This window comes from Mustela nivalis, assembly GCF_964662115.1.
Source record: "Mustela nivalis genome assembly, chromosome: 16".
Lineage (NCBI taxonomy): Eukaryota > Metazoa > Chordata > Mammalia > Carnivora > Mustelidae > Mustela > Mustela nivalis.
In genome coordinates, this window is record NC_139035.1 from 65,339,983 (window position 1) to 65,408,829 (window position 68,847).

Sequence of the window (68,847 nt, forward strand, 5' to 3'; positions counted from 1 at the left end):
CTGCTGCACACGTGGCTCCACGGGCGCTCACCCGTCCCGGCCGCCGCGTGTTTCATCCAGCTGTAGTCTTCCACTCCCTGGGCATGACCGAGTGCTACCTGCTGGGGGTCATGGCGCTGGACCGCTACCTGGCCATCTGCCGCCCGCTGCACTACCACGCTCTCATGAGCAGAAGGGTGAGGTTGTGGCTGGCGGGGGGCTCGCGGGGGGCCGGCTTCTCCGCGGCACTGGTGCCGGCCGGCCTCACGGCCAGTCTGCCCTTCTGCTGGAAAGAGGTGGCCCACTACTTTTGTGACCTGGCCCCGCTGATGCGGCTGGCGTGTGTGGACACAGGCTGGCACGCTCAAGTGTATATTGTAGTGATTGGAATGGTCAACATATGCAACCTTGTGCTCATTTTAGGACTCTATGGCGGTATCCTGAGGGCTGTGCTGAAGCTGCCTTCGGTGGCCAGCCGGGCCAAGGCCTTCTCCACCTGCTCCTCTCACATGACCGTGGTGGCCCTCTTCTTTGGTTCTGCCTTTGTTGTCTATGTCGGGTCAGCTGGGAGTCATGCTGAAGGCACAGATAAGCGTATTGCCCTGGTGTATGCCCTTCTCACCCCTTTCCTCAACCCCATCATCTACACACTCCGCAACAAGGAGGTGAAGGAGGCTGTCAGAAGGGTCACCCAGAGGATCAGGGCTATGTTGAAGGGACCCTGAGGATCTATAGCATCATTTGGTGACTGTAGAATTTAATTGCTCAGTTGATCAAAAAATCAATTGAATAATTTTTTCAAACACAGTCCACATCAAGTGGACTGATTCTTTGATTGAGAAAAGCTGGGAAAGTTGTGGAGATCGGAGAGACACGGCCTCTAAACCCATATCTACCTAACATGGGTGAAAGGATGTAGATGAGAAAAACAAACACAAAAACAAAAGTAAGGATGTAGGTGCAGATATTTGGGCAAACTCAGAGCAATGGAATTATGTTTGAAAGAATTTGGAAGAACCAAAGCTGGCTGTGGAATTATGCTCAGGATGGGATTCTTGGGGAAGCTCTGAGAAAGGAGGGACATGTCATTAGCAAACAAAAAAAACAAAAGGACTCTCTGATGAAGGTTCAGATGTGGATTGGAAAACCATGGAAAATGACTTGTAGAAGCGCATTTCCATGTTCCCAGAATCCTACAGTACAAGAAAGTTTGAAGCTGGAGCTGGGAATTTCTTCTTTAAAGGGGAAGATTGGGGGTTAGAGATGAGGGTGCTGGGGCTGCTGATGGTTAGAAGTGAGTCATAGAAATATGCCTGGCACTGTAAGCTTGAGATCGCGAGTTAGTCGTCAGGGTGACATCATGGCAGGAGTCCTGTGAGTTTGGTGCTAGCTCTGGGAAGCAAGAGGAGATAATAAAAAGAAGGCATGATTTCTGTTTTCAGAGAATTTTTAGTTTTGTTTTGAAGGTTTGGTCTTCCATCCCTCTTTCACTCTCCCATCCTCCCCTTCCCTTTCCTGTCATACCACCACCATCACCACCACCATCACCACCATTACTATCACCATCATCATCACCACCATCACCGTCATCACCACCACCATCGCCATCATCATCATCACCATCATCACCATTATCACCACTGTCACCACCACTATCACCACGGTCACCACCACCATCACCACCACCATCACCACCATTACCGTCACCATCATCATCACCATCATCACCACCATCACCGTCATCACCACCACCATCACCATCACCGCCATCATCGCCACCATCACCACCACATCACCACCATTGCCATCACCATCATCATCACCACCATCACCACCACCATGACCACCATCATCGCCACCATTACCACCACCATCGCCACCATCACCACCACCATCGCCACTATCACCATCACCACTGTCACCACCACCATCACCACTGTCACCACCACGTGGCATCACCATCTCCATCACTAACAGTGACATACGGACTAATATCAAGAAATAAACATTTGTGTTTTGCTTTATGTGTCTCTGTGGTGGTGGGAGGTCATGAAAGGGAGAGAAGTAGTGCCTGCGTTGGCAGAAAGGGACTGAGGAAATGTAAAGTAGCTTCAGAGACGTTGATTCTGATATTTCCCCAACCCTCAGACCTCAGAATCCTAATCCCTTGAGGATCTAGATGGGACTTCAGACCAGATGTGGAACTGTAGGATCTTCTAGGAGATGTCTTGTCTCAGGATAACATGGCAGCAGCTCTACTGAAAATACAAAAAGAAAATTTGTTTTTAAAGTAATTCTGGGGAGCATTTTAAAAAAACAATAAGAGTAAATGAATTTTGGATTTCCTATTTTGTTGATATTGATGTTGAGATACTTTATCTCTAATGCAAGGATGACTTGGTTTTTATTTTAACTTATTTTCCTGGAAGGAAAATGTGTGTGGGGTGACATTCCATAGCACTGACCTCATTCCCTAATCAGTAATCCTCACTAGAGCTATAGACCGTTTAAGAACCCCCACTTAGTAAATGAAGATGGATGGTCCAATTTGAGGTTTTTCTAAAGACAATTTAGCCTTGGTCTCAGGTCAATTTTCCATGACCATCCAGCCCACATATGGACTACATTTTCTGCTCTGAGCTTTGGATGTGGGGTCTCCTAAGTAAGAAGAAACTAATTTTAATATTATTAAATCATGAAGGTTAATCTTATAGGAGTTACAACATCAGAAATCGAACCTGTGACCCTATCCCATCCCTAGTCAAAGTGATTGTTGCTTTCTTGCGGGAGTGGATGGGGTAGTGGAGGGGTCTATCCTGCGGAGATAGGGGACAAAGTTCAAGCCCAGGTTAAGCCAACATAGGATGTTTGAAGACTTACTTGGAACGGATATTGCCTGCAAGTAGGTGAGCTTCTAGGTTAGGCAGGGCCTACCCTCCCTCTGTCAAAATCCCTCTATCTTTACAGAAGTTAAGAATGAAGTCAGTAGGTGGGAAATAAGCCGACCAGGTTACATGGGAATTTAGAAACAGGCTGGGAATGGACAGTACCAAGGGCTTCTAACCCTTCCCACCGTATCACCAGGGCACAGTCTCTACATTGCCATGTTGACCTGAAGCAGAAGGTCTGTGGCCTTGACTGAGCACCACATGGCAGAAGTGGTTGGTGGCGTGTGAATTTGGTGGGTCGTGGTGGTCAGTGGAGGACCTACTTGTCTGTCCCACCGAGTGAATGTTCTCCTTACAGAGAACGTGGCCTGCCATGGGGCACATACGAAGATTTCTCTGGCCAGATTTCGGTCTCAGGCTTCCTGCCATTTTTACTTTCCCTTGAAGAGGTAGGAGTGGGTTCCCTTCTCCGTAGAACTATCCCGGACTCCTGTCTAACCCCACAGTCTCTTACACAGACATGCCATTTTTACTGGCGTATTTTGTCTCCGTTTTCTCATTACATTTCCTATAGCAGGAAAATGAATCCATTTTATTTCCAAGATCAATTAGTAGATAAAGAGTCTGAACTCATTTCAAACGTGTTACCTCTCCCAAGCAAGAGGAAAGAACAGCATTGCCACGGATTGGAAGGGGACTGTTCCTATGGAGGAAGTCCTACCATCAGGTGGGAGAACCATCAACAAAATGATCACACTCACCGCCAAAGTAAGATACCCACCCCCCCCCCAAGTAAATAATACTCCAGAGAGATAAAATCATAAGTAAGGAAATAAAACATTTAAGGATACTACTTGTCACGACCCACGCACTGAAGGCACGTAAAATACGGATCGACTGGAAGCACGTATGGCATCAAACACACACTAGGTTGTAAAATAAGGTTCACTGGAGCTGTGCGTCCCTTGTCCCAAAGACCTAACATAGAGTTTGGTGGCCAAAGTGAAGATACTGTATTGTCTATTTGACATTTGCAGAGAGGGTAAATCTTCCTAGTTCTCTTAAAAAAAAAAAAAAAAAAAAAAAAAAAAAAAAAAAAAAAGAAAAAAGAAAGAAAGAAAGAAAAAGAAAATGAAGTATGTGAGATGGTGGATAGTTTATCAGCTTGATGGTGGCAATCATTTCACAGTGAGCCGTTCTCCCCAGAAATCCACGGTTACCCCGGGCTGCAAGCAGAGGTGCCTCCTTCTGACGCATCTCCATGAGGTCAGGGCAGCCCCACGCTCCGCCCCTTGCCTCCTTCCCCGCCACGCAGGAGTTTTACCATCTCACACCAGCACAAGGAGAGTGAGTGCAGGACAACCAGGTGTGCTGGAAGCAGGAGAGCGAGCTTTTACCACAGTATCTCCTCGTCATTGTCTCATTTTAGTATTAGTACTGTAATTTATTTTTTTCAAAGATTTTACTTAAGTGCAAATCAGTCAACATACAGTGTATTATTAGTTTCCGGGGTGGAATTTCGTAATTGGTCCCTTGCATAGAAGCCAGTACTCATCAGCTCCCGGGCCCTCCTTAATGCCCGTCCCCAGTTACCGCGTCCCCCGCACATCTCCCCTCCAGCCGCCCTCAGTTTGTTCCCTGGAGTTAAGTCTCTTACTGTAATTTGCGAATCGAACTTGTTCATAGGTATGTATGTACTGGAAAAAATATAATATGTATGTATTTCCACAGTTTGGGGCATCCACGGGAGGGCTTGGAACACATTGCCTACACACAGGAAGGGACTACTGCATACGTAGATCAAAGCCTCAAATTGTACACCTTGAATACATACAATTTCTCTTTGTCAATCATTACTCAAAATAAAACAAGCCTCAGCACGTTAAGAGAATTAATCTTGTATAGACTGGCTTTTAACTCATCATATAATTACATTTAAAATAAATAACTAAATGATAAATTTAAAACGTCCATATTTTGATATTAAAAGAGCATTTCTAAACAATTTATGGATTTAAGAAGAAATTGGAAACGAAAGTAGAAAATATTTAGATCTGAACAATAATAAAAAATCGCAATTTTGAACTTCTGGGTAAGGCAAAAGTGGTTCTTAGAGAGAAATTCATAACCTTAAATGTTTGCATCATTAGAGAAGGAATGTGCAAAATTAATTTAAAGTAAGAACTTAGAAAAATAATATCAGAGAAAAAATGAAGAAGTTTGAAGAAAAGAAAGTATGCACAGGGGAGCAGAAATTAATGTAATAAAAATATAACAAAGAAGACATAGAAATTAAAAAGTTCATTCTACAGAAAAAAAAGAACAAACTCCTTACAAGAGTAATAAACAAGAGGAAGAGAGGGGTAAGAAATACAAAGAATGAAAAACAAACTATCAGTTTAAGTCACAAAGTTTAAAATGATAAGATGATAACTATAAACAACATTACCCATTAATTAAAATTTAGCTAGCCAGATTCATTCCCAGGAAATTTAAAATTACCAATGTCAAGTTCGGAAGCAGTGGAAAATATTAATAGCAGATTAGTTCAAAATTTTCCTGTAAATAAAACTGAGAACCCCAATAGCTTAGCAAGTGAGTTCTTGAGTTCTACCAAGATTTTTTCAATTTAATTTTATTTTTTCAGTGTTCCAAAATTCATTGTTTATATACCACACCCAGTGCTCCATGCAAAATGTCCCCCATTAATACCTACCACCAGGCTCTACCAGGTATTAAAGGAAAAGGTAAGTCCTGTGTTTAGCCCCTCCAGAGAACAGAATTCCTGGAAATACCACTCAATGATGCATTTTAAGAAGCTCTCCTGACGCTGATTCCAAAATAAATAAAACCAGTGTAAGAAGAAAGACTTGGAGGCCCGTCTCACTCGTTAACATCAATGCGAACTTTGCCCTCCACTTCGCCCTGAGCCTAGTTCAGTCATCTGTACTAAGTGGCTAGGACTGAGATTGGTTTATCTCAGGAATGCAAGATTGACCTAGCATTTGAAAAGTGAATAAAACAAGTTATCATATTAATGGATTAAAAAATAAAAAATCCCTGATGAGAATCTCTTTTGATGCAGGAATAAAAATGCATTCAATAATCATTCATAATTTAAAAACGAGAAACTATAACAAAACTCCAAAAAAGCTTCCTGATAAGGCATTTTTTAAAAAAGATTTTATTTATTTATTTGAGAGAGAGAGAGACAGAAATAGAGAGAACAGGAGGGAGGAGAGGAAGGAGCACGGAGGACAGGGAGAAGCAGGTTCCCCACTGAGCAGGGGCCAGACAGGGGCTCCCAGGACCCCGGGATCCTGATCTGAGCTGAAGGCAGATACATAACTAACTGAGCCATCCAGGCGCTCCTGATAAGGCACTTTTAAAAATCGGGACGCCTGGGTGGCTCAGTTGGTTGAGCCGCTGCCTTCGGTTCAGGTCGTGATCCCGGGGTCCTGGGATCGAGTCCCACATCGGGCTCCTTGCTCGGCAGGGTGCCTGCTTCTCTTGCTGCTTCTGCCTGCCTCTCTGCCTGCTTGAGTGTTCTCTCTCTCTCTCTTCTCTCTCTCTCTCACAAATAAATAAAATCTTAAAAAAAAAATCATGCAGCCAACCTCATAGTGAATTATGAAAAGCCTTTCCTTTAAGATCGAGAGTGAACCGAGATTAATGGCTAACACAGTTCCTGTTCAATGTTGCCAGAGGTACTGGCTATCACAGCGAAAAGCACAAGGAATGAAGAAGTTAAAAGAATCAACAATGGGAAAAGCTGTATTTATTTTTAGATTTATTCTTACTTATGTTGAAGTACAGACAAATTATTAAAATTGACATGGAGGGTTGACCAGCCTGCTGGTCACAGTTCAATGGGGGGTGGGGGGGAGAGCCAATTGCATAATTATATAACAACAGCTATCATAAAATATAATTAAAGAGAAATTGTGTGTATGTTAGGCATTGTATATCTTCTTTCACGTACATGAATTTAAATAAATCTTAAGAAAAGAGAATTCATTATAGCAACAAAAATATATATAAAGTACTTAACAAAAGATGTTCAAGGCTTTTGGAGCCTCTCTTACAAATTTGTATTCAAGGTCATTATCTAACACTTATAAATTATAATAAGATAGAACACATTCGTGCTTCAGGAAATCGATATGAGGAAAACATCTCTGCACCCTGAATTGGCCTTTTGATAAAAACAATATGTCATACAGTTTCCAAATGTGGTATTCATGGGATTTGACAATCTTCCCCAAAGTTAAGAATAGTCACAACGTTCAAGAAGAAAAGGGAGAAAAGGGGCATAGGTGGGTAGAGTGGGGAGCGGCGGCTGGTGGCAGGGTTTCCACCAGACATCAGGTGGGTCAGATTATAAAATAGTTCAGGTATACTCAGTGGCCTCTGAAAGTGACAGCATTAGAAGAAATTATCACTGAGACTTTGGTTTATACAACAAAGTACATCTTTTCTCTAATGGCTTTTTAAAAGCAGAACTAAAATGTGCCACGTGGGGGAGTATTAAATCCACACGAGAAGCCAAACAACATTCAGCATTTGGAACCCTCAAAAGGAGGGTATAGGGCGCCTGCCACCATTTATAAAAAGATGCATATAATTTTAGCTTCAAAATTGCCAAAAGGACTTTTATTTTTATTTTTTATTCTTTTTTAGATTCGTACACAGGCAAACCGAAGGGGGGAAGAAAGTGAATGTGATTATCACTTTAGAAATCGAGAGCTGTTCTGCATTTCCATAATTTTTTGTCGCAGGAAACAAAGGCCTTTTTTTGGGGGGCTGTGGTGGAGAACTGACACTTCCCGATCTAGCAGAGATGATTAATGGCAAGTCCAAGTCAGGAACCATTTGTTGTCTCTCACCGTAGACGGGTCTATGACGCCCTTGGGGTTGACGAGGTAATTTGCATAGTGAAAATTAAGGTGGAAACCAAACAGATGTGCTCTGTGCCTGCGGCAGACTGCGGGCAGCGTCAGGTGCAACTCAGCTCGGCTTGCTTCCGCGTGATTCCTGCGCACGACTGTCTAGTTTCCAGGGGCGTATAGAATTATATTTTTATGCTACTCATATTAATAATAATCAAGAGATTTATTTAAATTCTAAACAAACTTTGAGGCCCCAGTGATGGCTTGATAGTCCGTTTAATTATAGCTTATTTCCTTCCTCGTGGGCTGGCTCTTCTGAAATTTTCATTTGTCTTCTTCAAAGGGGGTTTATATGACACTCCTGCTGGCACCGCTGCTCTCCTGGGGGCCTGTGGGTGTCATCTCTGCCTTCCACCTGTCACACGAAGGGCTCCGTCTACGAGTTCTGAGTGACAGGGTGTGGGGTGGATGTGTGCTCCCCAAGGTGTGACAAGTGACAGGAAATGTCAGGGTTGACGGGGGAGTTGGGGGGCCATTAGAGAGGTGGGTCTCAGGCATGTCCTCACTGATGGGACCATCAACTCTGAACTGGGCCAGACCTCAAGTGTCTGCACTTGATGTCTGCACAAATGTCTGCAGCTCGCTGGGTCACAGACTTTGCTTGGTGAGGACCCTCGCCACCAAGGATGTTCAGCCAAGATTAGTTTTCTACCTCCAACACCGATCAAAGATCTTTGTAAGTCACACACACACACACACACACACACACACACACACACATGTGCACACTCACCCTCTGCCTTTAAAAATTTCGATGTTTGTCCCCTAGGAGGACACAGTTTGGGTGACCACCTCAATCTCTGTTCTCTGAATTATAAGACCCCAGATCTATGCTTCTGTTTGCTTCATTTCGATTCTGCCTCTTTTCTTGGTGAACAGAGTTTGTATGTATAGATTGATTTGAAGCTCAAATAATAGAAAACTTGTCAAAGAATATCTATTTGCTTGACACACCAATTTTAGGCTGGATGGAGGCTTTTGGGGATGCGGAGAGACACCTTCTAGGGTTCATGACACGTGGAAGCCGTGTCGAAACACTAGAGGTAGAAAAATGTTAATCAAAGCAAAGTGTGTATGCCTGTGTGTGTGCGTGCGTGTGTGTGCAGGTGCACATGGAAGGGGGTTCTGAACTAAATCCCAATCCAGCTAGGGTCCATGGTCCTAATCAGATCTGTAGCCTGTTTTGGAAATAGACTTTGGCTGGAGCCCAGCCCCGCCGGGTCCCTTCAGCTGCTGTCTGTGGCCGCTTGCCCTCCATGACGGCAGAGTGAATAGTTGTGACACAGCCTAAGGGCTTGCAAAGCCTGAAGTATTCACCCTGTGGCTCTCATCAACAGTTGGCCCGCTCCTTCCTCCATATTTACATGTCACCTACAAAGTAGAGACTGGGACACTCTAACAGAGGAACTCATCACCGCAGGACAAACTATGTGCTCAGGACAAGTTAATAAAGCGGCAACTCCTGTTCTCTGCTTGTCTGTAATTTGGCACCTCCCCGCCGATGGCTCTGGCTCGGAGACAGCATCCTTAGGAGCTTTGCAGAACACTTTCCTTAGCTCTTTTCAGCTTCTCCTCAAGGCTTCTTACTCTCTGTCTCTCTCTGCCTGCGTGGCCCCATCCCATGAACATGTCCTGGACACAAGGGAAGGTGTGGGTTGGGTGACAGCGTTGTTGGGAGGGCTTCTTGTTAGAGGAACAGCTTTTCTCAAAGTACATGCGTTTTATAATAACTTTGAAGAAAAAGATCTAGGGGTCTTCCCCGGGCGTCTCAGTCAGCGGTGATACTCGAAAGTTGCAGGAATAACCTCACAGGAGACCTAGAGTATACTCGTCAACAGTATAGGTGACCTGAAGTTGGCAGATGGTAGAGCCAGACTCTACCTGGTGATGAGAACCAGACTCAAGCAGCCTCCGAAAGCTCATCGGAAATAGACCGAATGTCACAAGAGGAGCCACCGAGGGGATAAGGAAGGGTCTTGGGTCTGGGCAGAGGAACAAAGTGAGCAAGTATGACAACACACGAAGCTGTCCAGGCATGTAAGGACAGGGAGGCGCGTGTCTCTCTATCGGTTAACGCATGACTAGGGTCTTCTCGACGCTGGCACTGGGTCAGACAAGAGGCGTCTGTGTGGAACACAGACACCGAATAGAGAGACCCAGTCCCTGCCGTTATGAAGCCTACAGTTCAGTATGGGAACGGACATTGCTCGCAAGTTATTAGAAATGAGACTAATTCGTAAGTACAGAGCTCTCTGGAAACAGGTAAGGGGAGACTCTGGCCGGTCCTGTTTGTAAGTGTGGAGTAGGCTGGTGGGGGTGGGTGGGGCTAGTTATCAGGGAGACCTTCCCTTTACTCACCCAACAGTTACTGCATATCTGCTTTGTGCCGGAAGAAAAATGCCAGGCACTGAACCATCGTGTTAAACAAACTTGGTCTCTGTTTTCACTGCCTTTATAATTTATTGGTAAAAAGAGAGAAATAAGCATATAAATAAATAAATAAATAAAACGTACGCTACGAATGCATCGCCGGGCTGCCGTGAGCAGAAGAGCGGTTGGGAGGTCGGCCATTCACGTCCTGTGGTCACGTGCGACTCCTCTGACGGGGTGTGACGGTGGAGACCAGAGAATGAGGAGATGCTGCCTTGGTGGAAGGCAGCCCACCCAGAGGGCACACGCCAGGATGTTGTTGTACAGCGTCCTAAGCCGAGGGGAGCGTGATTCAGGAACTTGGGGGATAGAGCTGGTTTCTATTTTTAAGACTTTATTTGATAGAGAGAGAGAGAGAGAGAGAGCACAAGCAGGGGGAGCGGCAGGCAGAGGGAGAGGGAGAGGCAGGCTCCCTGCTGAACCGGGAGTCAGACACGGGCTCGAGCCCAGGACCCTGGGATCAGCAGCTGAGCAGATGCTTAACTGACGGAGCCCCCCAGGCATCCCGCTGATTCCTACTTTTATCCAGCGTCTTTGTAGTCTTGCTGCTGTTTTCAGTAAGCAAGACAGCGACAAACACAAACCAGTCTGAAAAGGAGTGACCGGTCAAGGGACTTCAACATTCGAGACGGATCTTCGGCCGGAAGGAGAGGGGGTCGAGGCAGGACAGGAGAGCTGTGTTCTGGTATTTGTGAATCTAGAGTGGTGCGGAGTCCAGACCGACGGCCTCAGGACGAGGGTGTGGGAGTGACAAGGAGCTGAGTTTCAGTTCCTGGAAACTCACACGTGAACCATCCGGATTGGTCCCTTTATTTCTTAATGGAGCGAACTCTTCAATAGGGAAATTATCAATTAATGTTAGAAACACGAGAAAGGAAAATGGCGTCATGGCCGGGAGAGGAAGAAACGGAGGCTGTGGATCTCCTCGTACGTACTAGACTTTATCGTCTACCTTTCATGCCTTTTACCCGAGAGAGAGAAAGACATTCAAAAGCAGCGACGGCGTTCTCACAGAATAGCAGCGTCAGCCTAGGCCCCTCGGTGATTGTGGTGATGTGAGGAAGAGAAAGGCCACCTCGTCATCATGTAGAAGCACGTACAAAAATGGCATCACCACACAGACGATAAAGAAAGGATCTCCCTCTCCCAGTGAATGGGAGTGACTGCTTCTTCATGACTGACCGCTCTCACCCACCTTCTGGGTAAGATTCATTAAGACGCCCCATCATAGTTCACACCAAGCCCGGCTCCCCGGCGCCGTCCGCAGACGGCCTTCATGAAGCCTTTAGGAATTCCGCTCGAACGCGCCCTTACTCAACCCTGCACGGTGCCCGTGATGTGCGACCCCGCATGGCCGGGAGTCAGTGGGACGGACGCCGTGAAACGACAGGTGTGGTCCCGTCCTTTGGCTGGAAGAGAAGTGACTTCGATGTGGTTGCGGAGTTATTTGGGGGAGTTTAATTAACACGCATTTACCTCTACAACAGGAAGCCGGGAGGTACACAGACACGTTCTGGAATGAAGGGGTGACTTTGTGTGTTCATCGCACTTAACCTCACGGCACACACCTACGCAGGGACGACACGGACTGGAAGACGCGCAGGAATGTCTGAGGCCGCGTGGCCGTGAGCGGGGCTCAGCAGGACAGCCCGACCACGACCGGCGTTTCTGAGCTTGGTGTTGAGCACGGTTCTGCGGTCAGAGCAGGGGCACTTTCAGTGCATGACCTGGGACACATTATACTCTCTGTGCCTTGGTTTCCCCACATGGGAAATGGAAATCACCCTGGCACCCACCTCACAGAGTAACTGCAAAAATCGTATCCATGCGTGTGCTGTGCTCAGAAAGACACACGTGACCTAGTAGAGCCTTCGTAATTGGGTATTTTGGTAGAGCTGGGGTTGAAATAAAGGTTTCTGAGGCTCTACGACCCATACTTCTCCCCGCCCCCAGAGCTGCCTGCTCCTATCAGGGAGGCTTCCCGAAGGAAGAGAGAAGTAGGGCTGGGTCAGGCACACGATCAGGTGGAGTATCTGGCTGGAAAGATGCAGGGAAATACAAAGTCTTTGGATTTGTGAGGCCAGACAGGAAATGTGAGGGAGTGTGTGATTTTGGGAAGAGGAGTAGGACAGTGGGGCCCTGTTTCAGAGCCGGAGTCCGGGAGTCTGTGTGAAGAAGCTGGTGGTGATAGGGGAGGGGTAGGCGTGAAGGAAGGGATGGTGAGATGGGAGCATTTGGGAGAGCTTCTCGGAGCCCGGGTAGGGGAAGATGACATGGCATCCGTCCAAGTGCCCTCCCAGGAGGAGGGCCCTGATCCCCACTGCCTCTGGGGTTGGAGGTCTCTTCCTTGCCTGTGCCCCTTGTGGCCTGAAACAGGGCTGGCTCAGGGGACCCTGCCCCATGGGGATGGCATCTCTACAGAGAGAAAAGTCTCCTAGATCCAGTCTCAGTCTCCCACATACGTCTGAGCCCAGCAAGACAGAAACCGATGCAGGAGACACGCAGCTGCTGGTAGGTGATCCGAGGGCCACACTAGTGATGCAGACCGGGGGTCTGGAAGGTGGGACCGGTACTGAGGGATTTGAAAACAGCTGATATTCTGACATTGGAGAGGTGGCTCAGTGGAAAGATGACTCCCGTGAGGACTTGGAATGTCTGGCTCTGAGAGTCCTAGACAACCAGACGAGAAAGACCCTCTCCATGGTCCTGAGCCCCCGTTCAATACGTGAATTCAGTCCACAACTGAGAGTGGCTAACGGGGCTCACACCTGCTCCGAAAATGTGGAGAGACAGGAAGCTGCCGCATGTGCGGCCACAGACTGGCCATGTGCCGTCAGGAGGGTCGAGAGTGGGGTCTTCAGAGACGATCCCTCATGACCCAGGAGCCGTGAATACAAAGATCTCGTGAGATGGGTTGTCCCGGGAGCAGCTGCAGTGGGAAGGAGTCACCTAGAGAGGCCGGGACGCAGGCTCTCCAGCCGCGGGGTGAAGGACACTTGTTGAGGCTAGAATCGGAGATCCAGAGGGTGGGCCCTTCTGGAATCATTCCCTGTTTGTCTTGACCTACACTTGCAGCTGGCTTCAAGACAGCTAACTGGTGAGAAGAGCAAATGTTGTCAGTCACAGTTACTACACACTGAAGGTGATCAGAAAAACCTGTGGAATTTAATTCCCGTGGAAGAGCAAGGAATGGGCTCTTGAACAGGACTAGGGGAAGGGAAGCAAGCCCAGATCTTCCAGGCTAAGTTCCTGTAGGTACACTGAGCTTGAGATGCCACAGGAACGGCAGGAAGGAAGTGTTCAGGTGCAACTAAAAATATAACTTAAATTCAGGCTACAGGAAGGTTGAGGTACATTCACAAAGTCTTCACTGAGCTCACAGCTCTGAGCTTGTCGCTCTGGGTGCTGGCGGGATGCACAGTCGTTAATGAAGCTCTGCCTCTCCGAGATCTTGCCAGGTCCCGGGGAAGACAGACTTCTCACGAAGGTGATGCTGTGTGCTAAGTGGGCACTGCACGTGGAAGAAGGAATCAGTCACGTTTTCCAACGGAGCCAGGAAAGGCTTCACCAGAGAGCTCCCATTTGGTCTAATTTTGAAGGATGAGAAGCGGTTGTCAGACGGGGGGAAAAGAAAGAGTGTAGAAGCAAGAGGTTAAGGGGGCACAGATGACAGAATGCAGTGAAGCCAAGATTTCTGTTCTAACCTCATTTGTCTCCTGTACTTGGAGTGGAGAGTGCACAGTTCCTATAGATACAAGAGGTTCACAAGGACCTCCTTACACACAAAGTGCTCTGAGTCCATCCAGCATTTTAAAACATCAAACTCGAAATTTTTCAGTACTGCAGGGCGCTCGGGTTTGGGAGCCGCGTTGGGGTTTGGGTGGGTGGTATGAGCCGAGGGGAAAGTGTGGGGAGCCGTACCAGTTATTAAATTAACTAGTTTTATTAAAACATTGGAATACTTTGAATGTGAAAGCCGTTGTATCAAGTATTAGAATTGCAAAATAAGTAAGAGACGGCAGATGGTCAGCATGGAATCTAGAATTTGGACAGCCCTCTCCAGATGCACCAAGACCTATACAGGGTGTGGTGTCGCTGTCTCCAGCTGCCGTGTTTGTATTCATACCCTCTGTGATGTATTGTGTCTGTGGTTCAGTGGTTTCTCTCTCTCTCTTTTTGCATTTGCTTCTCACAGTGCTTGAAAATAATTAGAATATGCAACACTTTTTTTTTTTTTTTTTGGTGTGAAATTTTGCCAAGCCAGCTATGATTTCCCCACCTCTACTGATAACCATCGATTTTCTGACACGCAGAATGTGGGCTTCTTGACTCTTGGTGGGGTTGTTGTGTGAACCACCCACTTGGCTTTCCACCAGCAACACCCACAAGGCAAATTCACACCTTTGTGTCTGAGCTGGAGGTCGGGATAGTTGACTATCAGTGATGTTTTAAAAACCGATCAAGCCGTCCCTCTGGCTAACATTCCTCCTAAGGGGCTACGGTCCCAGCTGTCTCACCACAGAGGGGAACGTGCATTTCTCGAGGTCCCGCTCTTCCTGTCCTGCACCTACTCGTGTGCTTTTTGTCTGAAGTGTTTGTTTTCTTCTTTTAGCTAACTAACTGCCACTGTTTCTGGAAAATTCAGTCCGAGAGGTTCTCCCTCTGAGAAGCTCCTCAGTCAGCCTGGGCTGAGGAACCGGCCCCTTCCTCAGCGCTCCGTGGCTCTGCACTTCTCAGGCGATACCAGGAGGACTGACTGCTGTGCTGCTTTCCCTTCGAGGCCATCAGCTGTCTGGGGGCAGGGACTGCACCTTGCTGAGGTCGGACTCTGGATGCCGGACACCCGTGCATTCGAGAAGTGTTTGTGTTAGTCAACGGGAACAACAGACTTGCCTCTGCCTTCATCTCATTCACAAATCTCACCTTTTGAATTTGACTGAAGGAAACATTAAGACCCGAGGAAGTGGATAGAATGTTTGGGGAAGGACACACAGTGTGGAGAGCATGAAGGGCAGGGGTTCAAGTCCTGTTTTTGTCACATGGTGTCTCTAAGAAATAGAAGAGTTTTATTATCTCACCCTTCTATCTGTTCTCGAACTTTCCCAGCTGTAAAATGGGGATAACAAGGATATTCATCACTTGTGTGAAAATGAAGTAAAATACAAACCACGTGTAAAAATGCTTGTTGCGTCATAAGCGTTAGCGGTTGTTAACTTTAGAGTAGTATCCCCAGAAGTGGCAGTTGGAGTAATGAAATGCTGCCTTTAAATTAAAAAAACAAAACAAAACAATAAAGACAAATGAAGTTTTGAGTTGGGTTTGGCAGTCACCTGTCCCCATGTTCGTCTCCCTTCCTCCCTCCCCCACCTCAGCCTTCCATGGAATCTCACAACCACTCGAGCTTGGCTGAGTTCGTGCTCCTTGGTTTCCCCAAAGTGGGCCACATCAAGGGCTGGCTTTTTGTCCTGCTGCTGTCGGCATACCTGTTCACTATCTGTGGGAACACGCTCATCTTCTTAGTCATACGACTGGACGCAGCCCTACACACCCCCATGTACCACTTCATCAGTATACTTTCCTTTCTGGAACTTTGGTATACAGCCACCACCATCCCCAAGATGCTGGCCAATCTGCTCAGTGAGAAGAAGACCATTTCCTTTGCAGGGTGTCTCCTTCAGACCTACTTCTTCCACTCCCTAGGGGCCTCTGAATGCTACCTTCTAACAGCCATGGCCTACGACCGATACCTGGCCATCTGCCGGCCCCTCCACTACCCTGCAATCATGACCCCGGCACTCTGTGGCAAGATGGCTGCTGCTTGTTGGACTTGTGGCTTCCTGTGTCCCATTTCTGAAGTCATCCTGGTGTCCCAGCTCCCCTTCTGTGGCTATAATGAAATTCAACACATCTTCTGTGACTTTCCACCTCTGCTGAGCCTGGCCTGCAAGGACACAGCCACTAATGTCCTCGTGGACTTTGCCATCAACGCCTTCATCATCCTTATAACCTTCCTCTTCATTATGGTTTCCTACGGAAGAATCATTGGTGCTGTCCTGAAAATAAAAACAGCTGCAGGGAGAAAGAAGGCCTTCTCCACGTGTGCCTCACATCTCACCGTGGTTCTCATCTTCTTTGGCTGCATCATCTTCATGTATGTGCGCCTAAGGAAGAGCTATTCTCTGACCCTTGACCGGACACTTGCTGTGGTCTACTCTGTACTGACACCACTGGTCAACCCAATCATCTACAGTCTTCGTAACAAGGAACTCATTAAGGCCATCAGGAGGACCATCTTCCGGAAAGGCGGGGGAGCCAGTCCCACTCACCACTGACCCTTTACCAAGGTCTGTCCTCCACTTCAATGTTGGCTCATTCAAGCTCTATGGGCCTTTGTCTTGACCTTGAGTAATCTTTCCACTATCACACATGCTATGGACCTCATCCCCTTTTGTCTTCTCAAAGGCATAGTTTACATTTTTCTTTAATTTCCTATATCTTTACTGTTTTCCATTTTTTACTTCATCAGTGCTTTGAACATTTAAGAATACTTTAGAATTTCCCTTCTTAACAAGCACGCATATTTCCTTGGCCTACATTCTCAGCCCGCTAGAGGTCTATGTCTCTCTGCTCCCATTTCCAGTTAAACTTCTCCACGTGATTATTGCAATCTACCTCCCCTTCTTCACTTCCTACCCACTTTACAACCCGTTGCCATCTGGAATTGGCTCAGACCTTTCCCAAAAACACTTTGCCAAGATCATAATGATCCCCAGGCTGAATCCATGAGACCCTTTTTGTCTTTCCTCTTTCTTGTACTCTTGACACACGTGACCAGTTCTTCCTTCTCAAAAAGGTTGGTCTCTCAGCTTCAACTGCATCATTATCTCTTCATTTTCTCCTTATTCCTCGAATCCATCTTTTTATCTTTTTGGTCCTATCTTATTAGATTTTTGAGTTATTCTTGGCTCCAAGAATGTTGCACTGTTTCCCCCCAGTGTTTCATTTGGTTCCCTTCTCATCGTGTGAGTGATGTTCCGATGTCACATTCCAGTGACATTATCGTGGAGAGGATAATGTAGATGGTCACCTAGTGCATGTTATCTAATGTATGGGACTCCTTTTTTCTCTTTGAAGTTATGTTTGTTTCCTTCTAAATATGTATCACAATTTGTATGCATATATGCAGATAGAGAGATCAAAATAATATATAATTTGTTGTTCTTTCTTACAATCTATAAATTGCATTTGGTTTGAAATCATGTCAGTTTTGTTACTTGCTATATGTCCAGAATCTAACAAGTGTCTAAACTTGCTGAGTATCAGTAAAAATGTCAAGAGTGAAAAATATAATGAATCTGACCCACTCCTCTCACTAACACATTCTGGTCCCCACTCTAATCACTACTGGAACCCACTCTTTTTTACAGTCCTTTGATCCACTCCGGGTGAACTCACCCACTGTCTCCTGCGCAGCCAGCCTCAGCTTGCTGACCTCCGCCTTTAAATCCCTTTGGATAATACTGACAATTAATCATTAATTACTGCATACCTTGGTTATCCTCTCTGGATCTCTATTTCTTATTCACAAACTGGTGGGCAGGTAAGCTTTCTTTAGGTGATGTTCACTGTTAACATTATGTGGTTCTATGACCCCATTTAACTCTTTATTTTCTCTTATATCAAAAGATTCTTGAATTCCAAGTCTAGCTATTTGTCACAAAATGATAGGTTTGTTTTTTTTTTCCTGAGTCACACATTTCCCAGACTCTTTTAAGATTAAGATTTTTATCTTGAAAATTAAGATTTTTATCTTAAAATAGATTTATTAAATTTTCTAAGTATTCAAGCAATTCCTTCAAACATAAGACTTTTTTTTTAAAAGATTTTATTTATTTATTTGACAGACAGAGATCACAAGTAGGCAGAGAGGCAGGCAGAGAGAGAGGAAAGGAAGCAGGCTCCCCACTGAGCAGAGAGCCCGATGCGGGGCTTGATCGCAGAACCCTGGGATCATGACCTGAGCTGAAGGCAGAGGCTTAACCCACGGAGCCACCCAGGCGCCCCAAGCATAAGACTTTTTTTAGCCATGCAGATTAATTGGATGCTGAAACTATTTTTCTTGTGTACAGCATATGCTTATGAAGTTATGAACGTTCCATATTTGTGTGGACATATGTATACGTGTATATACGCATATATGTACACGTACATACATACAATATGCAAACATATAAACATAAGGAAACTGACAACTTCTGCAGAACAAAGAGGGGAGAAACCACGGTCCTCCCCTTATGGACGAGATGGCTCTACTCTTTCTTTACCTATTTTGATTTCTCTCCTTTCTGTTTCTGCATCCATTTTTCTCTCTATATTATTGTACATTACAACTCTTTCTTCTCCATATGGTCCTTAGACGTATGGAGAGCAGAAGGCATTCTCACGATCCCTTGCTACTCCCTCCTCTGAGAAAGGCAGCACATTCCTCCTCGCTCATCCGTCTTCTCCGTGCTCACCCGAAATGCAGCAGAACAGGAATCTCTGTGGAAAACCGAGAGCAAAGCATCCCGAGACTACAGAAGGGTGCCCTCGCCTGTCTCTTGGCTTGTCCCCTAGTTTGTTTTACACCCCCCACCTGATTTGTCTTATTCTCCTTCACTCAAATGATGCTCTTTGTGCAGCTGCTGTGTTTGGAACCACAACCTTTTATTACACAGAGCCTACAATTTGGCAGAGAAATGAAAAGGTGCAAGATAGATATCCATAGAGAACTCAGTGATGTGCAGCTCAGCGAACTTCCACAGATGAGACCTTCAAGTAAGGAGTGTTCAGAATAGGACAGTGGAAACATCTCCAAAGCCTCCCCCAGGCTCCCTGGCAGCCAACACAACTCCTCTCCCGCCCCTCATGATCAGTACCTGGCATCTGATGCTGGTGGGGGATTTGACATATTTTGGTATTTTGTTTAAGTTGATTTGTACAGCTTACACTTTTGTTTCTGCTGCTATCACTCAAGATTGCATTCCTGAGACGCCCCTCTACCGTCTTGTCTTGTTGTAGTTCTTTCCTTCTCAGGGCTGTTGCAGAATACGCCACAGTTTGATGCTATTTATTTACTTTATGCCATGCTCGTGCTCTTCATTCTTTGTGTAGGTTGAAATTTCTATCTAGTCTGATTTCCTTCTGTCTGAAGAGTTTTCTTTAACATTTCTCGTAATGCGTGTCTACGGATAATAAGTTCTTTCACTCTTTTCTTCAAAATGTCTTTATTTCACCTCCTTAAAAAGCATTTATTTTCTTTATTGTGATATAACGCACATGCTATGCACTTCACCTCCTAAACTGTGCAATTCAATGACTTTTGGTAGATTTACAGAGTTGGGCACCTCTCACCACAATCTACTTTTAGAACATTTGTATCACCCCATCCTTCCCTAATCCCTTACTCCTAGGCATCTGCCTATTTTAGCCATTGCATATACATGGAATCATACAATATGTGTTTTTTTTTCAACTAGCGTCTGTCATTTAGCATGAGTTCAAAGTTTATCCATACTGTATCATAGAGTTTAATCCAACCACATCAATACTTATGTTAAATGTTCACATTTAGTACTAAATAATACTCCATTCTATTTATCCATTTGTCCATTGACAGACAATTTGGTCATTTCCGCTTTTTTGACTATTACGATCAGTGCTTCCATCTACGAGTTCTTCTTCCATTCTCTTGGGTAGACATACGTAGGAGTGGAATTGCCAGGTCGTCTGGTGATGGTAGGTTTAAACTCTTGAGAAACTGTTAAACTGGTTTCCAAAATGACTGCACCATTTTACATTCTCATCAGCAGTACCGGGGTCCTGTATTTTGTATCCTTTCCTCTACTGTCCATCCTTTGATCCTGGCCATCTCAGTGAGTGTGAGGAGTCCTATGACTCAAGGAGTAGCCTGTCCGTAGGAGATCCAGGAAACCTAACAGTCCATTGAGCATCCAGTGTCCCATAAATGGCTGGGAGAGCAACCCAGACTTAAATCCAAAGTCCTGAGTCAGGGCTCTTTTCAAGCCAAGAGAACAGGAGAGGAAAGGGGAGGGTCCTGTGTGTGAGAGAAGATAAAACCATTGTAGGAAGGTGCAACAGGTAGCATCAGGAATCTGTATTAACAGTGTTGTGCACTGGCCTGTCCCTGTCCTCACTCGGGGTCCAAGAGGCCAGTCACATTTTAGAAAGGTCCTATTATCATTGGAAAGTGTACGCTTTCTCACAACACAGGAACCCATTTGAAACTCAGGCTCCCACCCCAATAACTGTGTTGTGATGAAAAAAAATCATTGCCCTGAGAGGTGTTCTACCTCAACCTGGGCAGGTCGTTACTATTACTGAGGTGAGCTCACAGGTATGAAGGACCACTGGCTGATGAACTTCCTGTGTCTCGGTCCCCTCCCTGAGAGAGCACTTTGGCAACTCCGGGAGGGCTGCTCCAAAGGCCCAGGGGCTTCTGCCTCTTTGAGGACTTAACAAGGACACAGGCCATGGGAGAGGAGGCTCTCATGGTGTGACTGAACCCCAGGGGCTCTGTCAAAGTGTTGCACTCCCTTCCTGCCCCAGGGGTGCCCCTGTAACTGTAAATGAGGGGAGAAGTGAGCAGGGAGCTCTTGCAGCTCCAGACTCTGAGCAGTGACTGGACTCCCCAGCGTAAGGCCCACTGAGCCCTCCCCACCGTTGAGCTCTGGGTAAGGACATTGTCACTCTGGCATTTTATTCTCCTGTTTTTTCCTGGTTGGAGCACTGGGAAGAAATGGGGCGTTCGGAAATAGGGAGGGGTATAGAATAATCAGGGTCCACAGGCATATCATTCAGAACACACAAAAAAATTTTTTTAAATAAAATGCGAAGATATTCTGCTTTCTTGATGCTATCATACAGTCTGGGTGCAGAATCAGCAAATTGGCCGTGTTTTAACCTGCGTGATCCTGAGCAAACCATTTGCTCCGTCTGGGTCCTGGTTTCCTCTTTCGCACAATGAAGACATAGAACGAGATGATCTAAAATTGCATCCCCTCTTAACTCAGGTCTTTGCTTCTATTCCTAAACAATCAGGTGGTATGGATAATGCAGTGGTGAGAACTAGAAAATAAATGAAAAAGATTTGCTCTTAAAGTGTCTTGCAGTAAAGGGACTTAGTATTGTTGTAAAGGACCCAAGTAAGATGGATGCTAATTTATACATGTGTTAGGTTTTATAAGAGTCCTGATTCCAATATCAGGAGACCCATGGGAGGAGTTGAGCAGCTGGTGAACTAAGGGTCTGAACTACTCATCCTGGTTATCATCAGTTTTTTTTATTTTTTGCCACAACTCTGAGGCATCAGACATGTGCCACGCACTCTGGGAGGTGGGCCATAAAGTTGAGATTTTAATTTCAGAAACCTCACAGAAAGTTGCCTTGGAATCACAGGACTTATGAAAGGAAAATATTGCAGCTCATGATAGGTTGAAGGTGGAAGCAAATTGAGGAAGGATGGCTGGGAATTCAGATGTGGGAAAGGTTGGTGTTCGCCACGGACAGGGAAAGAAAGTGGGGAACTTGAGCCCCCCAGTTATGAGATGTCTATGTGCGGATTTGGGAGGAATTGTGTTCTCAGGAGGGTAGGCTGCCAACAGAAGGGTCAAGACTAAACACAGGGACCAATTTGGCAAACTGAAATTTCTGTGATGATGGTGAAGAGAGTGTTTAAAGCATGACAACAGGGATTTTCCACAGAGCAGCGCTGGGGATAGTGGGTGAAAGTCAGATGTCAGGTCAATGAGGGGATTCAGTGTATCATGGAGGTTCTTCAACGACAGAGAGGATTGTCTTATGGAGCAAAGAGCTTCTCTTCCATTTCTTTTTTCTTCCTTTTTCTTTTTCTTTTCTTTTTTCATTTCCTTTCCTTCCTTCCTTTCTTTTTCTCTTTCTTCTTCTTTTTTTTTTTCCTTTGGTGGTGGTTTGAAACAATTTTCTATTTTTATGAATTGATGGGACTATCTATTACACTTAGAAGACTTTTAATGATCCAGTGAAACCCAAGATCAGGCGACAGACAAATAAACACGAAGGATCTGGTAGGAGCCGATTATAGTGACAGAGGTGAGAGATGTCCCAGCTGGAACCCAGTGAAAATCCTGGATTTGAGAGAAAGACAGAAACAAGGAGCATGGTAAGGATTTGGGTGCGTGAGCCACAAGACCATGACTGCCCAGGCTGGAGAGGGGAGGCCTCCATGGTGGACGCCCACAGGAGTGAGGTTTGAGATGGCTGTTAGTCGTCCCAAGGGAGGTGGGACCAGGGTTTGAGTCTGGAATTTGGGACACAGTGTTGGCTGAGATTTGATTTGGAAAGTCTTCAACCTATTTGGTGCTTTTGGCCAGGACATTGGATGGCATTGACAAAGCAGGGAGTTCACGAAACAAAGAAGAAGGAAGAATCAACACTGAGCTCTGTGAATTAGAAAGGTAGGGCAGAGAGAAAGAACTGGCAAGGGCGACTGAGGAGAGACCACTCTGGTAGAAAAACTCTGGAGGATGGCACCCGGAGAACCAACGAGGAGAGCCTACCGAAGGGCAGGACCGACAGCCCAGGCAACCCAAGGACCGGGAACTGGTGGCTCTTATGTAACTGGTGTGAGTGAGGAGGGGCAGGGGTGAGGGTCTGACTGCAATGCTTTAAGAGAAAGCTAGATCCTTGGGGGAACATTGTTGAGGGAACAGGGGAGGAAACAGACCGGTGGCTGTGGGATAAGTGAGTCAGGAGAAGGAATTTGGGGGGTTTGTTGTTTAATTGTTGAGTAAGTGAGAATAGGAGCGTGTTTCTGTGACGAGGGAATGTCCCAACACACACACAGTTGGTTCGCAATTAGTTGCTTCTCTATTTTCTCTATTAGAATATTCGTTTCCTGACTTCAGGGTCGCTTCTATTACGTATTTGTTTAGCTCCTGTTCTAAGAATAATGCTTTCCATACAAAAAACATTCAATAAATTTTTATTACATTGACCTCAGTGTACAATGTAAATATTTACCATCTGTGAAGCAATAAATCTGCAAAGTGTGCCTGAGGTTGGTCAAGGTGGAGAGTAGAGGGAAGAGGCCACAGTTTGGAACAGAAATGCAAAGAGAGAGATTTGCCTCCTTGTTTTCTGTGACTCGCAGATTTACTCTACCCCCTTTTGCATTGGCTGAGATTCACGTCGGTGTCCAGAAGACTGAAACTCTGACCTGCACGCTCCTAGAGGGCGTTGCTAGAGCTGGGTCTCTGTTAGGACGAGGGAGGGGGCCCAGGATGGAAGGGCAGAATCTTTGGTATCCAGAAGTTGAAGAAGAAAATCAGTTGAAATTAAAAATCAATATATGTAATTGAAGTGATGTCATCTTGGTCCATTACACGACCAATATTTTACCGGTGTAAAGGATGGTTTAGACCTAAGACAAGGAATGCAGATAAGTAACAAGATAAACCCTTGATGAGGAATATTTAAGTTTCTAAAACCTATATGGTTTCCATTAAGCAAGATAATTGGGTTACAGAGCAGATTATGGGGACTACAAAATGAGCTGTGAGACCAGAGTGCGTAAAGTCTGACGACCAGAGTGGAAGCTGAAGGAGGCTGCTGGCAGGGATCGAATCTCTGGCCTCTGAAAGCCTTCGCTGGGAGCACCGTACTCGGCAGGGGGGGGGGGGGCTTCTGCTCACGTCCGCTCATTCTTCCTCATCCTCCCGTGCCTCACATCTAGGGCCATGACTTGAGAGCCATGGACCCCGGCAACTGGAGCCAGGTGACAGAGTTCATCATCCTGGGATTTCCCCATCTTCAGGGGGTCCAGGCGTACCTCTTTGTCTTGTTGCTTCTAATCTACCTCACCACCGTCCTGGGCAACCTGCTGATATTCCTGGTGGTGTGCCTAGACTCCCGTCTCCACACACCCATGTACCACTTTCTCAGCGCTCTCTCCCTGCTGGAGCTCGGCTACACCGCGGCCACCATCCCCAAGATGCTGTCGAACCTGCTCAGCGTGGAAAAGACCATTTCTTTCTCCGGATGCCTCCTGCAAATCTATTTCTTTCACTCTCTTGGGGCTGCTGAGTGCTACCTCCTCACAGCTATGGCTTATGACAGGTACTTAGCCATCTGCCGGCCCCTCCACTATCCCACCCTCATGACCCCAGAACTCTGTGCCAAGATTGCTGTTGGCTGTTGGTTGGGAGGCCTGGCTGGGCCGGTGGTTGAAATTTCCTTAGTGTCCCGTCTCCCTTTCTGTGGCCCCAATCGCATTCAGCACATCTTTTGCGACTTCCCTCCCGTGCTGAGCTTGGCTTGTACGGACACTTCCATCAACGTCCTCGTGGACTTCGTTATCAACTCCTGCAAGATCCTGGCCACCTTCCTGCTGATCCTCAGCTCCTACGTCCAGATCATCCACACGGTGCTCAGCATCCCTTCAGCTGCGGGCAAGAGGAAGGCCTTCTCCACCTGCGCCTCCCACCTGACCGTGGTCCTCATCTTCTACGGCAGCATCCTCTTCATGTACGTGCGGCTGAAGAAGAGCTACTCCCTGGACTACGACCGTGCCCTGGCGGTGGTCTACTCGGTGCTCACACCTTTCCTCAACCCCTTCATCTACAGCTTCCGCAACAAGGATATCAAGGAGGCCGTCAGGAGGCAGTTAGCGAGGTCAGGGGTACTGGGATGAAGGTGGGCGGAGCAGGCCGTGTGGGAGGCCGACATACGGTGATGCTGGGGGTCTTCAGTCACCACCAATGAGAAGCTGAGCCTTGAGAGCTTTTCTGCACAGGACGGAGAGCTGGGACGAGGACGGTCTGGTTCCCAGTGCCAAGACAAACATTCTGTCTGCTGGAGCCACACGCAGCCAGCGGCCAGGCAGGAAGACGGTACAGCGCGGCGATATTCAAATCTCTGATGTTTGTACGGCACATACGGGATTTCGTCAGCTCTGCGCCTTAACTACTATGAATGCACACACACACACTCTCTCTCTCTCACACACACACACACGGAGTAAATTTGTTGTATATTTAATATACATGCATTTAGTCATATTCTAAACAATCATATTTGTGAAATAAATTTTAGAACAAAAACAACTGGTTTTCCTTGTATCACTTACCCTTAAATGGTATTTCATGTATACTGATTGTTTATGTATTCAAATGGAAAACACCAGCATCGTAGAGGAAAGCATTCTAACAACATACATCTGGGTTTAGATCCTAGTCCATTCAGTTACTTATTGATTAGATAGTCTTTAGAAAGTAACTCAAAATCTCACTCTTAATTTCACCATCTGTATAAAATATTTTCTTGAAGGTTGTTTTAAGAATTAGTATTAAGGTCAGGGCACCTGGGTGGCTCAGTGGGTTAAGCCTCTGCCTTTGGCTCAGGTCATGATCCCAGGGACTTGAGATTGAGCCCCACATCGGGCTCTCTGCTCAGTGGGGAGCCTGCTTCCTCCTCTCTCTCTGCCTGCCTCTCTGCCTACTTGTGATCTCTGTCTGTCAAATAAATAAATAAATAAAATAATTTTTAAAAAAGAATTAGCTTAGAGTGTCTGGCATGTAACTGATAGCAAAAAATTATATTTCTATATCTAGATGTAGATATAGCTATAGACATAGATATAGATTTTATTCTGCCCCAAACCTCTCATCATTACACTGAGCCTTAGAACAACATCCAGGAAAATGTAATTATGCAAAAAAAAAAGCAAAAAAAAAATTCCCAGAGATTGTTCCCTAGAGGAAAGGGGTAAAGGAGCCAGAGGGCGTGTGCGAGAGCTGAGCCAGCTGGTGGCCCTAGGGTTCTGGCCAGTTGTGCATGTCCGTCTTGGTGGCCTTGACATCCATTCCCAGTGAGATTGCAGGAGTCAAGCCAGGAGAAGATTACTCTTTACATCGGACTACTTCTTTATTCTGTTTCAAGCTAATTATTTCCTTAAACATACGAAAATATGTGAAAAATAATCCTATAGTTTACATATGAGAAATGTGGTGATTTCATTATTAGCTGGCATTAGGGTTTATTATGCATACACTGGCTGTAAGAAAACTGCAATTTTATAGAATTTTCTATGGAAATCCTCAAGTGTTTATATTGCAATCCCCCTAAAAACACCCATCCACCCCCCCATCCAGTCCAGTGAGCACACGTTTATTCAGCTCTAACTGTGTCTGGTGCCATATTAAGGCCCACATAAAAGGATGAACACAAGAAACTCTGTCCAGTTCCTGGCCTTAAGCTGGTTGGGAAGAATTGAGAATACAGATATTAACATTGTAATTAATTTATACTTAGTTACAACAAGTTAATAAAAATTGTGGTAACTAGTTATAAAACACACACACACACACCTCTCTCTTCTGGAGGAAGTTACATTGAAGCTGAAAAATGAAAGGATACATCAGAATCAGCTATTTTATGAAAGCAATGATTGTATCTATTTCATAAAATTGGAGATTTAAACCCAGGGAGGTGGAACAACTTGTCAACACTACAGAACAAGTCAGCCAGGGACTCTGATTAAGAAAACAAAAGCTTTAGCCTCCCAGCTGGGGCCCTCTTATCTTTAAAAGGGCCAGGAAAGCACAGGAAAAAGGAGAAAAAAGATGGATAGCTAGGTTATGGGTCTGGAAACAAGCAGACCATGGCAGCCAGGGCACTGGAATCTGAACACTTGCAGAGGACAACTCACAGAATAAGACAGATTATTTGCTAACCCTGTATATAGTAAGGGACTTACAGCTATCATATATTAAGCACTCTTACAGCTCAATAATAAAAAAGCATATAACACAATCGAAAAATGAACAAAGGATATGAGCAGACACTTATTCAAAGAAGATATGCAAGTGGCCAATAAGCACATGTAGAGATGGTCAGCATCATTAGTTGTTGAGAAATGCAAATCAAGCCCATGGTGAGTCTGTACTTCACATGTCATGGGATGGCTAGCATCACCGGGCCCAATACTCACATATGCCAGTGGTGGTGGTGGCAGGGAACCAGGAACCTATGTTTTTTTGTTTGTTTGTTTTTGTTTTATTTTTTTTCTTTTCAGTGTAACAGTATTCATTGTTTTTGCACACATCAGAATCCTAGAGGAGAACATAGGCAGTAACCTCTTCGATATCAGCTACAGCAGCTTCTTTCAAGATATGTCTCCAAAGGCAAAGGAAACAAAAGCAAAGATGAACTTTTAGGACTTCATCAAGATCAAAAGCTTCTGCACAGCAAAGGAAGCAGTCAACAAAACAAAAAGGCAACCCACGGAATGGGAGAAGGTATTTGTAAATGACAGTACAGACAAAAGGTTGATATCCAGGATCTATAAAGAACTCCTCAAACTCAACACACACAAAACAGACAATCATATAAAAAAAATGGGCAGAACATATGAACAGACACTTCTATAATGTAGACATACAAATGGCTATCAGATACATGAAAAAATGTTCATCATCAGGACCCTATGTTTAATGCAAAACAACACAGCCACTTTGGAAGACAGCCTGGCATTTCCTCAAAAGATTAAAAGTAGAGTTCTCACGTGACCTGGCAATTGTACTCCTACGTGTATATCCAAGAGAAATGAAAGTATATATCCATACAAATACTTGTACGTGAATATTGATGGCAGCGTTATTCATCGTAGCTAAAACATAGAGAACATCCAAAGGTCCACTGATGGAAAACCAAATGAACTAAACGCGTACCTATCCAAACACTCGAGTATATTCATGCAGAGCGAGCAATGGGGTCTTCATACCTACCACAGCACGAATGAACCTTGCAAGTATTGTTCTGCACAAAAGAAGGCAGACACAAAAAAAGCCACGTACCCTATGATGTCATTCATACACAATATCTGGAATAGAAAGATTTATACAACAAAAACTGGATTAGTGGAGGAAGTGTGTCGGGGGCGCACCTGGGTTGGGAGTGGGGATAGCCAAAGGATACAGTGTTTCTGATGAATTAGTGAATTCTATCCCTGATTAACATATAGTGCATTAAAATCATAATGCACTATATGTTAACCAATTTGAATTTAAATAAAATCTAAAAAGAATGCTCTAACCTAAAAAAAAAAAAAGATACAGAGTTTCTTTTTGAGTGTTTAAAAAGTTCTGAAGTTGGGCGCCTGGGGTGCTCAGTGGGTTAAGCCGCTGCCTTCGGCTCAGGTCATGATCTCAGGGTCCTGGGATCGAGTCCCGCATCGGGCTCTCTGTTCAGCAGGGAGCCTGCTTCCTCCTCTCTCTGACTGCCTCTCTGCCTACTTGTGATCTCTCTCTGTCAAATAAATAAATAAAATCTTTAAAAAAAAAAAAAAAAGTTCTGAAGTTGACTGTGGGGGTGGTTGCAGGCATCTGTTAATATATTAAAAGCCATTCTATTGCATACTTTAAATAGGTGAACTGTATGGCTTATAAAGTGCTTCTCAATAAAGCTGTTTTAAAAAGTAGGGTTGAAGTTTGGCTAACTTGATAAATATTTGCTTTAAAATGACTGCAGTGCCCTGGTTGGAGTCTGGTGGGAAGTCAGGGGTTAACAGGGGCACAAACACAGGCTCATGGGGACATGGCCACGCTGTCCACTGGCTTGTTGACTGGACTTTGTTCTGGATGTCTCCACAGGGCAGATGCCTTGAGACATGATTTTTGGATTTAGGGAGACAGGAAAGAGAGAGACACGAAGGGAAGGGGTGAGGGGTGGAGGGTGAGTAAGTGCTATTTTAAATTTAAAAAGACTTAGAAGACACAACAACCAAAGTCACATGCATCTTGATCCAAATAAACCAAATGTGAAAGGACATGGATTATGGGGTGGATGGAGGCACTCGGTCACGGACCAAGTTTCATGCGCTGTGGAGAAATTATTGAATCTTTAGAATGTGACAGTGTATTGTGGTTAGTGAAGAAAATGTGTTTAGGAGGAAATGTCAACATCTTTGGGATTTATTTTAAGATATTTTGGGGGTACCTGGGTGGCTCAGTTGGTTAAGTGTCTGTCTTTGGTCCAGGTCACAATCCCAGGGTCCTTGGATGGACCCCCATGTCAGACTCCCAGCTCAGCAGGGAGCCTGCTTGTCCCTCTCCCTCTGCCTGCCGCTCTCCTGGCTGCACGCTCTCACTCGGTCTCTGCATCAAATCAATAAATAAAATCTTTAAAAAATATGTTTTTAAAAAAGGGATGAGGTAAAAATGACAGAATATTATATATTATTAGTTGAGATCTATGGGCTTAATATATTCTATAGTTTCATGAATATTTGCAAATATTGCATAATAAAACCTTAAAAAAAAAAAAAGGCGCCGAGGGGCTCAGCCCATTAAGCGTCTGATTCTTGATTTTTAGGCTCTGGTCATGACCAGGGTCGTGGGGCTGAGTCCCATGGTAGGTTCTATGCTCCACGTGACGTCTGCTTGAGGTTCTCTCCCTCTCTCTCCGTCCCTCTCCCCACTTGCAGGTTCTCTTTCTCTTTCTTTCTTTTTTTTTTTTTTTAAAGATTTTATTTATTTATTTGACAGACAGAGATCACAAGCAGGCAGAGAGGCAGGCAGAGAGTGAGAGAGAGGAGGATGCAGGCTCCCCGCGGAGCAGAGAGACCAATGTGGGGCTCGATCCCAGGACCCTGGGATCATGACCTGAGCCGAAGGCAGAGGCTTTAACCCACTGAGCCACCCAGGCGCCCCTCTCTTTCTCTTTCTAAAATAATATTTACATCTATCTTTAAAATAAATAAATAAGGAAAAAGGATAATCATTAAAAGGAGAACGGTTATCTGCATCTTCAAAGTAGCAGAGAAAAAAGTTTATAGTGAAAAATATAAGAAATTCTATCATTTCAACTAGAAAAAGAAAGGAAACAAACATTCTGAGAGAGATGAATAAAGAAAAGAGGAAACACATATTTTGGTAGAAACAGTTCCAAACCTATTTAGACCATAAAACATGTAAATGGTTAAGCTCACCTACTATAATAGAAAGCTTATCATACTAGATCTTTTTAATCCAGCTGTTTGCCGCTTATAAGAGAATCGATCTAAATGTACAAACAGAGACAAAGTGTGGAAGGAAAGATAGAGAATATGTTTGGTGCAGCAATATTAATAGCAAAATAGAATTTATGACAAAGACATATCAGCAGCGATATCGAGAGGAACTCTTAGGATACGATAAGGAAAATTCCACCCCAAACATAACATTGTTATCTGGGTTACATCTAACACCACAGCTTCGAAGCATATAAAAAAATGATAAAAATATGGGAGGGAACTAAAGCTTTTTGACATCTCTCTGAAAGAAGTGAAAATAATTATACCAGGAAATAATAAGTAAGGAGATGGAAAAATTAAACTAAAGCTATATAATTAAGCTTTAGTTATATGTAACATATAAGTTCTATACACAAATATAATATACAAGTTATATATATAGTTATAAAATTCTAAAATTCTATGTGTATGTGTATATATAAATAAATGGGTCCCACGTATCAAACATTCAGAGGAAATACACACACACGTATGGAGCATCTATAGAGTTGCCATGACTTGTAAAGAAATTCTATTTTGAAATATGGATATCTGAGGGGCACCTGGGGGGTTAGTGGGTTAAGCCTCTGCCTTCGGCTCAGGTCATGGTCTCAGGCTCCTGCGATCGAGCCCCGCATCGGGCTCTCTGCTCAGCGGGGAACCTGCTTCCTCCTCTCTCTCTGCCTGCCTCTCTGCCTACTTGTGATCTCAGTCTGTCAAGTAAATAAATAAGATATTTTAAAAAAAGAAATACAGATGTTTTAGTGACTACTTTCTCTGAACATAATGATTTTGGGTGGATGAAGAGGATGGGTTGGAAAGAGATTTTTTAAAGGAGAAAAATGCATCAAAATCACTGTTATCTTCATGATTATTATACTTTGCCAAACATGGGGGTTGCTTAGTCCAAAGATGTAAGACACACGGAAGGAGACCCAGTGCAGCAAAACAACGACTACAACTTTGTTTTTTTCATAGAAAAAGTACGCCTGCCGCTGAGGGATATCGACTGTTAAACTGACCCAGACCAGGGGTCTGCGTGGGCAGCCCACGTGCCTGAAGCAGGCTTGGTGCTTTGTTCCCTGGGGTTTCAGCTCGTGTTGGAGGGGGTGAGACTCTCCTATCCAGTCTCAGGGCAGCAGTGTTTCATCGCACGCTCTACGAATATCCCACTCTTTTGCTAAGGGATTTAGTTTGAAGTCCGATCCTTTCTCACTTCCAAAATCAAAAAAACTCTGACTTATGAAAGATAGTACATGTCCAACACGGGGAAACACCTGCATCAAACAGGACTGACTGTTACCTACACATGCAAGGCGCTCTTCCGTTTTGTGCCAAAAATCATACAACAGTGACCATTTTGGGCCCTGTGAAACCTAGGGGATTCAGCATCTGCTCCTGGGATCCCAAAAGCAGAAACACTGAGTGGTGTCCCCTGCAGTTGTACCACACGAGGAAGTAATTTTCAGCTCAGAACAATAATAAAAGTAACAAAAGCATTAAATAATAATTAAATTTTAAAAATACTTTAGGCACACACAGACGACAGATTCTCCCTCCTGTGCTGCTTCTCCCTCTGCTCCCTTGGGCAGATCCAGGAACGGCCTGTCACTGTCACCAAGGCCCTTCTCTCTGTTGCCTCTGTTCTTACAGGCATCCGCCCACCCGTAAGACTAGTTGGTCCCCACGTCAAGAACAAAGCTCGGCGGGTGGGCAGCCCGTCGACAGAGCCCTGTGCCGAAGGCTGTGGTGTTAAGGATGACGGAACCTTCTGCTGCTGTGTGTGTGCCCTTACTCCCAGAGGAGGTGGGGAAGGGGGGGCGGCAAGCAGGAAACCAGAGAGAAGCAGAAAGACAGGATCAGGTCACGTCCAAACAAGGGCCCGGGCTGGTCCTGACACCAGTGGGAGTGACATCGGTGTGAGGAGTCTTTCTTGAAGCTTCAAGTAATTCGAAGTAATGTTGGGAAGTAGGGACAGCAGGGGTAAAAATAACCACCGCGAGCTTTAGTCCTCAAGGTTAGGATGTCCTCATGAAAGGAATCAGTGTGCAGAGTTGAGCGAAAATGCACAAGAAGGTGTGCATTCTAAGAGGTGTGTCACACAAATAGCGCATCCGGGAAGATTCAGAGGAAAAAAAGTCACGTAACGGCTGCCGACAATGAGTGCACACGGACCGTTGCATTTTGTGCCGAGAAAACCAGCAAAATTCAACAGACAGTGACATTCTTACTAAGAGCCGCTCAGGACTCGCTAGACTCCCAGGTCCCCAAAGGCCACACCACCGGTGTGACGGTCGCTGAGTGAATCCTTGGCCCCTCACACAGGACCTGACATAGAATTGCTACTTAAACATTTTTTCATGACTCAATCTTGAAATCTGGAGGAACAAACCCTTTCAGCACTTCCTGTGGAATAGTTAGTGATGACCGCGTTTCCTCTGGAGCTTCTCCTGGGTTTCACGACTGGTCTTAGGATGACAGCTGCACGCAGCGGGCACAGGTCTCGGTGACCAGGTCCCAGCTCTGGGAGCAGACGGGATTGTGTTTCTGCCCTGGATTCCTAATCATGAACCCCGTGCCTTGGGACCAGTTATTGAAATTCTGTGCTTTGCATTTCTCATTTGGAACAGTTGGGGCTAATATTGCTTCCGCAGAAGTGCTGTGAGTATAAATGAGACAGGACAGGTAAGGTACTCGCCCCAAGCTCAGATGTTCTTAAAAAATGTCAACCCTTATAAATATCAAAGGGCCCCAGGGCTGGCGATGATCTTAGCGACCGTCTAGTGCAGCTGCTCTCCATGCTGAGCCGTCCTCGGAAGGTTCGGTCAGCTTTCCAGAAGGGCAGGTTCATGTCTCGGCTTCCCTTTCAGGTTTTCTAACCCTTACGTTCGAGTGACCAGTTGGTTTGGGGAAGTTGCTGATCTGACTCAGCCGAAGGTTTTACAGCTACAGAAACAGCACAACGTAGTGGCAAAGCAAGGTATAAACTCTGGTGTGAACGAGAGTGTTTCTGGGACGCCACAGACCCCCCGTGAGGGCCGGAAGCTCGTGGAGGACGGAGACAATGACTCCTACAGCTCATCGGAGACTGGTGGGTTTCATGAAACTTTGGGGGGAAAATGTTGGTATAATTTCATTTGTTTTTTCTTTTTTTAAAATGACTTATTTATTTATTTGAGAGAGAAAGAGAGAGCGCATGAGTTTGGGGGAGGGCAGAGGGGAAGAATCCCAAGCAGACTCCCTGAGCACAGAGCCTGACGGGGGGCTCGATCCGGGGACCCTGAGATCACGAGCTGAGGAAAAACAAGAGTTGGACGCCTAACTGACCGAGCGACCCAGGCGCCAAATACATCGAACAAAAGTATGTATTTACTGGGGACAGAGGGTGAAATAGAGCCCTGAGGTGGGGAGCGGCTGTGTCGCTAAGCTCCTGTGTGACCTCAGGGACGTCAGTAAACTTCTCTGGGCGTCAGTTCTAACGTGTCAATGATGGTGATTTCTGACCTAATCACTTTAGGATATTTTAAATTTAAAAAGGACTCATCCAAGTGAGGATATTTCAGACGGCAGATTGCTCAAGTTTCCACTCCTCATTTGTATGTCACTCTACCGGGCTTCAAATGCTATCAGGCCTGGTGTGCGTCAGGGCACAGAGGCTGACGTGAGTTTATGGGTTAAATAAGCTAAAGATGGACCTAGTTTCTCCTTAGTGCCAGGAAAATTTTTATTTAGGCAGGGTGATGAGCAGCAGGGGGATTCAGGAAGGGAGAGAGGACTGCGGGCAACGTGACAGTAGCAATTGTCAGAGCTACAATGTTTTTCATGTCCCTTCCGTCCTGCTGTCTGGCCTCACCTGCGTGTGGCATGTGGGGCTGCAGAGGACAGGGCAGGGGCCCAGCTGGGCGGCGCAGAGGAAGCTGTGCCGCGCGGCAGCGGGGTCCGTGCGTGCTGCTTTGGCGACACAAACACAGCGGGGCATCAACACAAACGGGCCAGGGCCTTGCCTCCCATGACCTGGACACGGCAGTTTCTGTTCTTGTGTGTAATAATAGGGCCAGAAGTACTCTCTTCCTACGACAGAAATAGACCGCACTCATGAAACAGGTCAAGACATGAAATGCTGAGCTTGGGGACGTTTCTCTGAGTCCAGCCTCCGGATCTACCTCGGGACCCCGCCGGCCCTCCTCCCGCGGCCGAGCAGCCTGCCGATAGCGTCTTGCATGTCCTTGTTTCTCAGGCTGTAGATGATGGGGTTGAGGAAGGGAGCGAGGATAACAAAGGTGGCCGCAATCGCCGTGTCCCAGAACACGGAGTAGGAGGCTGAGAATCGTAGGTACATGACAGACACGCTGCCAAAAAACAGCAGAAACACAGCCAGGTGGGCGGCACAGGTGGAGAAGGCCTTGTGGCGGCCCTCGGCCGAGGGCATCCCCAGAATCACCACGATGATCCGCACGTAGGACAGAGCGATGGCCAGGAAGGAGGCCAGGATCTCCACCGCATGGATGGCGTCCACAATGACCACCCGTGACGTGTCTGTGCAGGCCAAGCTCAGCACAGGGGCAAAGTCACAGAAGATCTGCTGGATCTGGTTGGAGCCACAGAAAGGCAGGGTGGCGATCCACGCGATCTCGGGGAGCACGAGGAGGAAGCCACAGAGGCAGGACCCGGCGGTTAACTGGACGCAAAGCTTGGGGGTCATGATGGTCGGGTAACGGAGAGGGCTGCAGATAGCGACGTACCTGTCGATGGCCATTGCGGTCAGGACGCAGCCCTCCGTGATGCCCAGTGAGTGGAAGAAGTACATCTGCAGGAGACAGCCCGCCAGAGAGATGGTCTTCTGCTCACTGACGAGGCTGGAGAGCATCTTGGGGATGGTGGTCGTGGTGTACCAGATCTCCAGGAAAGACAGGACGCTGATGAAGAAGTACATGGGCGTGTGCAGGGTCGCGTCCAGGTGCACGGCGATGATTATCATCAGGTTCCCGGTTATGATGAATGCGTAGACGAGAAGCAGGGGAATGAAGAACAAGAGGCCGCCTTCATGCAGAGGTGGGAATACAGAGAAAAGGAACTCGGTCACCGTCGTCTGATTCTCAGCGGTCACCAGCCGTGTCATCTGCGAGGGAGAAAGAAGAGAAACTCCTGCAGTGGGAGTGCGGACCCCCCACGGAGGGCCACTGCACTCCTTCCTGCGATCAGTTCCTTAAGCTGACTCTGGGACCCCAGACAGGCCAGTTAGGAACATCTCGAAGCCGTATCTCCACCCCAGAAACACCTGCAATGTTTGCTCTTGGACCCCTTAATGCATCTCCGACCGATGCCAAGGAAACACAAAGTGACAGTGAGATTAATTCACTGGAAATATTTTCTGGAGGCTCAGTCACTTCTTTAAGTTCTTGGTTCTTCCTCTCACCCTCTGCCCTCTGTGTTTAGCTTTAAAATGTGTACTCCCCTCCCCCGTTTTTAAAGATTTTTTTTACTTATGCGAGAGAGAGAGAGCGAGCATGTGTGCAAGAGAGCACAAGCAGGAGCAGAGCAGAGAGAGAGGGGGAAGCAGGCTCCCCACTGAGCAAGGACCCTGATGTGGGGCTCCATCTCAGCACCCTGAGATCATGACCTGAGCCGAAGGCAGACGCTGAACCCACTGAGCCACCCAGGCGCCCCCCAAATGTGTACCTCTCTTTCTGTTTTTCACTCCTGTTCTTCAGAGAGTGATTAAAAAAAAACCAGAAAGCAAAAAACAAAACAAAACAAAAAAAACAAACAAACAGAGGTGCGGTCAGGAGCCCGAGGCTCACTGGTTGCTCACGTGGCTCCCCCATCCTTTCTGGCCCTGATCCCTAATCTGGGGCTGGCTGGATGGCCGTCTTCATCGCTGCCTTGTTTCTGTTCGTTTCATGGAGACCCTGTTTCTCCTCAGGTGCTAAGTGCCCAGACGTCAGAAAATAACCCCTCACACTCCTTCCCTTCTTCCCCTTCTCTCTCAGTGGTTGACGCTGACAGTCGCTCAGCCCAGGAGTCTCTCGACAACCACCTTGTCCCTCCGGGTCACTGAAGGTTGGACAAGCGCATCACGGCACTTTGCACATCCCACCTCTCCTAGGCTGCATCTAAGAGCCGTCAAATAAAAAAATCCCTCCTCACCTCACTATGGCTGTCCAGGGAAGGAATTGTCACAAAATCCAGCTGCAACAGAAATCAGACCCACACCTACTTGGTAGCGGGTAGGCGACTAGACAGACTTTTTGCGAGGCCAATTAAAGTTCCTGACAGTGATGTGCATTACCCCCTACCTGGACTATTTTAGCATCTTTTACACTGCAGCGTCCTTACCTCCAACAAGCCATTCTGCAGATGAATGTGCCTAAGTATGGCTTTTCATGTCCCTGTTCTTTTCAAAATGACTCCAAGATAAGCACCATGGATCTTAGCCCAAAACTCATTATCTTCTCTGATCTGGTTCCCATCAAATTTTAGAGACGAATATTGTTCTACATACTCATCAGCTCAGCCACATTGGATGAATTTCCTGTGCTTCTATTTTTGCTTATGTCCTTCCTTTCTTTCGTTTTCTTGCTGTCTTCCTCTCAGAATCCTGGTTGCCAGTGTGCAGCAGACCCTCCCTTCATCCTGCAACCCTCAGTGATCTGCACGGCTGGACGTCAGCCCTCTCTCCTCCGACCCGCCTGCGCGCTGGGGATTCTCCGCTTTCATGCCATGGAACACGTGTTTCCTACACTCTAAGTATTTGTATATCAGTGGTGTCCACCTCCGCAGGTGGACAGAAAGCTCCACGGAGGAATCACAAAGAATAAATAGTCTTAGTGAAGAGTTGCCTGGTGACGGTCATGCCACCAGACTTTACGTATTTCATCTCAATTATGTCTACCTGTGACAGGGAGATTATTACTATTTTATAAGTGGAAAAATTGAGAACCAGAGGGGAGAAATAGCTAGCTCAAATCCACATTTCTGGGGGTGTAAAACAAAACTGGAAGCCTGGTCTATAGGCTTTAAAATTCCACTATTATTATTATTATTATTTTGTTTATTTAAGTTCCACCATTGTGTTTTGTATCACGGTGGGATGTTTAGGTCAGGAGTCACCAATCATCCTGTCTGCTTCCTACTCCGAGCACCACTTTATCCTCAGTCTGTCCTGAGTGTGAAATCAGAGCGGAGGTATTTTCTGTTTGGTTTGTTTTTTTCAGGTCCCAAGCAGGCTAAAATAAATGCACTGCAGATTAGGAAAATGAATCCCTATAAAATAAATGCCTCTTGCCTTACGCCTTCATCCTGCGGGAAGGCTTTGGGGAGGAGGAAGCGTCAGTGCCGGGCAGAAGGGCAGAGCCTGCGCGGGGACAGGAGAGAGACGGGAGTGCTCCGCTGCCAAAGAAGCCACGTCCCCGTCCTTTCTCCTCCTGAAGCACAGAGAATGATCGTGGGGAGCGGTCCTTATGGAGGGCGTGGCTGGACAAAGCAGGAGGCTATGGGTGGTAAGACAAGGCAAGCACGTTCAGCACATAAAAGGCAACAGAGCATCTACTTTGTTGCCCGTGGCGAGGCCCTTCTCCCTGGGAGGACTGAGCCAGGCTCAGGGCACATCTTTGTTCAGTTCACGCGCACGCACTGATGGATGGGCTCTCTCCCTGTGCCGGTCACTGCTCTAGGTTCCAGGGCTACGTGAAGGTGGATAAAACATTCTTGCCCCTGAAACATGTAAAGGACACTTTTAAGATTCCTTGAATGACAGATAATTAGCTGTGCCCAAAGAGCTCACCCTACAAATATTCGTTGTGTAGTAAAGTAAAAAGAGACTCGAAATAGATTTTACTCTGGAATGCCTGGGGGCTCAGTTATTAAGCATCTGTCTTCGATCAGGTCGTGATGCCAGGGTCCGGGGATTGAGCCCCGCGTTGGGCTTCCTGCTCAGTGGGAAGCCTGCTTCTCCTTCTCCCACTTCCCCTGCTTGTGCTCTCTATTTAGCTGTCTCTCTCTCAAATAAATAAATAAGATCTTTAAAAATATATATATATTTTTTACTCCTGGGGAAGGGAAGCAGTAAATTTCTCTGTGACTCCCCAGGAATTCTTAACTCTTTGGGCTTCAACAAAATTTTAGTGTTGGGAAGACCTTCACCAGTTATCTGCACTATGTTTCTTCTAATGGCTCTTCTAGAGTTCACGTCTCATTATTCTTAAGTTTTTCAGTCATGTAATCAAGTTCTAAAATTATGAAGTGTTAGCCCATGCATTGAGGAACTTTTACCCAGAAGACGAGGACTGGGTCTGGAGGAGTTAAGGATGCAAGGAAAGTGGAGGGCAGCAGAAGCAGGAGGAGAGATCGGTGTGCCGTAGGAGGACTTCCTCTCAACAGGCTTTCATACTGACCTTGCCTGAGACCACGGCGACATTCCTCCGAGTCTCTGCGGGAACCGGCCCCTCTGCCAGTTTGCCGACAAGGATATTGATATCTTAGAAGGCTCTTTGGGGAATTTCTTGAGTGGGAAAGTCCTTTCCTGGGACTTTCTCTTGGGTGATGCAGGATCTCAAGGAAAGGCGTGAATTGCACTCTCCTCTCTGAGGGATAAATTAAGGGAAAAGTGTCACATAGTGATTAAATAGTCCCCAGGGTCAAGTCCCAAAGGCCTCCCTGTGGCCCAAATAACCTTGGTTGTCACAGGGAGCATAGAGGTGGGCCCTGGGGCGGGGAAGCCATGGGTGTCAGAACAGACCCGTCGGGACCACGTGGCTCCGGAAACACTCAGGAAGGAACATTCGGGGAGCACTGCCTTGTTCTCAACCGTCCACTCAACTTCCACTTGCCTTCCATTCCTTCTGCTGCTCTAAAAACGATGATGATGATGATGATGATAGTAAGTCATTTTGAATGTCAGCAAAACAAGCCACTATAAAGGACGCTGACACATAAATGCAGTACTGGTTGGGAGACATCCAACACCTCAGTGAATGGGCTGATATGGTGTCCTATGAATAGAATGTTTCAGTTACAGAAAGATGCCAAATCTACACAAATCTATTACTTCAATGCAAGTTCTATCAAAATTCCTTTTGGGGAGTGGAATGTGTCAAGGTGAGGGACAAGACATATTTTTAAAGAGCAGAGTAAAATGGTAAGTCTTGTCCTACTGTCCATCAGAGGTAATGACAGAGCAGTGGAACAAGCTAACGGAAGTCACGAAGCAGACAGGCCCAGTGTGGAGCTTTGACGACAGCTCCACTGGAACAGCAGAGCATGGGGGGACGATGGGCAGAGCGGGCACATTGGGTCTGTGGAGAAAGGGCTGATTGTCCCTTTCTGATGGTCCCAGAACCTCTATTTAAGCATATTAGAAACATAAAATAAAATTTGTCCTGACCTCATTACATTCCCACAATTCCACAGATAGCGTGAAAGTCAACTTCAATACTTCATTTTTTAAAAGATTTTATTTTTAAGTTATCTCTACACCCAGGATGGGGCTCAAACTCACAGCCTGAGACCAAGAGTGCCATGCTCTACCAACCGAGTCAGCCAGGCTCCCCCTATTTTTTCCCAAAATTTTATTCTTAAAATTCTAACACTTTAAAATAAAATTTTAGAGGGTATTTTTTAATCACTTCAAATAGGTAAGAAATCTTAAACAATAAAAGAAAGACCATTGCATTCGGGTATATTAGTATTTCCATTTATCAAATGGTACGATCAGGAAAGTAAAAAGACAAACCACACACGAGGAGTCTGTATTTATAAATTATATAACTGAAAACAAAGATTACTCAGAATATATAAAGAGCTCCTGCAAATTAAAAAGAAAATGATTTTAAAAATCAGGTGAAAAAAATCCGTACACACATACACATAATATATGCACCAAACACACTTGTGCACCCAGCCTCCCTGATTATCAGCGAGATGCAAATCGAAATAATGTATTACTTACACATACAACCAAATAGCAACAAATGTGACCACATATAATGTTAGAAAAGACGTGCAACAGTAGACCATGCTTTGTTGACAGGATACAGACCTTGAAAAGCAAATGTGGCAGTCTCTCCTAGAGCTGAAGATGCGAAAGCTCCATAATACAAAATGTCCGTGCCTAATGAATGATTAATTTGTGTCACCTTAATACGAGACGAAAGCGATTTTCTTTCAAAGCTGTAGATAGATGCGTTGACATAAATGATTCTCAAGAATATGTTGAGTGAATGAGCAAGTGGTACAATCATACCTAAATTATGATTCAATTTACATAGAGTTAAATAGGCAAAACCAGACACGATGCTATTCTTGGCAGCCAACCTACGTGCTCAACAGAGTAATGAACAGGACGGGCAGGTCAGTGGTGATGTGCCGTATGGGGGAAAGGACTGGACTGAGGAGCAGCAGTTAGTGGTCGTCCAAGTTTTTGATCATATTTTATTTCTTCAATGGGGTTATGGGTCCATATCAATGAGAGGTTAAAAAAAAGGAAAAAAAAAAATACAAGCGGAAATAGTCCTAGAAGTGTAAACCATTCTCCAAAGAAAATAAGGCAGGGGAGAATAGAGGCATTGTGGTGGCCCCAAAAGCAGCGTGAATACAGGACGAGTATCTATCTTAAGGTGCATACATTCGAGCATATTTATAAGCAGAAGGAGCAGAGGGCAGAGAGGAAGAATTGAACATGGATAGAGACGTAGGATGACTGGAAAAGCAACATCCCCGGCAGAGATGACGTCAGGCCAGGGCTTCAGGGCGCGTGGGGAGCCATGACGTCAGAGCTTCAGGGCGCGTGGGGAGCCATGACGTCAGAGCTTCAGGGAGCGTGGGGAACCACATGTCTTGCTGGGAAGCTGCTCTCAGGGAGACTGGAGTGGAGCAGGGAAGCATGAGAGAGATTGCAGACCAGCCCACCGGCTCACTATTTGATTCTTAAAATTAGTTAATTCACTCTTTCACCCAATTATTTATTTAATCATGTATCCATTTTCTCAAATGCTTTTCAAGGGTCTGTTTTAAAATACCAGCTTTTTACATGCAAGTATTTGGTGAATGAATGAATGATTTTGTTATAATTAATGGGGGACACCTTAATAAGGTGGTTTCTATTGCAAAGAGCATGTGCCACAAGTGCTTAATTAACTCTGCATTGTATAAAAATAAAATAAAGTAAAATAGGGGCGCTTGGGTGCTCAGTCCTTAAGGATCTGCCTTCAGCTCAGGTCATGATCCCATGGTCTTGGGATCAGGCCCCACATGGGGCTCCCTACTCCGCGGGAAGCCTGCTTCTCCCTCTCCCACTCCCCCTGCTTGTGTTTCCTCTCTCCCTCCCTGTCTCTCTCTGTCAAATGAATAAATAAAATCTTTAAAAGTAAAATAAAATAAAGCACCACTTCTTAAAAACTAGTCATTGAGTCAGTGGAGTCTGTGCCACTATGTGTCTCTGTTTCCTATCAGGATTTTGTCTTGTTTTGTTGTTGTTGTTTTTAACCCAAATCCATTTTTAAATTGTTTCCGTTTTATATCCGTTGCTACCAGACCCTTCAATACTTAACATTCCCTGCGTGTTTTGTATCTCTTCTGTAAAACGATAAAAACCATCTTGTGATTGCTCACCTGGAAGTTAATTTTAGGATCAAGATTTATTTTAAAAAGGGAGAGAAGGAAAGAAAGAAAGAAAAAAAAAAGAAAGAGAAAGAGAGAAAGAGAGAGAGAGAAACAAAGAAAGAAAGAGAGAGAGAGAAAGAAAGAAAGAAAGAAAGAAAGAAAGAAAGAAAGAAAGAAAGAAAGAAAGAAAGAAAGAGTAAGTGGGAGGGAGGGAGAGGCAGGAATAAATTCTCCTTATTGTATCCCCCACTCATTACGTGGGGGGTTTGTTGCACCCCAGGTCTCTCCAAGCCTAGCTTGTATGTGTTCATTCATTGTATGTGCCCCATTTCTGGAGCAAGAAAGCCTGTCCTCAAACCCTTTCCTTTCTAGCTCTTTGGGGAAACCCGCCACGGGGACCACCAAAACATGTGACACATCGTGGATGGGGACCCCTCATTCCTGCCACTACCGCTAATGGCTGGGACCCCTGGACCCCTCTGAGAAGTTCTGTGGAGCCATGCTGGGAGCTGCTGACAGAGTCTTCAGTGATGCGCCTCAGAGTTGCTGTATGTCCCTGAACTGCTGTTACATTGCGAAGTGGAGGAAACCTTCTGCCTTCAAATCGCATTTTGTTAGCTCGGCTCCTCTTGTTCCTTATCCTTCTTCTGTCTCAGCGGATACTTGATACAGGACCCATTTTCTCACCCCTTGAACAGAAGAGAAAACCAGGTGTCTCTTTCCATAAGAGGTCTAGCCTGCCTCACGGAGCTGGCTTCCTGAAGGTGGGGCCACCTCGCAAAGGCAAGCATGGCAACAAGTGTTCCCTAATTAACCCTTTGGGACATGGAGTTGCTTTCCCAGGGACTGGGGAGAACCATCCTAAAGAAAGCCTTTCTCTCATAGGATGAATCCCTGAGACACCCAGCGTCGTGGTTCCTCTTATAACTGTCCTGCTTGTTGGACGGCAGAACAATGGAGAGGAAGATGTTTGGGGAACAGAGGTGGCCCCCTAGGATCTGAAAGAGGTAGCTATGGGACGAGGGAGGGGTGGGCTCTGTTCTCTGGTGGGAGCATGGGTGGCATTTTTGGTTATATATTGGGGAGGACTGCAACAGGACCCCAATTCTTTTTTGGTTGGTTTTCAATGAAGACCTGTGGAAACTTCATTGAGGTATTGCAGATACGTGAGGTGGGAGAAAGACCATGGCTCAGGGATGAGGCGGTTGGTGGGTTTGTGTCCCAGGACTTCTGATGGCTATAACAAATAGCTATTACATTTTGTCAGAGCAATTTGCTCTACGAGTCTTTTCATCTCCACTGATTTCTGGGTTAAATTCTGATGTAGGATGCTTGCATCTGGTTCAGTCTAGTCAGAAAATGCTCTTAAGATAAGGCAATGCTGTGGCAACGGTGGAGCTTGCTAGTTGAGATTCTGGGCTCAATTCTGAATTCTTCCAGAAAATATATGGGTCCAGTTTGATACGGTTCAAGGCCCAAGTATCTACTTCAAATCATCTTCCTATGTGTATGTTCTTTCCTTTTGAGAGACACAAGTTTCTGAAGACCTGCCAATTTTTTCTTTTTCTGGGTTTTGATTTCCTAATTCCTAAAAGTACGGCCACTGAGCACAGTGCTAATTTCCCTATTTATCTCCTGACTGCCTCTGGAAGAAGCAAGAACGTTATAGAACGGTGTTAACTTCCGTCATATGAGGAAATCAGACAGGCCGTAATAGAACCAAGAGATGTTGGGATGTCAACATGATTGAAAAATCTCACATACAGTTATATTATTTATCATGCTACGAAGTTCGGGTTTTGTTTGGAAGCCTGTGCAATCCACTTCTAGGTCTGTTTTCTGACATAGTGCTGACAGCTTTGTATTTAAGAAAGATTATTCCGGAAGTTGGGTGGAGGGTAAATCAGGACAAATCAAGTTTAAAAACAATGAGTTTAGGTAAGAGTAATAAAGGCAAGAAACCATCAGGGCATACATTATGTTTTCTTGTGAATCTCTTTTTTTAGGTAGAAGTTTTCCTAAGGAAAAACAAAGGGAAATTTTGTCTCATATTTCTCCTTTTTGAACACAGATGTAGTAGTCTAACGTATTGATAAAAAGCAAGAACAAAAGAAATTTAAAATATTTGGTTGTCATATACCAAGCTGACTTTCTGTTTGTTTAAATCCTCTGGTATTCTGGTTTCAAAAGAACTTTATCTACTTTTTATATCTTTTGCCAGTTCACAATTGTCTGACTCTTTCGGTTGATATCAGTAGCTTTCTCCATTCATGTATTTTAATTTAAAAAAAATTGAGATATGGGACGTCTGGGTGGCTCAGCGGGTTAAAGCCTCTGCCTTCGGCTCAGGTCATGATCCCAGGGTCCTGGGATCGAGCCCCGCATCAGGCTCTCTGCTCCACAGGGAGCCTGCTTCCTCCTCTCTCTCTGCCTGCCTCTCTGCCTACTTGTGTTCTCTGTCTGTCAAATAAATAAATAAATTTTAAAAAAATTGAGACATAATTGACATTTAACACTGCGTAAGTTTGAGGTGTGCCTCAAACTTGGACCAGCTGGGCTTGTATACTGCAGTGTGGTTCCCGTCACACGGATGTGGAGGTCCGTCTCCAACAACGTCACCCCTAGGTCGTTTCCTACAGTGGAGGCAGGTCTCAGAATTCAGCCTCATGCATAAACCGTCTATGAGTAAGCAGACACAGAGAACATCATCACAGCTGTTTGCAGAAGCTCATGCAAATCTCAAGGAGGTCAGGTGCTGGAGATCAGGTGCTGGGCACCAGGTGATGCACACTCTGCTTAGGGCGGGCACAGGAGCAAATGAGTCATGGACCTACTGCGACCGCCAAGCATTAGAAGTGGCTTGGCTCACTTTTATTTTATCACTTTAGGGGAGGAATTCGAATGTTCTGTATGCCACTGGTTCTCAAGTGGGGCAACTTTACTCTCTCCTACCCTGCAGCGCATTTGGCACTTCTACAGACATTCTGGTGATCGTGACTGGGTTTGTGCCACTGATCCCTCTGTAGGTAGAGGTCAGCATTGCTGCTAAATATCCTACAATGGACAGGAAAGCTTCTCACTTTCACCCCCACCCCCAGCAAAGAATCACCTGGTCCAAATGCCAGTTTCTGGAGAAGACCTGCTCAGTGCTCCTTGGTGAACCTGATGGTGTGGTTACAGCCGTGGATACCTGAAGCTCTTGCCGAACCTGCTGTTGGGTAGAGGCTGCTGCTGGGTCTTTCAAATGTTGCTGAACCATGCCTAGGGGTTGATTTCTAGATTTGTATACTTCAACTATTAACTACTCCTCTTTGGTACAGGTTAAAATGAATTTGCACACACAGCTCTATCACATGGCTCTAAGCTGTTATATTTTAATGCAGATTAAATATAGTATAATATTTGGCTTTATCTTTTGCTCCTTGCTTGATAAGGATTCTGATCAAGGGAAGCCTGTACCAGTATTTCTGTGTGTAAGACACCCACTTCAAATTATCTTATTCTTACCCACAGAGGGCATCATTTTTTCACAACTCATTTTGTGCCTCTAGCATCTCATCTCAAACAGTAAAAATGCCTACCTACCTAAGTTTTTCTAATTTACTATTATAATAAATATTCCAGTGAACCTTTATACATAATGTTTGAATATTCAAAATATTTTCCTTATGCAATATGGCGAAAGGCAGGTTGTAAACAGTCTCAAAAGTCGCAATAAAAATGGCCAAAATGCCACTTGGAAGAATTTGTATCAACTTAAAGGTCCAAATAGCAAAATTATTTGCTTAGCCAACAAAATAGGTGATAATGTAAGATATAGTTACTGATTAGTATTTGCAAGTTAGACAGGATCACTCTGTAGTTTGCAAAGCAGCACACGTACATGTTTTACTTCATGAACCTCATGTCAAGGCAGTTGAGCTGCTTGAAAAGAAAGGTTCTATTTGTTACTTGAATGCAGGCAGGGTTCTGACTGTCTGTATCTGATTCATCAGCAGACAAGCAAACCTGCTGGAAGCATGGGTCAGAAGAACCAGACAGTGGTGGCCGAGTTCTATTTCTCCGATTTCCCTCCATTTGAGAACAGAAGCCTCTTACTTTTTGTTCCCCTGCTGTTTACTTACCTGTTCATTATTGTTGGAAATTTCACGATCTTCTGTGCTATCCGGTTGGATACACGTCTCCACAATCCCATGTACAATTTCATCGGCATGTTCTCCTTCCTGGAGATCTGGTACACCACAGTGACCATCCCCAAGATGCTCTCCAACCTGGTCAGTGAACAGAAGACCATCTCATTCGTTGGCTGCCTCCTGCAGATGTATTTTTTCCACTCGCTCGGAGTCACAGAAGCCCTGGTCCTCACCGCGATGGCCATCGACAGGTACGTGGCCATCTGCAATCCCCTCCGCTACGCAGTCATCGTGACCCCTCGGCTGTGCATCCGGCTCTCCGCCGGCTCTTGCCTCTTTGGCTTCCTTATGCTGCTGCCAGAGACAGTGTGGATTTCCACTCTTCCCTTCTGCGGCCCCAACCAAATCCATCAACTCTTCTGTGACTTTGAACCCGTGCTGTGCTTAGCCTGTGCAGACACGTCCGTGATTCTTGTTGAAGACGTGATCCATGCTATTTCCATCCTGACGTCTGTGTCTATCATCAGCCTTTCATATCTGAGAATCATCGCCGTGATCCTGAGGATTCCTTCAGGAGACAGCCGTCAGAAGGCGTTCTCCACCTGTGCGGCCCACATTACTATTTTCTTGCTGTTTTTTGGTAGTGTGGGCCTCATGTACCTGCGTTTCTCTGTCACATTCCCACCTCTGCTGGACAAGGCCACCGCCCTAATGTTTGCTGTCCTCGCCCCACTTTTCAACCCAATAATCTACAGTCTGAGGAACAAGGACATGAAAGATGCCATCAGGAGAGTTCTGTGTTTTCAGGAAAGGTCTAATGTCTCCGGTAGCCTGTGAGAGTTCACGCACATCTGTTCAAAGAAATATCTCTGCAAGTTTAACACGCTAACAGATCGGTTCCTGAAATTACCTTTTGCACTTTGCATGCTTCTGTTTGGGTATTTTTTCCCAACTTTCTAAGCTAAGAATTATCGTTTGATCTGATGGGAGAGCTCTTCTGTGATTCACCCATCTTGGAATCATTCATAGATCATGATACGGACTTTCGCCCTTTGTAGCTCCATGCATGATGGTATCACCTTCTGCAAACCGGTGGAGACTACCAGCCTGAGCAGTAATCACACTTTCTTCTCACACACTGCTCTTCCATTCTATAGTCACAATACTCTTATGTTAGTTTTCTTTTTTCAATTTAAAAAAATTAACAAGCTGTGCATCAGTGAGATGGTTTCAGCCTTCACGAGGAGCCCTGATTCCTAAGACTCACCCCAGATTGTGGCCTGATTCATGACAGCAACAAAGCAGCACATGCAGCTACTGGCTTCGTGACATCGGTGTCATCCTGCTGCCACCGACACCCGTGTGGTTATGTTTCATGTTGTCTTAAAAATTCCGGAGCAGACACTCTGGGAAACGTAAAGATTAAATAGATGAGATATACAGGCTTGGGATCAAAGCAGAAACATGTACATTATGTAAAGATATATACATGCCCATTTTTAAAATTAACATCACTATATTAAAATGCTGTGCTGTGTTAGGTTTATTAAAGTGCCACATCAGTCTCTCTGTGGTGTCTCTCTTCTTCTTGCTTTTTTGCTCCAGATCGTTTCTCCCCGGCTCCTTCTCTGCCTTGGAGCCTACACTTAAAAAATCACACACATTCTATCCCCTGGACAAAGGTCTCTGCCTTCCTCTCAAACTACATTAGTAGTCTTGGGGGCTGAGTAAAATGTCTGTAGGAAAAGAAATGTTGGCTCAGCTCCCCTGGGAAACAAACCAAGAACACGGGGGAATTGTAGATGCTTCGGAGTAAGAACTCAGCCAGAAGGTGAGGGTAGAAGAGACAGGTGTCCAGAATGGAAATATCAATAGTATAGGACCCAAGAAACCAGTCTCAGTCAGCTCTGGCTGGGCAGCTGGATATATTGTTGGATCCGTTTGGGATTGTTGCCCCGGAAGAAGGGCCAGCTGGACCCTGGGGGACGGGCAGCATCTTTTATCCCCTCACTCCTGGACACACAAATCCTCTCCTGTATTTTTATGAGCTTTTTGAAACTTAAGAAAGACAATTTCTTTCTTTCTTTCTTTTTTCTTTATTTTTTTAAAATTTTTTATTTTTTATAAACATATATTTTTATCCCCAGGGGTACAGGTCTGTGAATCACCAGGTTTACACACTTCACAGCACTCACCAAAGCACATACCCTCCCCAGTGTCCATAATCCCACCCCCTTCTCCCAAACCCCCTCCCCCCAGCAACCCTCAGTTTGTTTTGTGAGATTAAGAGTCACTTATGGTTTGTCTCCCTCCCAATCCCATCTTGTTTCATTGATTCTTCTCCTACCCACTTAAGCCTCCATGTTGCATCACCACTTCCTCATATCAGGGAGATCATATGATAGTTGTCTTTCTCTGCTTGACTTATTTCGCTAAGCATGATTCGCTCTAGTTCCATCCATGTTGTCGCAAATGGCAAGATTTCATTTCTTTTGATGGCTGCATAGTATTCCATTGTGTATCTATACCACATCTTCTTGATCCATTCATCTGTTGATGGACATCTAGGTTCTTTCCATAGTTTGGCTATTGTGGACATTGCTGCTATAAACATTCGCGTGCACGTGCCCCTTTGGATCACTACATTTGTATCTTTAGGGTAAATACCCAATAGTGCAATTGCTGGGTCATAGGGCAGTTCTATTTTCAACATTCTGAGGAACCTCCATGCTGTTTTCCAGAGTGGCTGCACCAGCTTGCATTCCCACCAACAATGTAGGAGGGTTCCCCTTTCTCCACATCCTCGCCAGCATCTGTCATTTCCTGACTTGTTGATTTTAGCCATTCTGACTGGTGTGAGGTGATATCTCATTGTGGTTTTGATTTGTATTTCCCTGATGCCGAGTGATATGGAGCACTTTTTCATGTGTCTGTTGGCCATCTGGATGTCTTCTTTGCAGAAATGTCTGTTCATGTCCTCTGCCCATTTCTTGATTGGATTATTTGTTCTTTGGGTGTTGAGTTTGCTAAGTTCTTTATAGATTCTGGACACTAGTCCTTTATCTGATATGTCGTTTGCAAATATCTTCTCCCATTCTGTCAGTTGTCTTTTGATTTTGTTAACTATTTCCTTTGCTGTGCAAAAGCTTTTGATCTTGATGAAATCCCAATAGTTCATTTTTTCCCTTGCTTCCCTTGCCTTTTGCGTTGTTCCTAGGAAGATGTTGCTGCGGCAGAGGTCGAAGAGGTCGCTGCCTGTGTTCTCCTCAAGGATTTTGATGGATTCCTTTTGCACATTGAGGTCCTTCATCCATTTTGAGTCTATTTTTGTGTGTGGTGTAAGGAAATGGTCCAATTTCATTTTTCTGCATGTGGCTGTCCAATTTTCCCAGCACCATTTATCGAAGAGGCTGTCTTTTTTCCATTGGACATTCTTTCCTGCTTTGTTGAAGATGAGTTGACCATAGATTTGAGGGTCTATTTCTGGGCTCTCTATTCTGTTCCATTGATCTATGTGTCTGTTTTTGTGCCAGTACCATGCTGTCTTGATGATGACAGCTTTGTAATAAGCTTGAAGTCCGGAATTGTGATGCCACCAACGTTGGCTTTCTTTTGGAATTGTGATGCCACCAACGTTGGCTTTCTTTTTCAATATCCCTTTGGCTATTTGAGGTCTTTTCTGGTTCCATATAAATTTTAGCATTATTTGTTCCATTTATTTGAAAAAGATGGATGGTACTTTGATAGGAATTGCATTAAATGTGTAGATTGCTTTAGGTAGCATAGACATTTTCACAATATTTATTCTTCCAATCCAGGAGCATGGAACATTTTTCCATTTCTTTGTGTCTTCCTCAATTTCTTTCATGAGTACTTTATAGTTTTCTGAGTATAGATTCTGTGTCTCTTTGGTTAGGTTTATTCCTAGGTATCTTATGGTTTTGGATGCAATTGTAAATGGGATTGACTCCTTAATATCTCTTTCTTCTGTCTTGCTGTTGGTGTAGAGAAATGCAACTGATAAGAAAGACAATTTCTGTGTGAAGAAAATTATACTGAAGTTTCTTTGGTTATGAAATCAAGCTAAATGTATTTGATGTAAATATTAAGGAATCTAGTTCTTTGATATTTGAATTCATGCTTAAAAATCTTAACATTCCATTTATAAATATATAGATTTTTATCAGTTTCTATTAAAGATGTTTAACAAATATTTGGTCTGATTTATAAACTTGGCAATTAAATCCTTTTAAACTACATTTGAATATGATATACACTTTTTAAAAAAGCATCTCAATTTTCTGACTTAATAAAGTCCCCACAGGTTTTAAAAACAGCCTCTATAATATAAAGGGAAGAAACAAAAATTATAAATATAACTAATCCCAAGTCCTTTCAAATGTTTCCATACTGTGACAGACATGGTAAAATTTCAGTTTTAAATAACAAACTGAAAATTTTGAATTTTATTAACTATAAATTTTATCTCAGTGAAGTTAATTATTTATTTACGTATTTATTTGACAGACAGAGATCACAAGCAGGCAGAGAGGCAGGCAGAGAGGAGGAAGCAGGCTCCCCGCTGAGCAGAGAGCCTGATGCGGGGCTGGATCCCAGGACCCTGAGATCATGACCTGAGCCGAAAGCAGAGGCTTTAACCCACTAAGCCACCCAGGCGCCCCAATAAAGTTGATTTTTAAAAAGTATAAATTAGGGTGCCTGGGTGGCTCAGTTGGTTAAGCAAATGCCTTCGGCTCAGGTCACGATCCTGGAGTCCCGGGATCGAGTCCCGCATCGGGCTCCCAGATCCACAGGGAGTCTGCTTCTCCCTCTGACCTTCTCCTCTCTCATGCTGTCTCTCACTGTCTCTCTCTCAAATAAGTAAATAAAATCTTTTTTTTAAGTATAAATTATTTGCCATATTACAAATTTAAAGTTGGAATTACAAGTTAGATTTGGTGATCTAAAAGGTCAAACTGTCTTAAATAATGGGACTACATAAAATATAAATACATATAAATTCCTTAGAACGAAGTACAAATAATAGTTTTTGATTCTATTACCTATTTCAGTAGTTAGCTCTAAAATCTTGCTGAGTTTAAAAGATGCTAAACCACTGAAGAAGTTATTATGTGACCTATCTCTGGAACAAATACTTTACTGAGGCTACTAAGTCAAGCACTGTTTCTGGTGCTCGGGATACAATTGAGAAAAATTTCCTGCCTTTATGTAGCTAACACTATGTTGAGGGGAGATATTGTTTAAAATACATATTCATGATAAACCAGAAAACTAACAAATTACATGAAACTGTGTTCTGTGGGAAATAGAAGAGAAAACGTTTCAGGAAAAGAGGGTCTGAGATGAGTAAGGTGATCACAATTTTAAGTTCAGTGGTTGTCTTGGACCTCACTTCGAAGGTCACATTTGGACAAGGACTTAGTCATACAGATATGTGGAGGGACAACAGTCCTGGCAGCATTATCTTTCGCTAAAGGGAAAAACAGAGAAGTCACTAAAAAAAAACTATTTGTCTCATAATCTGTGGGTTGACAGGTTGGGCTGGAACCAAAGAGGTGGTTCTTCTTGTCCTGGTCTGTTTGTGGATCCAGGGTCCACAGCTGGCTGAACCAGGGTGGCAGTAGGTAAGACAGCTGTGCTCTCTTGCCTCCGTCGCTTCCCCTGCCCCAGGCTGGTCTGTCTTGTTCACACAGTGGCTGGTATGGGCATTGACACTACATATCCAGCCTCAGTATCTAGGGCTTTCTGAACACTAGGCTCAGAACTGGCACATGACTTCTTGCATGACACATGACATCTGTTGCATTTAAAGGCTAAATCATATCACAAGAGGAACTCAGAGGAGGGAATGAAACTTCACCTTTTGATGGTAAAAGCTGTGAAATCACCTTGCAAGGGGCTCGGATGCAAAGAGGTGTTAGGATTGTGCCATTTCCTTTGCAATATAGAGATTACTGGTGTCCTCACATTGTGCCAAAATCTTCAATGAAACCACGGGAACTAAACACATGTATGGGCTCAAAGAGTTGGGTAATGAATGGTCTGTATTTGGAACTGGTGGTAAAGGAGTATCTTCAGTAAAGTAAACAAAACTTTCATAGCCTCTAACATAGTCAACAAAGTTATTGCAATGGAAATTGTGTTTCAGGGAAACTCAACAGACCTTGAAAAACACCACCATCTTTTCAGAGAGTAGAGAAGGGGGAAAAAAAAAAAAACTATTCAAAACTAGGACACACTGAGAGAACCATAGAACTCATGAGTAAGACTAAAGCACCCTGCACCACAGAGACCAGGACACACTGCTGTAGAAGGTGAAGAGAAGTGGCTATAAGTTGACCCATCACCCTTCCTCCAGGCCAGCACATGGAGAGGTTTCCCCTGAGCCTCGGGTTCCTCCAGTGTGAAAAAAGAACCTGGGTTAGGGGAAGGAGGGAACCAACCAGCAAAAGAAACCATCAACAAAGTGAAAAGATAACCTATGGGATGGGGAAAAAAATTGCAAACCATATATATGATAAGGTGGATACTGTATCCAATATAAATACATTATATATATTTAGATATTATATCCAAAATATATAAAGAACCCATCCAACTGAAGAACAAATCCACAACCCAATTAAATGAATCAAGGATAGATATTTCTCCAGAGAAGATACATGGAAGGCCACCAGACACATGAAAAGTGGAACATCACTAGTCGTTAGGAAAATGCACGTCAAAATCACAATGAGCTATAATCTCACACCCGTTAGAACATTCCCGATCAAAAAGACAAGAGATAACAAGTGTTGGCAAGGTTTGGAAAAAAAGAGAACTTTTTTTGTTGGTGGGAATGTAAATTGGTGCAGCCACTGTGCAAAACAGTATAGAGGTTCCTCAAAAAAATTAAAAATAGAAACACCGTATGATTCAGCAACTCCACTTCTGAGACTATATCCAAAGAAAATGAAAACACCAACTTGACAATATATCTTCACTCCCATGTTCACAACTCCCACGTTCACAGCCGTATTATTTACAATAGCCAACCCATGGGAACAACTTAAGTGTCCATCAATGGAAGCATGAATAAGAAAAATGTAATATGTATAAATATTCCACTGTATGGAATATATGTATAAAATATTCCACTGTATATGTGTACAATATTCTACTACATACATATATATGTATACATACAATATACATACATATATATATAGTCCACCAGAACTCGATCTAGAGGTCTAAGTCCAGAGCTCTATATCTAGGGGAATATTATTCAGCCATAAAAAAGGAAATTCTGGGACGCCTGGGTGGCTCAGTTGGTTACGCAGCTGCCTTCGGCTCAGGTCATGATCCCAGCGTCCTGGGATCGAGTCCCGCATCGGGCTCCTTGCTCGGCAGGGAGCCTGCTTCTCCCTCTGCATCTGCCTGCCACTCTGTCTGCCTGTGCTCGCTCTCGCTCGCTCTCTCTCTGACAAAAAAAATAAATAAAAAATCTTTAAAAAAAAAAAAAAGGAAATTCTGCCATTTGCCACAACATGGAAGGAGCTTGAGGACATTATTCTAAGTGAAGTAAGTCAAACAGAGAAAGACAAATACTATATGATCTCACTTATACGTGGAATTTTAAAAAGTAAAACTCACAGAAAAAGATCTGACTCCAGTAGAGGTGGTGGGGAGGGCAGGGGGAACTGAAGGAAGGGGGTCAGAATGCACAAACTTTCAGTTATAACATAAGTAAGTCCTAGAGATATAATGACAAAATGATCAGAGCTAATGCTGTTGTATGGTACATAGGGCAGTTGTTAGGAGAGGAAATTACACAATGGGGATTTTTTTCCTTTTTTCCTTTTTTCTTTGCATTATATCAACATGGGAAGGTGGATGTTAGCTGAACCTATTATAATCATTTCACCATAGGTGTAAATCAAACCATCATGCTGCATGTCTCTATGGTGATGAATGTCATTTTTTCCTCAAAACTTGAAAAAAAGAATATGTACTTATTTAATCTATTTATTCTCAGGAAATCTTCCAAAGGGGACTCATACTTTAAAAGGACTCTTGGAGTTCCTCTTACTAAGGAGAGCTAATGAGGGAAGATCTCAGAAGCTTCCATTAATTAATCTGTAGGGAAATGGAACTGATATTTCTCTCTGATCATTAGGGAAATCTCCAGTAGAGAAATCTTCCCAAGAAGACTTTAGGAACAGGCACAATGGTTCACCGGATAAACTGAAGCTTTAGCTGCATTAACCCAGGGAAAGGATTCCCTTTGTCTCAGCAGGAGGTAAGAGGAGAAGACTCCTGAGTCCGAGTTGTGAGCTTGTCCTGTGTAGACGAAAAGGACATTCAGCTTAAGCTCCTTCTACGGGCTTAAATGACGGTATCTGCAGGCATGTTCGGGATTGCGTGAGTGGCTGAGTGGAATTAGGCTCAGGGGGGAGAGAGGCACTTGTGGGATTAAAAATTCGTGATGATGTTATGTTTTTTCCTGGGGTGTGATGACGGAATCTCAAGACTTTTTTCCCTAATAATCAGACTGTTCCTCTGCTTTCACAGCCTCGGAGTTTCTCTGAATTAATTCTGATCCAGGAGGACACCATTTTACATACTGGTCTCTGTTCCTAGTCATGTGGCTAGGAACATAAACCAAATAGGGTCATGAGTGAAGAGGTCAGATGCATCTGAAGAGCCTATTCCTGAAAACATTATTCCAAGGAATTGAGTCGAATTGAGCATGGTCTGTACCCCCCAGACTTATTTTTATATTCACCTTCCTTTCCCCAAGGGGGACTGGGTCAGCTGGCTTCTCTCCTTCCAGTCTCCAATGGGTACCTTTTGAATTGACACATTAATTTCTGTAGAGTAGGACATTCATTTTGCTTACACGTAAGCATCCCAGATTCTATTAAAAGATTAACATCCAGTCTGAAAACCACACAGGGTTCACCTCGGCCCCTCAGTGCATGTACATATTTGAGGTGGAGGGTAGAGTAGGCGAAATCTCCTGTCCCCTTATTATTTTATAGCTGTGTCTTGGACTCTCAAGTCCTTTATTCAAAAACTTTTGCGTAACTTAAGTACCGTCCCTTTGTCAATCACAAGTTGATTCCATCCACCTCGGGCTTGGGTCCGCCTAACATTTCTGTGGATTTCAGGACAGCCTGTGGATTCCTTTCCTGGGTTTCTCTAAGCCCCTCCATTCAACTGTTCTAAGCTTTGCAGAGTCCAGAAGACCAGGAAGGGCATGTCTGTTCCCGGGGACTCCCATGGGCCCACACTGCTCTCCTGATCTGCTTGGAGTTGGGCTTGGCAGGACCGGAGTGATGAGTCCAAGTTACCACTAATGATCTCCTACAGATGTAGGGTACTACCACATTCCAACCACCTGGGACGGACCTTTTCTCGGGCACAAAATACTTTTCTTAAACTCTTCTGGCCTCTGCCTATTGCCCAGTTCCAAGGCTGCATCCACATTTTTAGGTATTCATTCGAATAGTATCCCTCCTTCTTGGTATCAGTTTCTGTCTTAATTGGTTCAGGCTGCTGTAGCAGAAGTACCAGAGATAGGGTGGCTTCCACAAGACAGTTATATGTAGCAGCTCTGCAGCCCGGAACTCTGAGGTCCAGGTCAGGAAGACTTGCTGTCTGCTTTGTAGATGACTGCTTCTCTCTGTATCTGCTCCTGCAGGCAGCAGATCGAAGATGTTCTCTCCAGACTCTTAGAAGGGAACTAATGCCACTCATAAGCTCATCTAGTTCTTATTACCTTCCCAAAGCTCCATCTCCTAGTACTATCACTTTGGGAAGTGAGGTTTCAACACAGGAATGAGAGGGGCAGGAACCGAAAATATTCAGTCCACAATAGTCATATAAATGGAATCATGCAATATGCAGACTTTGGCTTTTTTCTCTTATCACCATGCATTGGAGATTAGTCTGCATTGTGTACATGTTACTCATTTTCATTGCTAAGGGGTAGTTCATTGCATGGGTATGCCAAGTTCGTGTATCCCTTTACCAGTTAGAGACCATTAGAGTTGCTTCCAGTTTTATAAATAAAGCCTCGATAAATATTTGCTTACAGGTGTTGGTGTGATCATAAACTTCCATTTTTTTCCAAGCTTCTATTTAAACTCTAATCACCTAACATGTATGCTAAAATAGGTTTCAAGTGTCGGATTTAGTGATATAAACAAGTTTTCATTTCTTTTGGGTTAATAACTTAGGAGTGGAGTTGCCAGGTGACATGTTGAATGTATGTTTGACTTCATAGGAAACCGTCGAAATCAACCCTCGTGGCCACACCATTTTGCATTCCTACCAGCGCTAAAGGAGAAATCTAGTTGCTTTATACTTCCCCTGGCCTTTGGCATCACCAGCTGTTTTGCTTTAAAAAAATGTGATTGTTCTTATAGGTATGTTATGGTGATGTGTCTCACTGTGGCTTTAAGAGTTTTTGAGTTTTCATGTATTTTGGGTATGTCTTCTGTTGGATACATGTCTCACAAATACTTTCTCCTAGAGTGGCTTTTCTTTTCATTCCCTTAATAGTGTGGTTTGCAGAGCAATCAATTTTGATGAAACTCAATTTGTCAGATTTTTTTTTTCTTCTTTTACATACTGTGCTTTTGATGTTCTGGCATATACATTTTTTTAAAAAGATTTTATTTATTTATTTGACAGAGAGACGGAGATGACAAGTAGGCAGAGAGGCAGGCGGAGAGAGAGGAAGGGAAGCAAGCTCCCTGCTGAGCAGAGAGCCCGATGCGGGGCTTGATCCCAGGACCCTGAGCTGAAGGCAGAGCCTTTAACCCACTGAGCCACCCAGGCACCCCTGGCATATACATTTTTGTTGAACCAAAGGCCATAAAGAAGTTCTCTTCTAGTTTCTGGGAGATATTTTACGGTTTTTGGTTTTACATTTAGTTCTATGATCCATTTTGTGTTAATTCTTGTATATGATGCAAAACTTTTTTTGAGTACATTTGTTTCCAGTTTTCCCAGTACAATTTGCCAAAAATGCTTTTTTCTCTCTGGCTTGAACATTTGTATGAATGTCTATTTTTATACTCTCTTTAGTTCCATTGATCAATGTGTCTATTCTCTTGACAGTACTAGATTTTTTTTAGCATTATAGTGAATCTGGAAATGTTATCAGCAGTTTTGTCCTCTAGATTTGCTCTCTTTTTTTCACAATGTTTTCCCTAGTCCCTTGTGTCTGACAGGCACATATATATTTTATTTTTTATTTTTTTATTTTATTTATTTATTTATTTATTTTTTTTAAAGATTTTATTTATTTGACAGAGAGAGATGACAAGCAGGCAGAGAGGCAGACAGAGAGAGAGAGAAGGAAGCAGGCTCCCTGCTGAGCAGAGAGCCCGATGTGGGGCTCGATCCCAGGACCCTGAGATCATGACCTGAGCCGAAGGCAGCGGCTTAACCCACTGAGCCACCCAGGCGCCCCTACATATATATTTTAGAGTTAGCTTCTTAATATCTATAAAAAACACCCTACTTGGATTTTAAGTGAGATTGCATTGAATGAATCTATATATTATATGTAATGTATACATTCTTATATATGAATATTCATGTATCAGATGCTCTATAATGAGCAGAAGAAATAATGACAATTGATAACTATAGAAAAACACTTAACATAATATTTTATGAAATCTGAGGGATTTACACGTATACGTGTAAGCAACATTTCCTAATTTTCTGTGGGCACTTGGTTTTCTAGAAGCTGCAACCGATATTTGTCAAATTTAGTTCTACATAAAGCAGTTCTTAAAAGATCTTTTCCAAAAATATATATATTCAATTTTGTAATGAGATCTCTGAAAAACATCTCAGAATGAGCCAAAGATTTTTTCTCTGGGTCCATCTATGTTTCCCGTGCCTCATGTTCACTTGGAATTCCAGATGCCACTCTTCAGTAAAGTTGCAAGCTTTATACATTGGTTCTGCTTGTGGGTAATTTTTCAAATAGTAGCAGCTTGGGGGAACTATTTGGCTGTCTTCCCAGGGACTATTGGCATACAGCATAATCAAGTGCTCTAAGTTAATCATATGAGGAGCTCACTTTTAAATGGCTCAACATTATCTCAAAAGAGAACTTAACTTTCAACTTCCTTGGTGTTCTCAACATTTCTCTTCAACTGATTTTCTATCTCTGATAGACCAGGTTTCTGAATTGCCAGGGGAGGAAGAGTCCCAGGTACACCTGATGAGTTTCCTTGTCCTGACTTTAGAGACCTCTTCATGCTTCCTGACACTTTCAAGGGATGTAAATTGTCCTGGACTCTCACATTTTGGCCCCAACTTTCCCATTTTTTGATGGTCTTTGTTAAGGTATAAATGTTCTGTGTGGGAAGACTTTGCTACCTCCATAAGACACTGCTTCTTTTCAATATATCTGATGGACTGACATCTAGAAGTCTGACTGAAAGATTTCAAGAAGGTTCTAAAGAGGGAGCTCCAAGTTCACCCACTGAGGCTTCTTTCTTCTTCCGGAACCCTAAAGCTCAGTTCCACTCAGCTCTTCCCTCTGTGCTGGCCAGTCTCCACAAGCTATATCTTTTTTGTTGCTGGAAATAATTTCCTACCATAGCTTAAAAAATTTTCCCTCTTCTCTAACCATACTGTGGTCTGAAAAAGCAGCAGAATAGTGAAATCGGGATTTTTCAGAAAGTGCAGAATATAAATTTGCAATGTCTAATCCATAGTCAGGAAACATTAGAGAATTTAACTAGTGTGATTCACAATAATTTAAGGGAATTCTTATAAAAGGTGATTACTTTTAGCATCCCTAATATTCTACTTTATTTTAGTTGTTGTAGCTTATAAACATGACATTGTTAATATCTTATTTATTATTATTAGCCTCCTACATTGGAATATCAGCTCCATGAATACAGAGTACTTTTTTTACTACCAAATTAAAATACAAGTGTACAGTTGTATTTGGCATGTAATACCAAGAATGATGGTTGGTTAATTAATTAATTAATTAATCCAAGAATGATGCTTAATTAATCCAAGAATGATGGAGTTAGATCATCTACCTAAAGCTTTTCTTCCTTTGACTCTTACATGAGCCAAGAGATCTAACTCTTTATGTTTCCTCTAGGGAGGGAGCTGTGTCTTTCTACCTGTGACAATTAAAGCTGCTGAGATCATGGTAAGAACTAACCAAACCTCGACAGTGACAGACTTTCTCTTCTCTGGATTCCCCCAGTTTGAAGATGGTAGCCTCCTCCTCTTCATTCCTCTGCTCATCATCTACACATTTATTGTTATCGGGAATCTCACTGTATTTTTTGCAGTCAGGATGGACACCCGTCTCCACAACCCCATGTACAATTTCATCAGCGTCTTCTCCTTTCTGGAGATCTGGTATACCACAACCACCATTCCCAAGATGCTCTCCAACCTCATCAGTGAGAAGAAGACCATCTCCATTACTGGCTGCCTCTTGCAGATGTACTTCTTCCATTCACTTGGAAATTCGGAGGGCATCTTGTTGACCACCATGGCCATTGACAGGTATGTAGCCATCTGCAACCCTCTCCGTTACCCGACCATTATGACCCCCCGGCTCTGTGCTCAGCTCTCTGCGGGCTCTTGCATCTTTGGCTTTCTTGTGTTGCTCCCAGAGATTGTGTGGATTTCCACACTGCCCTTCTGTGGACCCAACCAGATCCATCAGATATTCTGTGACTTTGAGCCTGTGCTGCAGTTGGCCTGCACAGACACGTCAGTGATTCTGATTGAGGATGTGATCCATGCTGTGGCCATCATCTTCTCTGTCCTGATCATTGCTCTCTCTTATATCAGAATCATCACTGTGATCCTGAAGATCCCTTCTGTTGAAGGCCGCCAAAAGGCCTTTTCCACCTGTGCGTCTCACCTTGGTGTCTTTCTGATGTTCTACGGCAGCGTGTCCCTCATGTACCTGCGGTTTACTGCGACTTTCCCACCCATTTTGGACACAGTTATTGCACTGATGTTTGCAGTTCTTGCACCCTTTTTCAACCCTATCATCTACAGCTTGAGAAACAAGGATATGAAGGCTGCAATCAAGAAGCTTCTCTGTCCTGGGGCGCCTGGGTGGCTCAGTCCGTTAAACATCTGCCTTTGGCTCAGGTCATGATCCCAGGTCCTGGGTCAAGTTCCAAATCAGGTTTCCTGCTCGGTGGGAAGTCTGCTTTTTCCCTCTCCCTCTGCCCACCCCACTCATGCTCTCTCTTTTTCTCAAATAAATATATATTATCTTAAAAAAAAAAAAAAAGAAGAAGCTTCCCTGCCTTCAGAAAGTGTTCACTGCATCTGCAAGTTGATGCTAGCTAGCTCTTAGCCCCTCTGATTTTGAATGTTACCCTGACATACTAAACCATAAAACTAACATATAGGGGTGCCTGGGTGGCTCAGTGGGTTAAGCCTCTGTCTTCAGCTCAGGTTATGATCTCAGGGTCCTGGAATCAAGCCCCACATTGGGCTCTTTGCTTAGCAGGGTTCCTGCTTCCTCCCCACCCCCCAGCTTCTCTGTGATCTCTCTGTCAAATAAATACAATTGTAAAAAAAAAAAATTCATATAATTCATCCATTGACACACTGATAGCTTCCACTTATTTCATTTCACACATTTATTTTATTTATACACATTTAATGTATCAGATTCACAAAGATCGAGAGATAAGAGAAAGGAAATACGATGTTTAAGCCATTAAAATAGATTTTGAGACATTAATTTTATTGTTACTATATAAGTATTATTATTATTACTATTATTCCAAAGGCATCAGTAACAAGTATAGATTACAAAACAGAGTGGTTAAGAGTGTAAGATCTGTAGAGGAGGTGAAGGTTCATACTTTACTCCATACAAGCATTGTGACCTGAAACATGAACCAGCTCTGGGAGGTGCTGGATACATCTGTTACGTCAGTGCGGTGATTATGTGTGGTGTGTGTGTGTGTCCACATTCATCCCATTGTATACATTACATATGGTCTCTGGATACAAATTACATCTCAATAAAGTTGTTCAAATGAAATAGACCAGTTCACACTATGCTAGATCATCAGAAATACAATTTTGCCAGTTAAATTTTTTCAGATCCCTCATGTGATTTTTTCTATCTTTAACTTGAGTATAGTTAGCACACAATGTTACATTAGTTTCCGGTATACAATATAGCGATTCAGCTTCTCTTTATGGCCACAAGTGTGGCTACCATCTGTCACCACACAACATTATCACAACATCACTATGTTCCCTATACTGTGGCTTTTATTCCCATGGCTTATTATTTTTGAAATTCAAGGAAAAATATTATAAGAAGTTAGACAAGGAAAATAGGCCCCCAAGTCACAGGAAGAAACGTTAGACAAAACTCAAAAGAGAAAGAAAGTATGTGTTCTCATCAAAAATCCCATACGTATTTCCAAGAAGATTACGTAATAAAAGCTAACAGATTGTAGAGAGGAAGAAGAAGGAGGAAGAGGAGGAGGAGATGGAGGAGGCGGAAGAGTTGGAGGAGGAGGAGGAGGAGGAAGAGGAGGAGGGGAAGAAATCTGGGTTTTCAACAGAGCGGTGCATTGAGCATATGGAGCACAGAATAAACCCATGAAAAAAGGGGAGACATTGTCAGCAGAGAGGTGAGCGGGACCAATGTAAATTGTTCAGGGCCACAGAGGTCCACATTCATTTGCGGCAGGAGAAGAAAGTGACATTTTCCCCTCACTTCAATACTGGCACAGCCCCCAATGACATGCCTATTAGGAAATGATCTTATTTTTTATTAAATATTCTTTCAAGCTTTTTTTTGGTTTCGGTGTATTTCCTTCAAGACTTTCCGCACGTGTTTGTTCATGTAAGAAGAGCAGGACCAACACAAACACGCTCTTTGCATGAGGCCCTGATAGATGCACGTCCCTGGAGAAAGTGGCTCGCCGTGTTCAGAGTGATAAGTACAGTCAGGAGAAAATACTTGGTGACAACTTTGATCTTAAAATCTAATGAGACAAGAGTACAGAGGGGATCTTTCTGCTAATTAAACCCATGAGGGAAAGTGATGTTCTCCACTGTGGTGCAGGGCAGGAATCCCCTATGACCCCCACGTCCCCTTCCTGCTCTTCCCTGGGATGCCTGTTAAAAAAAAAAAAAATATATATATATATATAAATATTTTTTATATATATAAAATATATGTATATTATATGTCACATATAATATATATATATTGTGTGTGTGTGTTTTGTGTTATAAAATATATTATATTATGTGTGTGTGTTGTATGTTATAAAATATATTATATTATGTGTGTGTTATAAAATATATTATATTACATTATATTATATTATTTGTATAATATATACAACATCTGGAGGAATATCAAGGATCCGGAGACCCACACAGGCAGAGCAGTCCCTGTGGTCTTTGGTAGAGGTGAGTGCAGGTGGATGTCTTGAGAAAGAATTCACTCAGCACGCATAAGAATAAGAACATCATAACCAGAAGACTCAGAAGCTTCGAATGTTGGTGGAGAGCCGTGACGCGTGTAGGGGGAGCCTGTGCTGGGCACGGGTATACATGAAACAAGATACTCCATTTTGATGCCATCTCTCAAGAGGTCATTTTTTCCAGACTTGATTGGGATTGTCACTCAAAGTAAATTGTCATACTTCCTTTTCAGACCGTCCCTAATTATCCTTGTTCACGTGTCCCCACAGCTATCTCGTGGGCTAAATTATAATTTCACCCAGTCGCTTGGCTCCAAGTTAATGTATTTGACGCCAACCATTTTTTACATGTCAACCCTGTTCTAGTTTACTGCCCTGAAGGAGAAGCCTGGTCTAGAGAAGGAAAAATAAGCTGTTGATGATTATTATGACACATGACACATACACTACAGAAACCCAAGACTACTAGTGCCCAACATTCTGGAGTGTTTACTATATTCCTGGCACTACTCTAAAGCACTGAAAATATGTTTACACATATTGGTGGGGGCAGTCGAGTGTCTGGGCTGGAGTCACGGGAGAATGAGTGCGTGGGTTTGTATGCTGACTTAGGCTGAGACTCACTGGGCAGTGTTTCTTCTGTAAAATGAGGGTGATCTTACTTCACTAGAGACTCAGTAAGAAATACAGCTTGTGCTTAGGGCAGCGCTTGCCACAGAACGTGACTCCATACCCCACCACACTACACAGTGCTCTTACTGCTATTGAAAGTGTCTACCTATTCCTGAAGCCTTGTGTGCCAGTATTAGTATTTTCTGCATCCTACAGAAGAAGAATTAAAGGCATAGAAAGGCTAAATGACTTGAGATAGGACGGGGGTTGTCAGCAGTGGAGAGAACCTATTTCCAATATGCAGACTTTTGATCAGTATTATGCTTTGCTTTTGTGCCAGGAGAGGGGCAGGGTGAGGAGTGGTGGGGTGGCGGCTACCTCACAGTCAGAGGACGTGATCGACTCAGGAGACTGTGGTGATCCCGCAAAGTGGTGTGCATGAGGGAAGAGCCCTGGGATGCTAGCAGGAGAAGCCGAGGTGAGTTCGGAGTCAGATGTGTGGGTTTGGAGCTCATGGACCCACTGTGGAAAAACGCCTGAAGTAGTAATAGTTGAGAACTTGTACGTGGACGAGATCACTGCAGGAGCAAACGCGATTATGGAGAGCAGAGAGCGGGAGGGAATGAGCACCTGGGGAAGAGTTTAAGAAACGCGGTCGTGTTAATAGGAGAGAGATAAGCAGAAGAGTAGGGATGACAGAACGAATACAACTAGTGGAACAAAAGAAAAGCCCAGACGAGAACCACCTCTGAGAGCCACTGGGCACGTGTGCTGCAGCCCCTGTAACATTTGTTTTTATCCACACCCCTCACTCTTAGGGATGGAATCACAGCAGTGGAGAAGGAAAGCCTCGGGTAGCAGCGATGGGCGGTGCCAGGGCTAGAGGACTGCAGAGTCCCCATACCACAGGCAGACAGGGCACCGCTAAGCTTCGAGGGAAGACCTTCAGGGCAGAAGCTCCCAGCAGTGTTGTGGGAACACGAGAGGAGCGGGGAGCTGGGTTTTACCACCCTTTCAAGAAGTTGCATATGTCCTGTGCAGATATTTACTTAATCTTCAGGTTCCCTCTTAGACAGGTACTATTTTTAACCTCATTTTTGCAAATGAGTACTTGAGCCTGAAAGATTAAGTAATTTGACAAAAGACATGTAGATAGTAAGAGACTCAGTTGGGGTTTCAGAGCAGACCCTGGGCCTATGTTCTAATCCCCTAGAACAGAAATCTCCACAGAGGAATATGCAGGATGATCCAATGGGATGGAAAGAAAAACAAATAATACATCATACAACTTCCAGTATGTTTGTTTGTGGGGTTCTTTTTGTGCCCCTTACTTCTAAAATTATATAGATATAGATATATATTTTAATTTATTACATCTGAATTATTACATCTGAATTATTAGATAATAATATAGAGTGTGCAGCTTATAAATGCAAATTACAGGTTAAGGTGAACATAATTGCACCATTAAACGCATTTGAAGACACCTGTTTCCGTGATCGTGCCTCTGAAGAAGTGAGAAAGCATGTCAAATACAAATGCACAACCTTGAGCACATCTGGAGGTTAATTCTGAGCTGCAGGTGCCCTTCCACTGTTCTCTGTGTCTCTAACAGATTGAAGAATAAAACTACTCTGTGCCTATTTCTTTGTCGCTGAACTTTCTGTCTGTTCTGATTACTTTCCCTTCTATCTGGGAAAACACATTTGTACACTGTCATAGCTATAACACCTGATGTATATATGGCCAAGATTTTTTTTTTTTTTTATTATGGGGTTGAAGACTTTGCTTATTTTCTTCTGAAGTGTTGTAATTAAAGGCAAACTCACTCACCACTTCAGAAGCTGACCATGTGCTTCAGGTAATAGATCTCAGGGAACTTTTCTATTTCATTATGGATCAGGATTATGTGATAAGGTTCGTCGGGAGCAGATATCTTAAAAAAAGCAAAAATGATACTTAAGAAAGTAAATTATACTTTTATTTTTAGTAGTGTATTTTGATCTTCATTAGAATAATAAGTATATACATTTAGTAAGACTAAATTATTACTATTGCCAGACCAGTTCATAAAGAAACCACAGTGTGGGGCACTATTTACATCAACACACTTCAGTGCACACAGATACACACAGATGAGGATCTTAGTCATTGCTTGCCTCCCAGGGGTAAGCATCTTTATTTTCTTTAGCAGCAAAGTCTCCTGTGCATCCATAAAATGGCAGCTTTAATTAAAATATGATTCATTTGACTTCTTAATGGAAAGCTCTGAAAACTTTCCTCTCCTTGCTCTATCCAATACTATTGCCTTAAGTTTCTATCATCATTTATGCACAATCATTTTAATTGTCTTTATAAAATGCAGGTAAAAATTTTGGTATGAAAATAGTAATTTTATTCTCCATGTTTAAATTTTCTTCCTCAACTGTCCAACAAAATGACAAAAACCAAGTTTATATTAATTTCTTTAGATACCCTAAACCCAAAAGACACACAGAACACAAAACCATACTTCCCAGCAGACATCACACTCGTATCTCAAAAAACAAAACAAAACCAACCAACCAAACAAACAAAAATCTGTGGAAACAAGGAAAGGCGACTTCATTAGACAAAATGTAAAGTCACACTATATATAAAACAAAATTTAAAAGAGTTCAATACAGGCAAGAGAAGGGTTTAGCTGGGAAATATTTTGAAGTAGTCTTTTTGATAAAAGTGTTGGAAATTCCAAACAGAACTTGGATTTTGATAGATAAAAGTTGGAGCCTGTAGATACAGGTTTATTAAAGGGTATCGATGTTTCTCTTCATCAAATGGTGGGTTTAAAACCTTGTCCCTGTTCTTTGGTGGATGGCATGTTAAGTAAAGTTGGGACATCTTTGCCTCAAAAGTCTGACTTTAGGATGCCACAATGAACAAAGAAAAGGGCCCATTAGTGACTACTTGTAAAAGATCTGGTCTACAGCTACATCTGCCATAAGAATTAGAGTTCTGAGTCCTACCAAGGAAACCATTAAAATGAAAGGGCCACTGTAACAGGCCCCTGGGAGTGGAGAGGAGGCGTTGGATACAAGGAACAAACTTTGGTCCTACACAGTATCCCAAGCTCTACCCAGTGATTTTGAAAAATAAAGAAAACAAACAAAACTAGATAAGGAAACAAAAAATTATCCAACAAAACCTCTGACTGACTAAGTCTGGCACCACACTGAAGGCTTCATGGTACCCTCATCAGAAAATATGGATTCTTGTGGCACCTGGGTAGCTCAGTGGGTTAAAGCCTCTGCCTTCGCCTCAGGTCATGATCCTAGGTCCTGGGATTAAGCCCAGCATCAGGCTCTCTGCTCGGTGGGGAGCCTGCTTCCTCCTCCCCTCCCCTGTCTGTCTCTCTGTCTCCTTGTGATCTCTGTCAAATAAATAAATATAATATTAAAAAAAAAAAGAAAGAAAATGTGGGATCTTGCTCCATGGACAACCAGAATTCTCATGGTTATGTCAGCATTCTTAAGGCTGTAGCAGCAGGAGTTGGAAAGACAAATGCACCCCGGGAACAGGAGAGTCCACAGAAAGACCTTGGTATATGCATAATGCATTCGAGCTACGCTCCCCCATGCAAACACTAGCTATTGTCAGTTAAGTATTATGTAAATTCTCATACTGAAGGAAAACAAACCAAAAGATTTAGAAATGATTCTGTTACTCTAAAAGGGTACTGATTTCTCCAAGTGTCAAGAAAGGTTTGCTATAGCTCAACTGTTTATACTTTTCGTGTGGTGCTTTTGAAACAAGAGTGAGGAGAAGACATTTTTTCTTGTTTCTGAAAGCAACAAACTTACTGGGATTAGAGAATAAAGAGCCTGTGCACATATGTCCTTCTATATTGCTGCCACAGGTACCCATCTGCCAGTAAGACACTCCCTTGAGTTACACGGGGCTGGGGGACGCCAGGATTCACACCCACAGCTGCAGCTGCTAGATTAAAGAGGGGGCACTATTGTCATTCAACCCTTTCAAACTCTAGATGTCCTAACACCTGGATGGGGACAAATACAGATTAAGGAAGCATTTCTTTTTCTTAAAGCAAATTAAGTCGCTCTCTTTTCTTGTTAATTTATGCATTTTCTCATAGAAATAATTTTATTTCTAGAAACAGTGAACAGATGAACCACAGATTATATCTGAAAAGTAAATTTGCCAAATGTTGCTGATACTAAAAACAGATTAGTTTTTAGTAGATAATCTAGATGAAATTGCATATTCAAAAGAGCATATATAATATTTCTTAGCAGTAAATTTCTGTAGTAGTACTACACTTGAGAGAGAAACACGAAGGAAAAAGATCTTCCCTGATTCTTTTCAGTGGTTAAGAATAAATGTATCTTGTGCCATGGTAGCTAATATGAGTTTATTTTTATAAAGTATTCTAAGTCACCAACTTCCTTCTTCCTAACACTGCACACCCTTGAGCCACTCTCACTAATCACTTTCACACGAAGGATGCAACCCTATTGTTATGATATTGTATCAAAAAACTTCTAAGATATTTTCTATAAGAATGATGAGAAAAAGTTAATATAAATGTTTTATTTTACAATGTTTGTAACACACTGTAAATAAAATGGTATACAAGAATTATAGACCAATTGATCAAATATTTTGTGGAGAAGAATAAGAAATTTAAAGAGTTCATCAGAATCAATGGGGATAATTTGAAGAACCATGTATGTTGTTGGAAGGAAAAAGTGGATGTTCTTTCATCGTCTTCTTTAGTACTGGTTTATTTTTCCAAGTGATGTGTTTTCACAGAAATTGTTCTATTTTGTTTTCATTAATTTATTCATAATACTTAACATGCCCAAAAAAAGACCTTCAACACTGTTTTATTTCTTGTGTTGTTTTGTAAGGATGGGGTCCTACTAAGATGTTCTTTGTATGGAACCCTCCCAATTCCATACCAAGATGGAGACTGGTTGAATCATAATGATAAAAGGACAAGGCAGTGACAATCATCACCAGAATCCATGTCTTCCTCGTAGAACTGACTTCCTTTGACCTGGAGATCTAATGAAAGGAAAGTGCAGAGGGGCTTTGATAATTGACCTCATGAGGAAAAAGATTGCTTCCTACTTATTAGCAGGGGATAAAGCCTCACTGGAGCTCATTTCCTCTCTCGTGTGTCCTGCAGGATGACTATAACAACCCTACCTGGGAGGGTGAAAGGACGTTTGGACATGCAGAGACCCAGGGAAAAGGAGAGTCCTCCCACATTTGGCAGAGGGGAGTTTACAGTCACTGAGGTCTGGGGAGAAAGCATCCATTTCCTACCTATGGGATGAAACACAACATAAAGACTCAGTGAAGATTTGGGGAGGCTTGAATTTGGGCACTGCCCTAGGGCTTCTGAGAAACGTCCATCTTTGGAGTTCTGGGCTCTGCATTTTTTTTCAATCAGATAGTACACCCAATCATCTAGACCACATGATGGTCTACATTATGAATGCTTATACTTTCCTTCCCACCTTCCTTGCTTCTGGATTTTTCTGGCTTTAATGATGTTTGCAGGTCTGCTCCAAACCTATGCATTATAAAAGAAGCGATTTTCAAGTGTTTAAGACATGCCAGGGGGTATGAAAGACAAAAAGATGATCCTGCCCTGATCGAAGGACCTGTGGAGAAGCCATG

General features: G+C 43.9%; 3 protein-coding genes and 1 pseudogene across 4 annotated transcripts in view; 3 read left to right on the plus strand and 1 right to left on the minus strand.

The window, feature by feature from the left end:
• LOC309850001 (olfactory receptor 10C1-like) overlaps positions 1-704 on the plus strand; it is a 944-nt pseudogene extending 240 nt beyond the window's left edge. Inside the window, exon 1 of the transcript in view lies at positions 1-704. This exon is cut by the window's left edge and continues 240 nt beyond it. The product of the transcript in view is annotated as an olfactory receptor 10C1-like (transcript).
• A 14,920-nt stretch (positions 705-15,624) lies between these two features.
• Positions 15,625-16,578, plus strand: LOC309849680 (olfactory receptor 6N2; the record flags this gene model as incomplete). The annotated part of the gene is made up of 1 exon (XM_082702555.1): positions 15,625-16,578. One exon carries the CDS (start codon positions 15,625-15,627, stop codon positions 16,576-16,578), a length of 954 nt encoding a protein of 317 aa, XP_082558681.1.
• Positions 16,579-24,035: 7,457 nt separating this feature from the next.
• Positions 24,036-60,371, plus strand: LOC309849978 (uncharacterized protein; the record flags this gene model as incomplete). The annotated part of the gene is made up of 11 exons (XM_082703065.1): positions 24,036-24,962; positions 31,986-31,999; positions 33,203-33,423; positions 34,211-34,374; positions 34,483-34,644; positions 34,696-34,859; positions 35,098-35,320; positions 35,433-35,676; positions 42,303-42,478; positions 45,929-46,314; positions 59,633-60,371. 11 exons carry the CDS (start codon positions 24,036-24,038, stop codon positions 60,237-60,239), a joined length of 3,288 nt encoding a protein of 1,095 aa, XP_082559191.1. The 3' UTR covers positions 60,240-60,371.
• OR6K6 (olfactory receptor family 6 subfamily K member 6) lies at positions 34,492-35,451 on the minus strand (the record flags this gene model as incomplete). Its single annotated transcript, XM_082703915.1, has 1 exon — positions 34,492-35,451. The coding sequence occupies one exon, from the start codon at positions 35,449-35,451 to the stop codon at positions 34,492-34,494; it is 960 nt and encodes a 319-aa protein (XP_082560041.1).
• Positions 60,372-68,847: the final 8,476 nt, after the last annotated feature.